This window comes from Vipera berus (genome assembly GCF_964194415.1).
Source record: "Vipera berus genome assembly, chromosome: 3".
Classification (NCBI taxonomy): Eukaryota; Metazoa; Chordata; class Lepidosauria; order Squamata; family Viperidae; genus Vipera; species Vipera berus.
Genome location: NC_138204.1, coordinates 148,339,763 through 148,411,851, shown reverse-complemented (window position 1 = coordinate 148,411,851; position 72,089 = coordinate 148,339,763). Strand labels below are relative to the sequence as shown.

The window sequence follows — 72,089 nt, the reverse complement described above, 5'->3', positions numbered from 1 at the left end:
GATTGCTGCTAGCAGACCTCCTGATGAAAAGTCATAACATGTATATAACATGTATAGGGTTTGGTCTAGTGCAGGGGTTCACAACCCCCAGTCCGTGGACCGGGCCATGGCATGCCAGCCACCAGTCCGTACAAAGAAGCAAAGCCCCATCCGTGAGATGCAGGTAGTACACAAAACCACAAACCCTTCGGTTCACGGAAAAACCTCTCTCCACGGAACCAGTCCCTGGTGCCCAAAAGGTTGGAGACCCAGTGGTTAAGACATCTGACTAGAAACCAGGAGATGTGAGTTCTAGTCCCACGTTAGGCATGAAAGCCAACCTAAGGGTGACTTTGGGCCAGTCACTCTATCTCAGCACAACCCATCCCACAAGGTGATTGTTATGGGGAAAATAGGAGAAGGAAGAAGAATTAGGCATGTTCTCCAATTTGAGTTATTTATAAAAATAAAGAGAGGATAGAGATAAAAAAATAAAAAATGGAATGAAAAGTCATCAGTGCAGAAGAGCTAAATCCACCCCCCCATACCTACCCATTGATGTGGCTTTTTGCATATTAATTGTGTGTATTCTTTTCTTATTTGGGCCTGAGCAACATACCTAAGTCAGGGAGATCTTTGTTGCTCTCTGAGCTTGGTTATTGTCTCACAGACATTTCATTACCCAAACTAAGTAACATCATCAGAAAACTACCAAGTTCAGAGAGCACCAAGGACCCCTCATCTCACCCTGAGCTACAGATATTCTCCTTTATCGAAACATAAATCAAAATTTGAAATGGAAACTTTTAGTTCAATTTGGCTTTACGGTCAACCCTTGCCAGACTTTCTAAGAACCTGTTACGTTATGGAGAGATAAATGCTCATTGTGAAGTGTCCAGGGCTGAAGGGGTCCATTTTATATGACATATACAATGCATAATTATATGCCACTATTATTATAGTTAAAAGCGCATCCATGCCCGTGAAAACCAGTTTGTGAAGTGGATAAGGCACCTGGCTAGAAACCGGCAGACCATGAGTTCTAGTTGTGCCTTTAGCACAAAGCCAGCTGGGTAACCAATGGGACAGTCACTTTCTCTCAGACATGGCAAAGCACTTCTGAAAAACCACTTGCCAAAAAAACTTGCAGGGACTATTCCAGGCGTTGACTAGGAGTCAGTGCCAACTCAAAGGCACAAAAGCAAAACATCCGTATCCTAGACCTTCTATGTTTTGTGAAAAATAGTTAAAATTCCTTGTTCATCTCCCACTGGTAATCTAAATCAAATACTATTAATTCCAAATAATAACATTCAGGAAACGTATTATCTAGCTACTTTAAAAATATAAACACCAAAGAATCAACACAAAGGAACAATGGGTTCTGGTAAGCGTTTGAGGGAAAGAATTCTTGTTAACAGTTGATGGCTATTATAGAATAAATATTTTATAGACAAATGTGATCTCCGGTCATAAAATGACATCCTGGCCCCAGCAAGAGACTCTATAACATTTGGCCACCTGCTTGACAAATAGGTAGAAGCTATTTCGGCACCAGTGCATAATAATTGTACCAATGCTGCCATACTTTTAAAGAAAGGGTGGTGGAAAAGCCCAGATACATATTTTATACATTCTACTCACCTGGTACCATTATCTGCTGATATTATTGGAAGACATTTTTAATGGGGGGAAAATGTCCCAACTAAGAGCATCTTGATTCCATTCATTGTACAAGGAACAATAGACATGGTCTAGCCATTTTTTAAGATAGCAACAGTCTAGCCATTTTTGCAAAGTACCATAGCATTGAGGGACCACTTGTCTTAAACCTTCATCAAATAAAGCTCTCCCTTGGGAATCTGCCTAGCCATACAATAATGTATATCCAGTCAGGAAGTAAAATCTCTCCTAAAATCCTTCTTTTTAAAATAATAATAATAATAATAATAATTTTGTCTAGCCATCTGACTTTATATTAAGTACAGACTCACAATGATTCAGTCAGTCTATTCCAAGGATTTTCAAACTTGGCCCTTTTATGACCTGTGGACTTCAACTCCCAAAATTCCTCAGCCAGCATCCCTGGCTGAGGAATTCTGGGAGTTGAAGTCCACAAGTCATAAAAGGGCCAGGTTTGAAGACCCCTGGTCTATTAGATTGCTGAACAGACTATATAATCACAAAATCCCTTCCACAGTTTGCTGGATCCAAGTACTATTTCACTCTTTTTCTCCTAGCCTAGTATCCCCTTAGGTATTAGCATATTTTGCTAAACTCTCAGATTATAGGTATGACAAAATCTGTGTTGGAATAAACCTATGTTGGAAAACATTACCTTAACACAGGTACTTAAGTTTGCCTAAGGCCACATCAAAAAAACAAAACAGAACAAAAACAGGATATTTGAGCATGTTTGTCCCTCAGATACATGCAGATACAGATACAAGTAACAAAAGAAATATAGGTGCTTCAGTCTATAAATGCATACTTTTTTGCCTGGGTATGAGGTGGCACTGACTTCAAGATGGCAGGCATGACCAGGCAATTAAAAACCCACCTTTTTTACACACATATGATGCATGTAGGGCATATTAAAAGGTATGCGATCATTGTGTCAGTCACACCTGCAATTTGAAGCCAGCACCTGTTGCTCTGTACACCCCAGCTTTTCCAATCAGAGGCTCCCATAAAGATGTCCTGTTCTGTATATTCCATAGATCAAAATGGATGCAGCTAATAAATATCCTCACAGCACATATTTTATCTTTCTTGAGTAATAGTAGGAAATGCAAAGGAATCTCCAAAAAAGATACAGAGGAAGAAAAAAATCTATTGAAAACAGCCAAACCACAATTCAAGCAGAATTTCTATGACACCTGAGTATAATTAATCAGTCAGCTCTTGGGCTATATAATAATGTATTAAATTTGTATGCTGCCGACACCCAGTGATTCTGGGTGGTTTACAAGGTTTACCAAAAACATCATTCTTTTTAAAGAAAACAACAGTAACAAAATACAAAGAATAAAAAAGACAGAAATAACGAAACTGAATGGGAACTAAGAAAAAAATCAATCATTCTTACCAAAGGCCTCAGGGAAAAATCAGGTCTTCAGGGACCAGTAGGATGGGGGACTGTTCAAACCTCTGGGGAATCTTGTTCCAAAAGGCAACATTAATTAAGAATTATTGGATTTAAAAAAAAAATCATGGAAGCACAATGTAATGGACAATGAGGTCACGAGGGTGTTATCTGTGTTCAGATTCAGTGATTTGTAGCCATCCTAATCTTGTTTAAAAAGAACAAACAAACAATCCCCAACCTGTACATAATTAAGAGAACGGCAGGAGGAGATTGGATGGTTGTCATGCCAAAATGCTAGGATAATTTTCTGGACATTCCCAACAGGAAGTACTTCTTCCATGAGTCAGTCCTGTTTGGCCTGTTTGGGGGAACACTTGCAAGATTCCTCAATGTATGAAGGCTAGAGGCCTTGAGCGGATCACAACAGTTCTTGCATGGCAAATGTCCCCTCCTCAACATCCTCTAATCGAACACACGCCATGCCATTTAAAGGCAGGAAAAGAATTTAAAATGCTTTCCTTCAAAACAACTCACTGAGCTCATTTTTCATATCCCCCATGGAGTTGTTGTTGTTGTCTGAGGCTATTAGGCCAACTTTGTACACTTCCATCTCTCCAGAAATTTCTGCATAGCTACTACATCATTGTTACAACGAGGCTTTCTTTGGGCAGTGAAGAGAAAATGTACTTGTTTGTTTGCTTTGGCACCAACTTCACGGCCATGTAATTTAAAAGAATGTTGTAGGAGGACTCTCTCTCTTGATACAGTAACTTCAACTGATAACCTGAACCAAAATGCTAGCTAGTGTTCTCCAGAGGCTTTAAAAAAAGTACAGATGTTTATATATTAGTGACAGAAAATGGGGTCTTGTTTCACAGTATTATGGCCTGGAATGGGGCCTGACCTCTCACTACCTCAGAAGTGTCTTTGCCCTGTCTTTGATTCAGACGTCTCCATAGACCATCATCTCAAACTGAGAGAAAGGGTGGCAAGGAGCATTTAAAATTAGGCATTCAGTATTTACTCTTCTGACATCTTGGTAGAAAGGAGAGGAGAAGATGGGGATGAATTGAATGCAGAGATCGCTACATTTGGTACACCTATTTGATGATTCCATCTATTTTTTTTTATTTCCTACGTATATTCCTATTAGCTCTTAGTCTTTCTAAGTCAGTATTTCACACACACCCAACAGGACCCTTTTCTTCCTAATTGAAATGGTATGCAACTATACTCAACTATTTCATTTTTTATGTTTCTCCTTCATGAACATTCTATAATATAATGTAAGAAGATTCAGATCTCCTGCCTGGCTTTGCAATTTAATACAATTGCAGAATGACGTTGATCCTGCTTTCTTGTATTCTTACTCATGCTCTTGATGAGTCCAGATTCCTGGACTTCAACACATGTTCATCCTTCACAAATAATGTCATTCTTTTCCTCTTGTCCCTATTCTTTTTTAAAAAACATTGTAATATTACATTCCTCTCTGCTCATTAGTTTGATTCCGTCAGGTTTCAATGATGCCTGCTGAATCATATTCACCTTCCTGAATTAAAATTTCTAATCTATCCTGTTTTATTCTGTACATTCTGTATAAGACACTTGAATCCTTGAATTAAATAACTTGACCTATTCCCTCCTGAATGTGTGTGTTTATTATTGTTCAGCATTCTGCCTATATTTCCCAGTTTCATACGCAATCCTTGGCATAACAATGTTTAATGAGCAATATTTTTCTCCCACAAAGGTTTCATTTCAAACTAGATCAGGCTCACAAATTGCCTTCCAAACATGTTCTTTCCATTTTCATGAAGTGCAAGAAAAATGTGTCCTATTATCAAGGAAGGAATTGGTAATCAGCACATACAATTGTTCACCCTTTGTTCATCCATTGTACTATCACCATATACAACTGTTCCATTCCAGAATTTTGCTTCCCCCACCCCCAGGTAACTTACTCCAGCAGGTAAAAGTGAAGAATACACTATTTGTGCCTGCAGCAACTCCACCTTTTCATTCCCACTGCTTGCAGTATATTCAAGATTGTCTGAATGTGACATTCTTTCTCATGTGGACCATTAGAAGGGATATTTGTCAGTTGGCCTAAAGAGAGTTGGGAGTCTACTTTCGCATCCTGAAAATATGCCCTAGGAAGGCAGCATGCTTTCCTTTTTAGATTATCTGGCCAACAGACTTTTGCTCTGATCTCTCGGTTAGAGAGTCTCTACTTTCTACCATCCACTGTTTCCTCCTCTTCTAGGTGAAATAGAATAGAATAGAATAGAATAGAATAGAATAGAACAGAACAGAACAGAACAGAACAGAACAGAACAGAACAGAACAGAACAGAACAGAACAGAACAGAACAGAACAGAACAGAACAGAATAGAGTAGAATAGAATAGAATAGAATAGAATAGAATAGAATAGAATAGAATAGAATAGAATAGAATAGAATAGAATAGAATAGAATAGAATAGAATTCCTATTGGCCAAGTGTGATTGGACACAGAAGGAATTTGTCTGTGGTGCATAAACTCTTGGTATACATACCAGCAATAAAATGACAAATCATAAATCAGAAGATACAACCAACAAAGTGATAGTCAGAAGATACCAATAGGAGTAGGTATCTTAAGAATTAGGAGCCTAGAATGCTTTTTCTCAGCTCCTGAAGCTTGCAGCAGCTATTCTTTGTCCAGGGGCTTAGAACATCATCAACAACAAAGCTCTAGAATCTACTTTGAAGCTTTTTTGTCTTACAGACTTTACCCTTTATTTCACATTCTTCCATCTGTCCCTCCATTCCCTCCAGTAATAAATAAATAAATAAATAAATAAATAAATGCCACCCCACTTGATTTCCTTGTCCAAATTCCTGCTTGTTTTCCCTGTACACTTGTTGAGTGAGCTTGATCTCTGGAGAGTTGGCTTCCTTATATGTTCCCAGAAGTTGCCTCAAGGCTCCAATCATGTGCAATGCGGAGCAATAGCAGCACTCATTCACCACTTTCTGTCTCTTCAATTGAATTCCCCTGCCAAATACTTATTTGTTCTCCCTCTTTGCTCACCTGTTCATTTTGGGTTTAGGACAAGTTGGTTTTATTGGTATCTTCTCCTTTTTCTATGGAATATTCTTATTTTCCTTTTAATTTCTTATTGAGATGAACCAATCAAGATGCAAATAAATACTTAATGTAGTTGAGAAGCCCTGGATTTCAAGTGCTGGGGACAGTTGAATACATAAATGCTCCTTGATTAGACATGCTGCCAACTGTTCAAGTATTCAGAGAGATATCTGTCAGTTCCACCAGATAGACCAGACCATGAAACCAACTCTACAGTAAGGCTAAAACTACTTTTATTGAGATTGGCTCTAATAAAGAATCTTGGCAGTTTGCTTGTTTTGTCCCATTTATTTCTTCTTATACTTTAGTGACTCAGGGAGGTGTTTGTCTAAGCCACTTCTGAATGTTATTTGAATGTTCCGGACTCAAAAAATGTTTTAACTGCTTTTTGTCTAGGTAACTGCACCTGCATTATCTCCATCTTCATTTTCCTTACTTTCCACACTAATTAATTCTTTAGGAATTCTTTAATTCCCATAGAATAGGGTTTGAAATGGCCAAAAACCTTGAAGGGAGAATTTGCAGCTCAGTTATAGAGCAGATACTTTACTTGCATTAGGTTCAGTCTCCATCCCTGACATCTGCAGGGCTGGCTGGAGAAGTATCACTGGAGAAGACAAAACTAGATGAGATGAACTTAAACATTATAAAGCAGCTTCCCAAAGCCTCATAGTTACTCTTTGGTCTCCTTCAGATTTACTCAGTGTCCTGCAAATACCCATCATACTAACTGGAGGAGCTTCCATTTTAGTAGTGGGATGTGAGCTCATAGTAAAACTGTGTAAAACATGCCACCGGTTAGCCTTGAAAACTCTACTATCATATGCAAGGCAATCATTCATTTTATAGATTGCACCAAAGTGGGAAGAAAATGAGAAAAGACAATGTACTAGAAATATTAAGAAAAAGATTTATAGTGCTCCCTCTTTCAAAATGAAGCTGAAATGGGGAAAATTTGACTTCTTAATCTTATTTTCAGGAAATCTGAGAAGACTTACCTTCTTAACTTTATCTCATTCTTAGCAAATCCAAAAGGGCTTTTAGTTTCATTTTTAAAGGAAAATTACTGTAGGAGTAGGAGAACAAGCTAGTCTCCTTTTCAATAAATACACTATTTGAGAACTGTTCCCTTCTGATACAGAGAATATTCCAATATAATTGCATTAGGCAGTGTTTTTTTTGTAAAAGAAAAAGGTGCCGGAACTCACATGTGTCATACAACCCGCCTTGCCTACCCTATAAGGTTCCATCCAAAAAAGGTGCCGGGACTCCGTTCTGAGCGTTCTATGAGGAAAAAAGCCCTGGCATTAGGAATAAAATACTTTACATGTTTCTTTCAGAACCTCTCAATAGGTATCCATTTGTGTCAAAAACTTTAGTAGCTAAACAGAAAATGTTTTTTGAACATAAAGTTCCTTAGAAAGTATCATAGAATATAAATCACAAAAAAGAGAGCACAGCAAATGTCATTAAAAGAAACTCTAAAGACTTCTTTTCTCTATATGATTATTTTTTTTTGGTATTTAGAAAGCGTATTAAATCCAAAGAGACACTTGCCATTCCTAGTGATTCATTTGTAGTAATAATTAAAGGGCATGAATTTTACTTCTGGAGCATACATTTTACATTCATAATTGGGCTTTAAAAACTGATTTGGCAAGCTGCCTTTTTGGCTTGCATTGGTATCTCCATCGGCTCAACTGGAAGTACTTCCAAGCACATAATAGCAGGATCAGAGGCTAGAAAGACAATTTAAATTTGTTCTTGTAGTGTCATTTGCTCTCAAAAGCATATTACAATCCAGCTCTTATCTTGTGAGTTCCATAGATGTGAATTTGCTTCCTGTTTTTGCAGAAATGTTAAGGATGGTGAAATGTTCCCAATTTCCTTTGGGGGGCAAGTTTTCTTTCTAAACAATTAGCATCAGAATATACAACATGCATCGAAAACATATTTCACAAGCTTCCAGTAACGCTGAAGTCATATTATGTTGGCCTGTAATGAGACCAATTATTTATTTGAAATGTAGCTTACACAATTCCCACAAGGGCACTCTGAACTTCAGTTATTTGTTTCTTGTACTAAGTTGTCCTAGTGATATTACTTTCCATTTCCTGAAGTTCAGAAGTTGTGTGCAACGAGTATTATGCTTATTAACACCTCCATAGATATTTGTGGTCTAGCTTGAAACAAATATACTAATGATTTAAGACAGCATCTCCAAGACATAACACTCAAATGTGCTTCATGGTGACCAGTGGTACCTATATTATTAAAAGCAGCACAAACTATGTTTATTCCACTGCAAATAGAAATCATGGTAATCTTCTTTCTACTTTCAATTTTTAATAGTCAACAAACAAAGAAAATCTCTACCACAGAGGTCCCCAACCTTGGCTACTTTAAGACTTGTGGACTCCAGCTCCCAGAATTCCTCAGCCAGGAATTATGGGAGTTGAAGTCCACAAGTCATAAAATGGCCAAGGTTGGGGACCCCTGCTCTACCACTATGATAGAAGTGCCTTGCCCATATTTCCTGCAAATATATTTTGAAGCTTATAACAGCTCTAGTCTTCAACTTGGGTTAGAAGGGCTATACAAATAGTCCTCGTTTGCCAACTGCCTCATTTAAAGACCATTCACAATTCTGACAGTAATGAAAAAGTAACTTTACAACTAACCTCGCATTTGTGACCTTTACAGGTCCGTTAAGCAAAGAAAAGCTGAAGTAAGATCATATGCATAGATGCGATTTCACTGAGCAGTCTCTTTGCTAAACAACCGAATTGGTTCTCCCAACTGTAGTCACTAAACAGGGATTACCTGTACCTAAACTAATGGTATAAATTAATTCACCCAAGAAAAGTGAAAAGAGGTGATTTGCTTATCATTTATTCTCACTGTGGGAAAAAATGTTTCAATTCTACTGCTATCAATTCTATTTAACATTTCTTTTCTTTAACTTTCCACAGATAAATATCACTCTGAATTCAGATAGGCAGGATCATAGACACATAGACTTACTCAGGAAGCCAAGAAAAAGAGTTTTGGACAGCTAAACATTTCTGAATAATCAGTGGATTATTGATAAATGAAGTGACGTGGTGGCCTAGAGGTGGAGTTCTTGCCTCACAATCAGGAAGCTGTGGGTTTGATCCTAGGTAGCAGCAGATATTTCTCTCCCTGGGCCCAAAAAGAAAATATCTGCTGTGACCTTCGCATAGGCGTCAGGAAGGGCATCCAACCAGTAAGTGCTCAGCTTCATACAGACACCCTGACTCCACCCCAATGCAAGGGTGCAATGCAAGAAAAAAAAATACACAGTAACTAGTTCTATATGGATTTGATCTTTGTGATTGAAAGGACTTGGAAGGAGATAACACAGAAACATGGAAGAAAACAATAAAATACACTATTACAAAATAAATCCCAACTCAAAACAGTCATGTAATATTTGATTTTCCATTTTACTAGTTGTATGTTTGAGCAATATTTATAGGTGGAAAGTTAAATAAAAATTGTTCATAAGCAAAGGTAAAAGAAAATAAAATATTAACAGAATGCCCCCATCAGTGAAATTCAATTTTTTACCCACTTTTGTTTCTCTGCTTACACACAAGAGGCAAATGATATTCCCTGTCAAATGCAGAGATGATAATCTTATCATTTTACTTTTCACTGATTACATCTTGCCACAACCTGTAGCACATGAGCTTCTTTTGACATATCTAGCATAGATCAGATTTAAACCACATAAAGAGTCAAAATGAGGATTTGTGCATTATTCAGCAAAGGATTCATTCGTCAGATTCCAGCAATAGCATTTAAGAAATTCTTTCTTGAACAAACATAGCCTATTTTTCCCACTCCACTAATTTTAAAAGAAAAAGTACATTGTAACATGAGAAATGTGTATGCATGGGTGTCCTTCTGTTCCTATTACAGAAAACCAAAGCAATATCACGACTACACAAAAGTTATTTCATTTCCACCGTCTTGCAGTTCATATTTCCTTGGTGTGCCTATGTTATCTTACCAAGTGGAATTGTACAAAAGAATTAACCTAGAACTAGAATGAATTGGTAGGTATGTTTCTTCTGCAAGTCCCTGAGGACAAATTTCTTTGCAAGAATCAACAAGAAAAACAAAGATTGTGATTCAGCCAAAAAAATTCAGAAATTCAATAGAAGAATGAAAGAGGTGCTTCTACTACTCCTACTGAAAATAAAGAGGCTTTGGAGACTATATATATCATACCTATATTCTCCTCTGCCTTTCTTTCTAGATTACTAATTGTGGACTCAAAGTAGAGATTTGTAGACTAAATATTTGTTTATATAATTACTTTAAAATGTTTTAACATTCTAGTTGTTATATTGCTGTTATGCATCATTGTAAGCCACCCAGAGTCACTTGACAGTGAGATGGGTGGCATATAAATTTAATAAATAAATAAAGCGTAAGGATGTATTGTCTATTTCCTTAACATTCAATATTGAAAGTAGAATCCCTGAAGTTGATTTTTAAAAGCGTTTTCAAAAGCTAGTATTTCAGATTTGAAGTAAATCCTAAGCTCTAAATAGAAGCCACTCCATCACAAATCAGTTTCAACAAGGAGAACTAATGAACAGTTTTGGAGACAAAACAACACCTTATTTTCTCAAAGATCAATATGTTGTTGACATGCTGTATCTGAGAAATTAAATATTTCTGGTGCATGTATTTTAAAAATACCAAAGTAATTGCTGTGAGAAGGCAACTTGCTAAACATGATAATCAGCTCAACAACCAAAAAGCAAATGCAAGTCATGGTTAATAAAAGAAGTAAACAAAGCCACAATCTAAGAGCCATTCCATACATTAGGTGGCAGCAAATCCAAGTGAAAGCTTGAAGCCAATGCTGACTATCTGCAGGATGTGCAAATACAATAAAGTAAATTTTCAGAAATTTGTGTTTCACACCTATAATACCCAAGTATTTTATCTTATTTACTTTATTTTAGAAAATTTATATTGCCCCCTACTCGCACATGGTGACTCAAGGCAGCTTACACAGATATAAAAAATACATGGATAACTGGATATGGATAACTATAATGTTTGTGTGTGTACATGCATAGTGCATAGTGTACACATATACACTACACACACAAAAAAAAACTATTCACATACTCCTAGGTAATGTACCACTGCAAAACTAATCCTTCTTGTAACTGTGTTCCAGATAATCAGCTACTCTACAGAATTTACACCATGCTCTCCAAAATAATCCAGCTGCTTTTCCAAGAAGAGGGAGGGGAAAGGCGGGGAACCATTTTGAAATTGTTTGGAAGATTCATGGGCTGACATGTATTACATGAGCTAAGATATATGATTATATATCCTGCATTGTTAATCATTAAGAAAACTATTTTCTGCTGTATGTTACAATTTTTAATATTGGCTGCCTGGATGAAGAGCAGGATATAAACACACACCCAATAATTTGAACCCTAAGTGAATTAAATTCAAAGTTAATGGCATAGATACAGAGATATCCCAGGAAAAAGTTAAAAAAAAAAGGACAAGACGTTTGATACAATCATGTCCCATATTTTTAGGTATAGCACAACAGATGTAAAAAAGGCAGCAGGGATCGAATCCCATGGTTGTGGTCACCCTCTTGCCTTTTTGACCCCTTCCTGTGGACATCTCCACATCAATATGCTAGCTGATAGACTTTCTGATGTTTAATGTTTTATTTACAACTACGAACGGAAACCCAAAGATGCTTTATTGACGAGGCACCCTGGACTTTCTCGTTTTTCTCTGAAGACATTTCGCTTCTCTGAGCTGAAGAAGCTTCTTGGATGAGAAGCAAAATGTCTTCAAAAAAAAACAACCAAGAAAGTCCAGTTGCCTCATCAAAAAAGCATCTTTGGGACAACTATGACCTGGATGACTGAGAATCTCCACAGATGTTTTATGAATGGAAATTTTAAAAAACCCATCAACACAAAATAGAAAAATCTTAATAAAAGGAAGAGAAAAAAAGAAAGAGGAAAAAAACCTGTTCAAATCAGGTATAATAATTTCATCTACAGTATATACAAATTACTATTACTCGATTTTTAAACCAATTAAATCTCAGCCACACAGAATCATATGGTCCCATCTTTCCTGTTTGCTGATAAGGAAACAATTCAAACCAGAGGTTAGTTTAGCAGAAGTAGCAGTCGTTCCTCAGCCTATGAAGAGCATTCCTTGCATATTTCCAAGAAAAACAGGGCCGAACAAAGTGGATCCCAAAGCCAGGAGTCATGTGGTACAAGTATTGTTCCTAGCTTGGGTCTTGCATGAGTCAGACTGATGCTCATGAAGATCTTAAGGGGACAGGAAATGATTCAGGATGTTAGGAATGAACAAGGTAGGGAATCCTTGCCATAGGAAGATAAGATTCCCAGCTGCTAGCTGGTCTTAGGAAGAAAGAGGAAGCCTAGAGCAGTGAGCCATAAGGTGAGATCAGGTCAGTGCAGTAGTACAAAGTGAACCGCGAGGATTTTGTCAAACTATATGGTCACTTATACATTCCAGAAGAACGGCTGTCTTAGTCTATTACAGGGGTCTCCAAACTTGGTAACCTCAAGACTTGTAGAATTCAATTCCAAGAATTCCTCAACCAGCCATGAGAGCTTCAGCCAAACCTAAGGATTTCGGCCAGGCATGTGGACTTCAGCTCCCAGAATTCCCCAACAACATGACTGGCTAAGGAAGTCTGGGAATTGAAGCCCATAAGTCTTAAAGTGGCCAAGTTTGGAGACCCCTGGTCTATTACAACAAATGGGAAAAGAAACTTCTATGGTCCATTAGAGTCATGAAGGCAAAGGAAAGCTGCAAACCAAAATAAAAATCATTTCTCCCAGCCTTTAATAACTTTACTTATTGTGTCTTAGTAGTAATGCATGAGTGTTCTTTTGATAAACTTTTTTTTCTAAATTGGATGTGGAACCTAGATGTGTTGGGACTTCAGCTCCCGTAATTCCACATTTAAAATGTCCATTTGGAAGCATCCTTTGTCTAAAATTAGGAGTAATAATAACATGGCTGTGCAAGACAAGAAATCAGCCATCCAAATTACACACTGGTGAAGAATTATGACCATTTTAAACCAGCACCAGTAGAGTCTAATTACTTTTGCAGGGGGGAAAAACAGAGCACATTGCCAAATAGTTTAATGATGCTGTCAATTCTAATAACTATTCCCCAAAGGGAAGTGAATGCTGAATTTTGCATATATATATATATATATATATATATATATATATATATATATATATATATATATATATATATATATATGTATATGTATATGTATATGTATATGTATATGTATATGTATATGTATATGTATATGTATATGTATATGTATATGTATATGTATATATATATATATATATATATGTATATATATATGTATATATATATATATATATATATATGTATATATATATGTATATATATATGTATATATATATATATATATATATATATATATATATATATATATATATATATATATATATATATATATATATATATATATATATATATATATATATATATATATATATATATATATATATATATATATATATATATATATATATATATATATATATATATATATATATATATATATATTCCAGTTGAAACACATACATATCAAAGTGAACTTAAAACTAATCTCACCATTGAGGTATTCAGAAAAAAAGCATATAATAGGTACCACTTTGGTGGGAAGGTAACAATGCTCCATGACATCATGCTGGCCATAAGACTGCTGACTTCAGACAGCGCTGACTCAGTGGCCTTGAAACAGAGATGAGACCACCTCCAATGTTCAGCAATGACTAGCGGAGTAAAATGTACAAGGAGTCCTTTACCTTTACCCCTTTAGAAGCTATTTCTGAGACTGAATCAGCAAGTTTCAACATTTAATGAGCAATATAAGAGAACTCTGAGAAATTGTTATCATCCAAAAAGAAGGCAATGGCAAAACCTCTGATGTTCCATGGATTCACTAAGGGCTGAGATTGATTTGAAGGAACTTTACTTTGCAGATTCCTTCAACAAGCCAAAGCCAGGAATAGCAAATGACTCCTCCAAACAACATCCAGCATTATCAATCAAGATCCTCATATTTTCATGTTTTGCAAACAAATCCAGCTATTGTAGGCCCAAGTGGCTCACTAATACAATAATTGTGAACCCAATCAATGTTGCTAACAACACTTAGCATATTCAGTCAACAACAATTAAACTAGCCATGGCTTCTTAGGGCAATAGTCTATCAGTCACTGCATACCATTATTCTTTTGTGGCCTGAAAAGAGGGTGTAATTCACACTGGGGCATAATCCACATTGGGATGTACTTCAACCCTGATGATTTAGGTTGTGGAGATTTTAATGCAAGAACAATGGATACTTGGAAGACAGACTTGGGGCTCCACTTTAACAATGAAGATGAAGTAGAAGACCAAGATGGAGGGGACATAAGAGAAAGGGATGCAAGACAGATGGCTATAGAAGGGAAGGTACTAGGAATAGAGGATAGAGCACCTCTCTATTTTTGTTGTATTTACAGAACCAAGTCATACAAACCTTAATGCAAGTCTTAAAGCAGCAACACCACTGCTGGGGAGCAAATGCCCTAGTTTAATCAATGTCAGAACTACTCTGCACTTGAACAAAATCCAAGGCATTTCTTCCAAATTCATTTCAAAGGGTGCACAGCCCCACTTGATATATCAAAGATGCCTTCTTCTTGCCAAGCGTTTTTTCTACCTTGGTGCACTGCATAGAGTGCCCTCACCTACTGCCTGGTGCAGCAATTGTTCAAGATTGTGATGGTGCTGAATAAATGACTTTGCAACCCATTCTCTCATTTATACTTGTTGTAGTGTCCCACAGTCATGTGATTACCATTCACAGGCTTTGCAAACAGTACATATTTTTGCTTCTCATAAGCAGAATTAATACTGTATTGCAGACATGTCAAACTCGTGACATCACGTGACGTCGTGAGACGTATTGGAGCTTTTTCCCCATTGCTGGGAATGGAGTGGGCACAGTTTCTTCATTATGCGTCTGGCCCATGGGCCGGCAGTTTGACACCCCTGCTGTACTGCATGGAAGGTGGAAGTGAAATCATAAGTCACAATCATGTGATTTTCTGTTTAGCCACTGTATCACTTAGCAACCAATTCGCCAGTCCTGATTGTGGCCACTATATGAGTATTATCTTCTTATCTTGAATAACATATTGAATAGAGTCACCTTGCAGCAGGATGGGTTGCAAATAAATGTAATAAATAAATAAATAACCATTCCCCAGTAAATCACTGCTCAGTAAAATCATATCATTGCATAATATTAATAAAAAGGTCAGTGGTGATCAGCTGGAACCTATTTGGATGCCAGTGTCAACATCCAGCTTGAGAATCTAAATAAAACTCCAGGTTCGTTTCATTTCCAAAAAGCTTACTGTTTATTGAATACACAACTTGGTTATGTTGAAGAAAAACTAGCTCCAAGGTTGCAACACCAATTTGTAGACTTAAACAATAGTTTTCCCAGCCAACCCTCCAACATCTTATGTAATCCACATCAGCAAGTCCACTTTGTTATGGAAACCATCTGCTTCAAATCCACACCTGTTTTTATGTCCCTGACAAGGCTTCAAGCTCTCACTGTCTGCAGCTGACTCGAAGAAGTTTCATTTCTCCACATATCCACTTGAAAGTAACACCTCCCCCCCCCCTTAATTTAAAGGCATTTTGAAACACAAAGGCACATAGCTGCCAAAGTTTCATCCTAGACAGCCGGGATTCAGCTAGCTACAGTTATGAAAGATGTAATCCAAAAAAACCTGGAAAGTAGTACACCTTTCAACTGTTGTATTCTGCAGGCGGGATTGAGCCAGACCTGTTCTTTGTTTAGAAAGCACGTCCTGGAGTAATTTGCTAGTTTGCTGGACTATTTTGCTAATGTTGGATCTGTACAACTCTAAAACAAATCACATCTATTACATTCAGCGATTGATTCCACTGATATGTGCTCTGAAATGAACCATAAACAATTTCTCAGAATTCTTAGTGGCTGAATCTTAGAATTCTTGAAGTTCTCCCAGCCTCTGCTTCTCAACCTTACAAAAATGATATGAAGTACAGGCCGTCCTCACCTTATAACCACAATCAAGCCCAACATTTCTGTTGCTAGGTGAAACATTTGCTAAGTGAATTTTGCCCCATCCTATAACCTTTCTTGCCACAGTTGTTAAGTGAATCACTGCAGTTGTTCAGTTAGTGATATGGTTGTTAAGTGAATCTGGTTTCCCCACGGACTTCGCAAAAGGTAATCGCATGACTCCGGGACGCTGCAGCCGTCCTAAATATGAACCAGTTGCCAAGCATCCGAATTTTTATCACATGACCACGGGGGTATGCTGGGGTAGTTGTAAGTGTGAAAAGAAGTCATAAGTCACTTTTTCAGTGCAGTTGTAACTTTGAATGGTCATTAAATGAACTGTTGTAAGTCAAGGATTATCTATATCCTATTTCTCAGTAATGGTTTAATATATTCTATTCATAGGTTTTGTGCAGTGATTTAATTCTTTACAGAAAAATATTGTACCTCATGTACAATAACACCTGCAACATGCCCACGTGTGCTCCCAGCAGTCATATCCGCCAATTGGCATCAAGAATAGATGGCATTTGCACTCTGAACAAAGAAGTCCCATTTTTGTACAACGTTCTTCCCATTTCTCCATCAGTACAGAAAATGAACATTCTAAAGCAGACATGTCAAACACAAGGCCCGGGGGCCAGATCCGGCCCGCAAAGTGGTTTCATGTGGCCTGCGAAGCCATCCTGGAAACAGTGAGGGAACGGCCCCCACTGCCTTGGTCCTGGCCCAGAGACCCTCAGATCTGTCCCTCTCCTGCCCAGGCCCCCATAGGCACCCTTGATGCGAACGATGTAGAGCTGGCCATGCCCACCCAGTAGGCCATACGCACTCTAGCCACGCCCACCCAGTAGGCCACGCCCACCCTGGCCATACCCACCCGGCCCCCTAAGGGCAACCGCAATGCTGATGTGGCCCTCAATGAAATTGAGTTTGACACCCCTGTTCTAAAGTGACCCAACAAATTTCAGCACTTCTTCTTAGCATCGTTTGTGAAACTTCTGACTGGATTGCGCTCTGTACAGGAAACTCCTCCAAAGACTTTGTTACAGACTACCCTGATAATATCAGTAAAAAGGCTGCGCATTCTCAACGCATCCCCTAGAGTGGAAACCAACAAAAGTAAGGAAATTCTTTTACTCTCATGGAAACCATTGAAACCCAAGCAGAATAACAATAACTACACGTGTTTCAGCAGTTCAGCAGGACATACATCAGACGTCACCTTAGCAAAACATACTTGCCACAGAGCATCAGCTGTTTGCCAAGCAAATTTGTCAAATATTTGAATCAGCATTCCTCAGAGGGAGTATTTGATCAATGTCATTGTTTTCCAAGTGCCAATAGACTCCGATGTAGGAATTTCCCACTGTCCTAGACTTTTTGGCAGGTTCTCCTTCCCAGCCCATTCTCAGTTACTGGCACTTAACAATGGAGCAGTCACTGGTAACATTTGTTATACCTCTTTATTGAGGTCATCATAGAATATGGAGAAAAGAATTTATAGTCTGAGTGGAGCCATGAAAAGGAAATGAACGCCTTTATGGGCTACTAAAACTAGGCTGGTTTCAGGTAAATCACAAGATGGCTTCCATCAGCTGCGATAAATTTCCTCCGAGCTGGTCACAATAAGTTTGTTAACAGAGGGGTTTGGAATTTCAACCTTTTCTTTCTCTTATTACTCTTTACAATTTTTATTGCTCTTATACTTTTACATAATATGTTCGTTATTATTGCTTTTACTGTTAATCATTTTGTTATTAGTGTAGTTTACAGATGACAGGCTAACAATCTGTAAGTTTCGCAAGTGGTGGCAAACCAACATTGCTGTATTATCTTAATCAGCATTCAACTAGGGAGGATGTTAGGTGTATGTGCATTATTTTTTTTTAAAGACACTTTTTTTTGTTAATGTCTTCTTTGTTGTGTTTTTTTCTTTTCTCTCATTTGTATTTTAATCTTCTTTGAAAAAACTAATTTTTTGTGGGGAAAAACAAGATGGCTTCCATCACATTGGGCTGATTATAGTAAAAGCAGAGTTACTGTATTTGCAGAACAGTTTGAAATGCTTATTATTAATAAGATATCCTGCCAATCAATAAAAGATGCAATTTTACATTACTCCATCTCATCCTGCTGTTGCTAAATTTTGGAATTGTTAGATGTACATTGTTGATTTCACTTCAGCGTTCTTCTGAAAAAAATATTCTTCTAGCTAAGTATTGTGATACCTGATCGTTTTATGATACCTTGGAGTGTGATTAATAGGCTGCTTATTTCCTTTAAAGTCCTTTTATATTTTTAGCATCACAAGCAGTCACACCCAAAGCCCTTCTAGGTCAATTTTTGAATCCAGTAGGCCAGAGGTGGTGAAACCTTTGGACATGGCATGTCAAAAATCAGAAAATGCCTAACTTGACTCTGCTGACATGTCACATCCTGCCCTCCATCCCCCCCATCCCGAACAAAAGAGAAACGAATATGTATATATGCATTTACGGTATGTTAAAACGTACAGCTCAATCGTGTGTAGTGCCATGTGTTATATAAACAATTATCAAATAATTACAAAAATGAAATATGAGTAAAGCAAACTTGACACATGTAAAATAAAGGTGAAAAAACAGATTCATTATTAAAACAGTTTCATTATTCAGTGTGGTTTCCTACAGCATATTTATCAAACAGGAGAAAAATGTCATCTATGTCCCTGGGGCCCAGCGTTCCCCAGAATCTGCCATGCGCCACTAACCTTGGTGTTGTTCTCTTTTGGCTGATATGACCAGATGGGCTACTCAAGTCAACTCTGGGTTGCGTGAGGCCTTCATTCTTGAAGCGGTTTCAGAGAATGCTCTTCTGCAGCCTCTGCAGTCTCCAAAAATTGCATGAAAGCATGCCCTTGGAGAGTCTCACTCATCCAGCTCATAGTTGTTCCAAAGGTTCTGACTGAACTGAAGACGTTTCTTGGATGAGAAGCAAAATGTCTTCAAGAAAAAACAAAGTCCACTTGGCTTTTGAAAAAGCACCTTTGGGACCTGAAAGTGTGCCCTCCAGAAGCCACATGAGAACACACTCTCGTGTGAAAATGGGATGTGACAGTGGTGGAATTCAAATACCTGAACAACCGTTTCTCTTATTCGAAGCAGGCTGGGCCACCGAGGCCTAGAACGGACTTCCAGAAGTGGCATCCATGCACTTCTGGTGGGCCGTTCTAGGCCTGGGAGTTCTCCTCCAGGCCTCTGAGGCCTAGACTGGACTTCTGGAAGCCGGCTGATTCTCCGAATGCAGCAAAATTTAGCTAACGGTTCTCCCGAACTGATGCAAACTGGTGCGAATCGGCTGAATCCCACCACTGGGATGTGATTTCAAGAATTGTTTGCAGGTGTTGGTGAATGCTGGCATGTCACTCAAAATGTTGTGGTGTGTCACCATAGGTTCACTCTCGCTGATGTAGGCTAATGTGCTTAGACTATTTTCCAATCATGGTAGCCCACTTTTTTTTCTTTTTTCTTTAGAAAGGAGAACAACCTGAAGCATGAATGCAGAAGCCACAGTTCTGTTTCTAAAATAAATTATGTTCCTAGAATTAAGGATTAATCCATAGTCGTTGCATTTTAGCTAATGTAGCAGCCCATAGTGTTATCACCAGTTGTCCTGTGGAAAGAAATTCAGAAATATGTAATTTTTAAATAGACATTGTACTTTAATTTAACATTATTAATGCTGCTTGTAAGCTGCTTTTATTAGGGTTTTTTTCATTTTATCCTAAAATATAAATACATCCTAAACAAGGGGTCATAAGCAAGGCTCATGACTGTATCTCACTAAGAGGGAGAAAACTGGGAAATCCTTGTTCACATGCTGTGCTAGACAGATCATGGATTAAGTTATCCTGTTTAACTTTTTTTGCTAGCATAAGAAATAAATTTATTTATCTATTTATTTATTTATTTATTTATTTATTTATTTATTTATTACCTATTTATTTATTATGACTGACATTTGTGAATAAGTTCATCAGCATGTACAAGCATTTTTGCCGATCCTGAGAAATCACAGTGCTAAAGAATTATCCAGCTTATCTAACCGTGTGGACACATAGCAGTGAGAATCAAGGGGAAGGAAGAGAAAAATGATCGATTGGGTGTGATTCAGTAGAATGGCCGACAGGAAAGGGGAAGAATGACTTCAGAAAGTGTTAGCTTTAGACCAAACCAAGAAATATATTTTATTCAGTTTGTCCTACTGTAACAGTATCTTGCAAATCTAAATATACTTCCTCTTCCCTCTGGTCTGAGTTTTTGTGTAACTCCTTGTTGCCTTAGTAATTGATTTTCCCTCTCTTCGCCAAAGACATTGCCTTTATATCATAGAAGGCTAAATTAATGCAAAGAAACCTCTTGACGCATTTGTGCATCAATAAATATAGTTGCATACCATCTAAGATCAATTATTCTGACAACAAATGCAGTATTTCCCATTGTGAAGATTTGTAACCTAATCCAAGTAATTGTGTAAATTGAGCTAAGGCTGGCTTAGATGACCTTTATTAGGAAATAAAATGTTGGCTAAAGGCCGGGCTTTTCAATGATTTCTCATGTAGAAGGAATATGTTCCAAATGTATCACAGCATTTGTGATGTTTACATCCATGAGAAATCAGTGCTAACCATTAATAGAGTGTATGGACATATCCAAATAACCATAATTTTTTCCCTTCCCATTCTATTTTGAATGGGATAAAAAAAATGGTGTTGGAAGCTTAGTCAAACTGAAACAAGAAAAATTACATATCTATTTTAGCCTTAGAATACAAAGTGATGTAATTAACAAGAATTCTGATATCAAAAGAGGAGCTTTTTTCTATTAACACCTTCCTTCCTTCCTTCCTTCCTTCCTTCCTTCCTTCCTTCCTTCCTTCCTTCCTTCTTTCTTTTTTTTTTCTTTCAAGGCAAATCCTGTCACAAATGATGTAAGTACTTCAAATTATGATTTGGATATCTTGGAAAAGATTTCATCCCATTTCAGCAAGATAGGTCTTCTGCTCCTCCTCTCACTTGTTACCCTGAGGTTTTTTCCACTGTCATATGTATTCCATAGAAATATTTTCAGGTGTACTGAAATCTAGTGTAATATTACTATTCTTTGGACAAAAGCATGTAACCAGGATGGGAGAACAGAATGCTACTATAAGACAGCCAAGTTGCGACATGGGGGCAGAAAACAATGCTAGATCAACTTACTTCTATCTGGCTTCCTAATTCTCTACATCCTTCAGGAAATACCAAGGATACCAAATACAAAGTCTTATGATAACTTGTTGGAATGAGAAAAATCTCCAAATTCAGAAAAGTCAGCTTTGTTCAAATTTTGTTCAACAGTCATTACAAAGATAGAGTGCCATGTAGTGGAAAGAGAGAAAGTGGGATGCAGAGAGGGGTGTATTCTTGGATCTCCTATAACACATAAGTGTGAGAAATGCTATCTGAAAGAGAAAGCAGAGGAGCTGTGGAGACAGACCATATCTTAATTTATTCAAGGAGCTGAGTCAGCCTAATCTGGAATTATCCAGATCTTCTCCAAAAGCTTGGCATAAAATTGCTGCTGTAACTGTAGGGAGAGACAGAAAGCAGAAAACTACAAGTCCTTTAGTGGACTTATAAAATACATTTGGAAACCTAAATAATATTGTCAACTTTAAATTCTTATGTGTATAATTTTATGCCAGTGGGTTAGGACGCTGAGCTTGTCGATCAGAAGATCAGCAGTTTGGCGGGTCGAATCCCGAGTGCCGCGTAGCAGAGTGAGCGCCTGTTACTCGTCCCAGCTTCTGCCAACCTAGCAGTTCGAAAGCACATAAAAAAGCAAGTTAAAAAATAGGGACCACTATGGTGGGAAGGTAACAGCATTCTGTGCTCCTTTGGCGTCTAGTCATGCCGGCCACATAACCACGGAGACGTCCGAGCACCGGCCCCTAGAGTCGGAAACGACTAGCACGCATGTGTGGGGAAACCTTTACCTTTACCTTTTTTAACAATAAATAAATACATACCACAATAATAATAGTGATAATGATAACATACTGTAACTTCAACCTTAATCGCTATAGTTATAATTAAACAGGGAGAAGGAAGAAAAGGACCATGGAAAAATCTTGCTAAAAACAAAATACTTCTGAAAGCATTGCCTGCATTGCACAAAATATTTCTTCCTTCTCTCTTTGTAAAAAGATCACCTGCAAATGCTGACGGATAACCTATAAGTGCAATCCACTGCTTCTTCTTTCACATCTACTGTATATGAATAGGTAAAGGTAAAGGTTCCCCCGCACATGTGTGCTAGTCGTTTCTGACTCTAGGGGCCGGTGCTCATCTCCGTCTCAAAGCCGAAGAGCCAGCGCTTGTCCGAGGACATCTCCATGGTCATGTGGCCAGCATGACTAGACGCCAAAGGCGCACAGAACACTGTTACCTTCCCACCGTAGTGGTCCCTATTTTTCTACTTGCATTGTTACGTGCTTTCGAACTGCTAGGTTGGCAGAAGCTGGGACGAGTAACAGGCGCTCACTCTGTTACGCGGCACTCGGGATTCAACCCGCCAAACTGCCGACCTTCTGATCGACAAGCTCAGCGTCCTAACCCACTGAGCCACCGCGTCCCTTATCTATATGAATATTGATCCCTTAAAATATAGGAATGCACAATCTTTCTGTTAGCGAAATAATTAGTCTGAATAAGACTAATGAAGAAACAATAATGAGAGGGGGGAGACAGAGAGAGAGAGAGAGAGAAGTTGAACAATGTGAAGCACTGAAAACATTGAAAAAGAATCATTGGGAAAAAATAATGGCAGACCTACTTCCATTCTTTTGGTTAGCAAACATCATGGATATGTCGATGTAGTCACTAAGAATGTCAACACAAGGATGTCTTCATGCTTTGCCCAATAATTTTCTCATTAACATTAATAAACCAATTAAAGATTCCAACCAATGAATGGTATATTGGAGGATACAGAGTTTTCAATATTTTACCTGGTTAATTTGGGGCCAGGTGATGATGGAACAGGTAATAACTCACTGAAATATTCATTTTCTAACATCTACTTCATCAGTTGTTGTTTTTTTACTGACCAATACCAGAAATGATTTTTTTTAATTATCTCTTTTTAAAAAAAATAAAAAATAAAATTGAATTATCAAAGAAAGTTGGAAATCATTCTTTCACAATTTGCTTCATTTTGTTTTCCTTCTCTTCTCTTTTCTGCACTTTTATTATCTTCCGAACATTTTTCTTTCTGTTTATCTTTTAACTTTGTGTCTTTTCTGAAAAACAATAAAGTTATTAAAATGTGGAATACAATTTAAACCAGTTTTTCCCAAGGTTGGCTGGAAATACTTAGAATTGTATGACCCAACCACTGGGGAAATCCTGGTTGCAGAAGGCAGCACTTTAAAAAAAAAAACAAAAAAGGGAGGGGGTTGTGATGCAGGATTTCTTTTCCCAGAAGCTATGAGGGTTTTTCTCACAAAGATGGCTTTTTGGGGTCTTTAGTAACATGAGCTTGATTTTCTGCCAAGTGATTCGTGCCTTCACACTTCTTTTAAAAGTTGCTGGTGAACCATAGATAGATAGAATCTCTCTTTCATGGGTAACATTTTATACTTGTCAATTTTAGAAACTTTGTTGTGCTCCAGCTCCAGACTGCTTGACTAGCAGATAGATTTGGGAATGGTGTATCCAAAGTTTAGAGGCATTCTGCTCCTGGATACAACAATTACCACTATTTAAAAAAACAGTTCTCAACATTGCATGCTTTGTTCTGACTTGCAAAGTATTTTAAAATCCCCGTCTCTCTGTCTGAATTCTTGAAACTGTTTCAAAAGAAGTATATGTATTGACTTCAGTCCATTGCAGTTTTCGTATTCAGTCTTCCAGGTCTGAATTATCATGTTGTCATCATATCAATTAGACCACAGTTCATGTCATAACTATAGCAGTGCTGCAATTCAATGAAAGGTAACATTACATTCCTTTTACATGGCTCATAGGTTTCAGGAGAGCATTTATTTTTTATACAATTAATGCAAAGAATCCAGGTAACTACCAAAGATCATAATTTTATCAGTGATTCAAGAAACACTTTGAGGGTTGTCCATGATTTATTATAAAATAGCTTTCCTCGTCGCATACCAAAAGCAAGTTGTTACGGTACAGTCCTGCCTTGCCATCTTCTACTTCATAGGTAAAGGTAAAGTTTCCCCCACATATGTGTGCTAGTCATTTCCAACTCTAGGGGCCGGTGCTCATCTCCGTTTCAAAGCTGAAGAGCCAGTGCTTGTCTGAGGACGTCTCCGTTGTCATGTGGCCGGCATGACTAGACGCCAAAGGCGCACGGAACACTGTTACCTTCCCACCGTAGTGGTCCCTGTTTTTCTACTTGCATTTTTACATGCTTTCGAACTGCTAGGTTGGCAGAAGCTGGGACGAGTAACAGGCGCTCACTCTGTTACGCGGCACTCGGGATTCAACCCGCCAAACTGCCAACCTTCTGATCGACAAGCTCAGCGTCCTAATCCACTGAGCCAATTGCCCCAGTGTTACCTTGATTTATTAAATCTTTCTGTTCCCTTTTTCTCATCAAACTATATTCCTAGCTAAGAGCACAGGTCACAGAGCCAAATGGCAAATGCCAAAATGGTGACTATTGTTCAATTGCCTCAAAAGGTTTGTGAAGTTTTTTCTTACTTCATTTAACCTTCCCCTTGCCAAGTGGGCTTTTTCAGGCTTGCTACAGATGACTTAAGTCTCTGCAGAATTTAAGGCATTCATTTTGTCCATTTGATTCTTCTGGGCAGAAAAGCTCAGCCTTCTTCACTCAAAGGCCTCCAAGTGCCACCCATGAGATGCTGGGATTGCTTTTTTCTTTGCTTTACATTAGATTGGCTTTTAATCATATCTAGGGACACGGTGGCTCAGTGGGTTAGGACACTGAGCTTGTCAATCAGAAGGTTGGCAGTTTGGCGGGTCGAATCCCGAGTGCTACGTAACAGAGTGAGCGCCTGTTACTCATCCCAACTTCTGCCAACCTAGCAGTTCGAAAGCACGTAAAAATTCAAGTAGAAAAATAGGGACCACTACGGTGGGAAGGTAACAGCGTTCCATGCGCCTTTGGCATCTAGTCATGCCGGCTACATGACCACAGAGACGTCCTCGGACAAGCGCTGGCTCTTCGGCTTTGAGACGGAGATGAGCACCCGCCCCTAGAGTTGGAAACGACTAGCACACATGTGTGGGGGAACCTTTACCTTTACCTTCACCTTTACCTTACTGTAGAAATTCAGTGTAAATCCATGTTCAACACATATTCCACCTAAAGTAATTATTTTTATTCAGATTACTTATTCAGTGAGCACTGACCTTCTGTGTTTAATCAACAAAACATTTATTAAGAACATAACATATTGCAGGAGAATATTTAATGGTAGCCACCTTCATATGTATCAAGAAAAAAGTGGAAAAAAACCAGCCTGAAAAGAAGTAGAAATTCAAGTGTCTGCAGATTTATGAACCTTATCATTATCCTTGCAAGACAAACAATTTTTGACGTCATATTTTTTGTTTCAGTATACATTTTGGAGGTGAACCTGGACTAGAAAGCAGGTTATTGGCAACAGCAGGTAAGTGTCCTGAGGGGAAGAAAAGAAACAACAGGAAGTTTTTCTGATTTTTTAAAATCTCTAGGTCAGCCCTCCAAATGGCAACCCTAAAATCTGAGTGGTTACTAAAACTGACATTGGTGGAGTAGGATTCTCTTTAAAGCAAGGGCAATTGGGAAACATGCACTTTCTATGCACTTTTAATGGAAAATTATGCTGACTGCATTGAGACTTCACATTTAATAGGCTATTATAACATTATGTAACAGGGTTATGCAGTGATCTAGATTTAAAGAGCAAAATATGGAATGGGCATGGACATCTATACTAGAAACAGTCAAACCACATGCATCTTTTCCTGGGCTAACATGGCAGCTAAGGGAGACACAGCTCAGGCTGCTTTAAGGCATTCCTGACAGGCTCCATAGACCTGCCCAGATGCACAAAGAAATGCTGTTTTGAATCCGATTACTCCATAGCTTTATCACTGAGTCCGGGGTTGTTGAGTTTCTGGTCTGTCTCACTTTAGATGCTCAAAGACTCACCATCTCAACAAGGTAAGATCACTGCTTCCTATTTGTCCACTGATGTGTTCATTTAAAATAGGGCAATATGATAGAGCAATTTTCTATATCCTTTCAATCAATCAAAATAGAGCTGGAAGGGACCTTGGAGGTCTTCTAGACCAACCCCCTGCTCAGGCAGGAAACCCTATAGCACTTCAGACAAATGGCTGTCTAGTCTCATCTTTAAAAACTCCAGTGATGAAGCACCCACAACTCCTGAAGGCAAGCTATTCCACTGGTTAATTGTTTTCACTGTTAGGAAATTTCTCCTTAATTCTCTCCTTGATTAGTTTCCATCCATTGTTTCTTGTCTTGCCTTCTGGTGCTTTGGAAAATAAGGTGATCCCTTCTTCTTTGTGCCAGCCTCTCAAATACTGGAATACTGCTAGCGTGTCCCCACTAGTCCTTCTGTTTTCTGGACTAGCCATATCCAGTTCCTGCAGCCATTCTTGATATGTTTTAGTCTCCAGGCCTTTAATCATCTTAGTTGCTCTTCTCTGCAGTTTCCCCAACGTCTCAACATCTTTTTTTATAATGTGGTGGCCAAAACTAGATGCAGTATAAAACTTTATATAAAACTAAGGTTTTATAAAGTAGTACTAATACTTCACAGGGACGTGGTGGCTCAGTGGGTTAGGAGGCTGAGCTTGTCGATCAGATGGTCGGCAGTTTGGTGGGTCGAATCCCAAGTGCCGCGTAACAGAGTGAGCGCCTGTTACTCGTCCCAGCTTCTGCCAACCTAGCAGTTTGAAAGCATGTAAAAATGCAAGTAGAAAAATAGGGACCACTATGGTGGGAAGGTAACAACATTCCATGCGCCTTTGGCGTCTAGTCATGCCAGCCACATGACCACGGAGACGTCCTCAGACAAACGCTGGCTCTTTGGCTTTGAAACAGAGATGAGCACGGCCCCTAGAGTTGGAAACGACTAGCACGCATGTGCGGGGGAACCTTTACCTTTACCTTTACTAATACTTCACATGATTTTGATTCTATTTATACAACCAAGGATTATATTAGGGTTTAGTGTTTTGGGGGGTTTTTTGGCTAATCCTGCTCTGGTCAGAGATATGGTGGACAATTCTAGGAGGATGTGTATCTAAATGGGAGATCACCAAGCCAGGTTTAGTTCTCAGAATATCACAAGCCATTCCTCCCTGTTGCCAATGTTGGCTACATCAGTGAAACTACAGCTCACTTTTACTTTCACCTCAAGTGATGTGTGTTAAACTGACCAGAAGAAACATAAAATATTTTATGGCAACTTCTGATTTCAAGTTCTGCTTCTTGTTTGATCAGATGTTTGGTCTACAAGATACTTAAAACAAATCCCCAAAGAAAATTTATAGAGCCTTTTTTGGGTAGATATAAAGTTGCTTTTTCATTGTATATAAATTGCAATGTAATATGAAAACCAATAAAAACTTGCCCAAGAGTAGAGGTTCTGGTCCTGAAAGTCCAGATAGCATACATTTATTATCAATTAACTGGTTAGGCAAGAGCCAAGGCCTTGATTAGGAAAAGCAAAAGTAAGTCAACCAGCAGCTCCAATCCACCTAGATTTGATCCAAATGTTTCTGCAACTCATCTCGAGGGATTCCCAATTACCAGCCTTCCTTTCAACCTTTCAGTTGTCTCTGCTGTTTATTTGTTTGGGTTTAAAAACCTTTTAGCTATTTATAGTGTATCTCTGGTTCACAAAATCTGCAAAGGTGGCAGCATTAGTTCTGCTAAAAGAACTCCACAGCTCATGTCTTCTTCTGTTCCTTATACAATGTAATTCTTTGGTTCATTAAAACCAAGAGACTGACAGATGAAAGGGTGATAGATTAACTAACGGAGACTATTCAGGGCTGGGCAGTTTTGAGTGTTCTTTGTGAACTATAATTATTTCTTCCTTCCCTCCCTCCCCCCCCCCCCTTTCAAAGTCAGGAAGAAAAATGTCAAACACGAGAAACAAGGAGCGGGTTTGCAAACAAGTTGTATAAACAGATGAATTACCAGTCCTAGATCAGGCTGCTGGTTCATCCCGTTTAACATGATGTTTGTCTCCAAGTGCAGCCAGCCTTATCCTCTTGGGAAGCTCCAAATGAGTTTGTGAAATGGATAGCCGTTCACAGTTTTGTTTTCCACCCTGCTTTGGGTAATGAAATTGGCCTGAGTCCTAAGTGAGTTTCCATTGCTAGTTTTCACATCTAAAGGGATACCGATGCTTTCTAAGAATCTGCCTGCATTCTCAACAGCCAGAGCTCCCCAAGAGAAATGTTAATGCATTCTTAGGGCTAATGCCATAGATGCGGTTAATGGGTGTAACGATAAGAATAACTTTGGCAAAATTGTTGCAGTGTCCCCAAAATGCTTTCTGTTCTTAACTTCCATTATTTGAGCCAAGCAGAATTCCATTAAACAGAATGACACTGTGCACCATCTGGGATGATCCACTGGTCTGATACCTGTTAACACCTTGTGCTATTAAGAACCTTTGAATTGTGGCACACTATAAATGTGATGAATAAATAAGGCCCTTGAAATTGAGTTTGTTGTTGTTGTTTCTTCATTTAAACAGCTGGCTACTGAAGTGGCAAAAAGGAGTTTTTAAAATATCAGCAAATCTGTCAAGTGTGAATGTAGACCTTATAAAAAAAACTTTACATTGAAATAAAGATGTCATCTAAATATTAATAAGATATCCTCCTCAGGTGCAGAAGTAAGAATGGGATTCTTTAAAAACTATGCCTCACAATGCAGGTAGTCCTCATTTAGCAACTGCCGTGGATAGCCACTTTTTGCAAATACAATGGTAATAGGCAGTAGGAAATGGTAGTAAAAAAAAACATTTTCCTATCAATGAGTGCAGGTATGCCCAAATTTGTGCACTAACAACAATGCACTGATGCTGATGTTACTGCACAAGGGAACTGTATTTGAATGAGACAGCAGCAACCAGCAATCTTAGCAGCCTACCCCTCCCTCTCTTTCCCTGTCTTAAATATCTAACATTTATTTGTATGGGTTGAAGGTGGAATCTGTGTATGTGTTTATTTGAAAAGTGAAAACTTCATTTGAAGCTCCAGTCCTTTTATATAGATACCATTTATTCCTATCTTCAGTAGGTTTCATCAGTTACGTATAACTCCATTGGCATTTCTGTATTTCCCCATCCCTGACTAAGCCCACAAGGCTTTCGTACAAGGGTGCCCGCTTAATAAATTGAGGCACACATATATGGTGCCCTGTATTGCAGGGAATGCAGCATAGTATATTGCTGCATTGTCTAATACTTTTTTCATCACATTCCTGCGAATCAGGTAAGATTAAAACCTAGGAAAGTGTGAAGGGGAGAGAACAAGGTAGAACTAGGGCATTTGTGCCATTGACCTCCTTGTCTATTTTTTTTTATATATCCAATTGTACATCTATAGAATTAACTGCAGCAGGACTCTTTTTAATCACAATTCTTTTGTGACTGTATGACAGTCATCTACAATCCCTCCTAAATTCTTTCATTCACACAAAATCTGTATACATTTTGACTAAGAACATCCTGGTCAAGGCCATTCACTGAAATCCTTTAAGTGAAATTGCATAGATGCTGTTTGCCCTCTCAATCTATTATTATAACAGTTGACTTGAAACTCAAAACAGCTATTATGCCTTTGATTATTAATTCTTACAATCTCAAAACAGTATTCTAGCTAGAATGATAATGGAATAGAATAGAATTCTTTATTGGCCAAGTGTGGTTGGACACACAAGGACTTTATCTCCAGTGTGTAAGGTCTCAGTGCACATACAAGTAATAGTGATAATCATGATTATAAACAACATGAAATACATTAATCATAAATCATAAAATACAACACTTCATCATCAATCATAAGATGCAAAACTTAGTGATAGTCACAGGATACTAGCTAAGCAAACAACATAAATCATACTAGGATACTAAAAAACAATATAAATTGTAAGATACAAGCAACAAAGTTATAGTCATAAGAAGATGATAGGTAGGAAAGATGAGGAGTATCATAGTAATACAGCTTTACTAAGTAGTTTGACAGTGTTGTAGAAATTAGTTGTTAAGCATGTTGATATTTTCGCAGCCCTCTTTCTTGCTCATGCAATAAAAAACCACAGTCCAGAAATCTAAAGGGAGCTGACTTAAGTGATTGCTTATCAACCAGTTAATGTGAACTAGTCAATTAAGTGCAAATAAGATGAAACATAAACAGAGAGGAACAAACAAGTGTAAGGAGTTGCTTTACAGTAAAAATGATGCCAGATAGCCACTGATTCCATGTCTCCAATAATACTATTAATAATAAGGAAGAATGGTCTGAATTAACTGGTTTCTCTCATGAAACATCTTTTGCCTTGTTTCAAAGAGTATCTACTGTATGTTAATTATTGCAGGAGCGATATAATTTGATTACTAACCACATATTTCTTCTCTGGCTATTATCTCAACACCACATTTGCAAATTAAAGGCATTCAGATTTTTCTACTTTATCCAAGCAAAAGGTCAGACAAAATTCATAGGAGGTATGTGTGAGAAAGATAGATAACAGTGTTCTTTTTAGGGAAAATAAAAAAGGAAACAAAACAGTCGCTGCAAAGGAACAGGGGTACATTGTGTTACTGTCTTAGTACTGCCAGTTCCAAAGAGATTTATGACTAAAGATCTTAAGTAGCCGTGCATTTCTACAGGTAATCATTTCTAACTCAAAAGCGTGAGCATATTATTTAAAATAACCGTTGGCTACTAAGAAGCTGGAGCTGATTCCAAGAAATAAGACACACCTATTTTTATGTTGCTGATTGGTTAAGGATAGCTCTAAACCCAACTCCAAGCATTAAACCAAGAAGACATTTGTTCCTGAACTATATTAACAGCTCTGTGCATGCCAATAGCTTCTTCCTTCCCTCTCCATCCCCTGAACTTTCCATAGTCACGCTGGCTGAGGAATTCTGGGAGTTGAAGCTCACAAGCCATAAAAGGGCCAAGTCTGAAGACCCCTGCATTACAGTGTCATTTAGGATTGACATAATGAGTGTGCAATGATTTTAATTTATTAGTAGTGCCAGCAACCTCCAGTATCTCAAAGGGGAACAGTCTGTAATTTTGCCATGAAGTGAGTCTGAGCCATGAATTTGATTTTAAATACCCTGTAAACCGCCCTGAGTCCTTCGGGAAAGGGCGGTATATAAATTTAATAAAATATAAATTTAATAAATTCTGGAAGAAAATGATAAAGGAGGGTTTTAATAAACTACAATAAACTTATGACCACAAGACACATCTGATTTTTTTTAACCATGGTCATTAAGCAAATCACTTCAATTTTTAAGTGAATCACATGATTGCTAAGTGAAGCTAGCATCCCCCATTTACTTTGCTTGTCGGAAGCCAGCTGGGAAGGTTGCAAATGGTAATCACATGACACTGGGACACTAGAAATGTGGTATACACATGCCAGTTACAAAGTGTCCAAATTTTGATCACATGATGTAACTTTGAATGGTCATTAAAACAATTGTTTGTAAGTTGAGGACTTCCTGCAATGAGCTGTTTTTCATCACCGCTTCAAATATACAGTACATATTTCAATGCCCAGATATAGCCCGCAAACAGTAAAGTAACATTTTCTTGTTACTGTTGGTGACTTCACAAAAAAACATCCACCCGGGGTCTTGTGTTTTTGTTTCAAAACAGTATGGAAGTGGTTTGCCAATGATTTCCAGGATGTTTTTGTTTTGACTTCTCAGTATAGTCTACTACCCTGGTATTTCCTGGTGTTCACCCACTGAAGTGTTAAGCAGGCCTGGCCATGCTTAGCTTTTTTTAAATCAGCCAAAGTCAGCCAGGTACTGCCAATCCTCAATAAAAGCACAAAGGCTCTTTACATTTCTTTTAAGGCCAATCAAGACAAAATGAATTTTCAAGAAGGTTCTTTAAAATACTCTAAATGGGGAAAAAATTGTGCAAAACAGAAAATTCCACCAGTGTCATTGTTTATATTTGCTTGTGAAATATTTATATTTACTATGTTGGAGCTTCCCATGTTGGTCATGCATGTGATCCTACCACTTTTTCCAACTTTGGTCAATTTTTGGATCAAGAACCTGATGAGCTAATTAAAGATCTTTTCCTATCCTATGCATATTGCACAGTTGTTGTTGTTGTTGTTGTTGTTGTTGTTGTTGTTGTTGTTGTTGTTGTTGTTGTTGTTGTTGTTTGGTCTAGGGATGCTCCATTGCTGTTAGCAAAGCTGAGCTATTACTCCTGTGCTATTTCTTCAATAGGAGCCACAACATCTGCCTCTTAACAAGCAAGCAAGGTTGCACAGGTGACCTTCTGTCCATCAATTTCCAAAGGACCCCTTCATTCAGAATCCATTGGAAGAAACCTTTTCCCATTTTTGTTCAATGTGTCAAGAATATAGCATGGGTCTCCAAACTTGGCAACTCTAAGACTTGTGCACCACAACTCCCAGAATTCCTCAGCCAGCATGGCTGAGAATTCCTCAAACAGCATGGCTGGCTGAGGAACTCTGGGAGCTGAAGTCCACAAGTCTTATTGCTGCCAAGTTTGGAGACCCCTGTTCTATAGGAAAACAAAATGCAAAATAGTGGGAATTACTCCCTTCTCTGTTATTTAAATATTGATCCTGACAGTACCTTTGACATGCCAGAAGCTGAAAGTGTAAGGAACCATAATTGCATGACTACCTACCAGAAAAAGTTGACCTCTCCTAGATACAATTTGTCATGAGCTGTGGGAGGGGCACCCTTCTCGCCTTTGCCTGATGGCCCTAGTGATTTCCCATTCTGATCAGTAAAGTCACTCGGTTCTTTTCACTCAGCTTAATTTTTCTAATTACAATGCAAGCAAGCACTGCACACCCAGAGGGAAAAAAATGTGTTCATTTTTTTTGTGTGTGTGAGCCCATACCCAAATCACTATTGTCTGATACTTCACCCTATTTGGAACGGGTGCCCTTTGAGCCATGACTAACTCAGTCCCAAGACCTGACTCTGTCTGAATAAAACACTACAGCTCTTCTCTACTTCTGTCATCCAGGTTTCTCAATGTCTACTCATAAGAGACCAACCATCGAAACTCAGGGTGGTTTCACTGATGAACACAACGAAAGTTGGATTCAATTGATTATAAAAAGCTGATGTCATAGGCTGGCAAAAGCTCTTCTGAATAGCTTCTGTTTGAAGGGTTTTAATTTGGCAGATTACTGTACAATAATTTTCTTGCTGTTGCTGCTACCTCTACTCACTTTAAATCTCACTGTGGAGGTTTAAAACATCATCTCATAATTTGGAAATGCCCTTTCACTACTAATTACTCTGTTGTAGGTTTGACAGCCTAATCTGCTCCTAGCTGTTTCTCCACTACATTGAGTGACAAATGAAGAAACAAATTATATTTGTTTGTTTGTTTTCTTATAGCTACCACCCATTTTTTGGACACAGGACTTAATCCGGAAGTAAAACAAAGGAAGTTCTAATTGTTCTATTCATTTCCAGGTCCTTTAATTCAATTCTCATGTACACACTAAATCATACTTTTAGAATAAAAGCTAAATAAATTAGTGCAGCCTTACTCAACCTCTAGATGTATTGGATTTCAGTTCCCAGAATTATTTATAACTTTTGAAGGTATTAATACCAAAACATTTGGAGAGAACCAGGCTGGAGAAAGCTGAATTAAGGTTTAACTTTTATATTAATTATATGTGTTTATATTAATTTCTATATTAATTATATGTTTCAAGTCAAGCTAACAGTAGGAGTAGCCTTTGTCCAGTTTAGGATAGAGGTGCACAACCTAAGATGCAGAAGGAGGAGGAGGAGGAGGAGGAGGAGGAGGAGGAGGAGGAGGAGGAGGAGGAGGAAGAAGAAGAAGAAGAAGAAGAAGAAGAAGAAGAAGAAGAAGAAGAAGAAGAAGAAGAAGATTTGTATGCCACCCAACCCCCATTGACTCTCAGTGACTGACAACAATCAACAAAGAAATTACAAGAAAATCAATAAAAATAAAAGATGGCAAGCACAATGAATTGAGGGGGCCTCACTCTCCCCTGCTAAAGGCTTGGGTGGAGATCTAAGTCTTTTAAACAACAGTAGAGTGGGAGCTACTGTATCTGGATCTTGAGTGGAGGAACATGGTTTTTTCCAGAGGGAGATGCTGCTACAGAGAAGGCACACTTCTGGGGTCCTGATAGATGACAGATGTGGCTTTTGCAAGTTCGTATTTAAGAGTATGCAAAGGTATCACCAATATTTAGGAATATACTGCTCCTTGAGTCTTCAGCTAAATAAGTACTTTGGAGTCATGTGGGCATACAAGGCGCACCTATTAGTGACTTCTTATAAAAGCTGCACCTTTTTTGTTTCTCATAATAGCTACAGGGAAGTACACCTGTGAGTTAAAGCGTGGCTGGCAGAGGCAACAAGATGCTTCAGAGCAGTCCAGTTTGCGCGGTTGAATATTGAGTTAACACCAATTAACACTGGTGCTAATTTCACAAAGACATACACTTCTTCCCTCAAAATATGAGTCTGTCTGTGAAAAATATTATCCACTAACCTATTAATCCCTATTAGCACTATACATAGAGAAAGGCCTAATCCAATTTTCAATAGCATTGTTAGAAATAGTTATATTTTGTCAATGTTTGAAAGGCATACAAGATACAATTGCATCTTTACAAAATACAAGTGGGTGTTTCATTATAACGCTGGTACCTGTTTTTCCCTTGAGGATTTAACTTGCAGTACATGACATCTTGGCTTCCTTTCTAGTCCTGTGTAGCTGCCTAGGCTATGATGTCATGGCTAACTCAACATGAACAATATACCTCAGCAGGAAATAGAATGGATTTACTCTGGCTTAAGGCTAGTAATTTTTATTAATTAGACAACTACGTCATTCTCTCTTTCACTTAAAATGTTTTGTTTTGCGTTGCTTTGTTTTCTTTCCAAGGATCTCAAGACCAAATTTTTTCAGGTCATGTAAGCTATCCAGAGTCGCCTCAAACTGTAAGATAGCAATAGCACTTAGATTTATGTACTGCTTCACAGTGCTTTACACTCCTCTCTAAGCGATTTACAGAGTCAGCATATTGCTGGCAAGAATCCTCGTTTTACTGACCTCGGAAGGTTCAGTCAACCATGAGCTGGTCAGGATTGAACTTCTGGTAGTCGTCAGAGTTAGCCTGCAATACTGCATTCTAACCACTGCACCACCACGGCTGGGTGGCATATAAGTTTAATACGATAGATAGATAGATAGATAGATAGATAGATAGATAGATAGATAGATAGATAGATAGATAGTGTTATGTATCCAGGTAAAGAGAACACATACACACTTACATAGCAGTCACCACCAGGGGGCGTTGAACTGTAACTGTTTTGGCGGGAACCCAGTTTCGGCAGGAAACAGAGGTTCAAACCGATTGGCCGGCTGCTCACCTGGCCAGGTATAAAAGGAGGGCAGGTAACCCCTATTCCCCAGTACAGTCACTTCCACCGAATAAATATCTGCCATGCTGTACTCAGCGTCTCGGTGTCCTTCCTGCTCTCCAGAACCCACAACACAACAATGGCAATGAAGGTGGGATTCTCACCTGGGACAGGTCGAAAATTTCCTCCGGGTGAACCAGATCGCCGAAGATGGCCTGAAAGCGGCAACCCTGCTCTGCATAAGCGGGCCCACCATTTATGATTTGGCCGTAAGCCTGTGCTCGCCGATGCCAATGGGACCGTCTCATTTCGAGACCTCACCAAGAAGCTGAACGGGCATTTCAAGCCATGTGTCGAGCCCCTCGGGCTCGACATACTCACCGGGAGAGGGATCCAGCCGCAGCCCGCAGCCCGCAGGTACAGCCGCAGCCGCGCCCGACAGCTGATCGGCGGTCGATGGAGACCCCGGGCGCCCACGCTGGGCCCGGATCTTTTCGAACAGCTGCTCGGCGGCCGTCAAAGACCCCGGGCGTCCCGCAGCCGCAGCCGCACCTGACAGCTGATCGGCGGCTGACGAAGACCCCGGGTGTCAACGCCGAGGCCGCGCCTGCTCGAACAGCTGATCGGCGGCCAAGGGCGCGTAGTAGAGGACCCGCCCCTGCCCGAACGGCTGTTTGGCGGCCGGAAACGGGTCTTACCGAACATGGGGAAGCTGCGCCAGCCTTAGCAGCTGTGCGGCGGCTTGAAACAGGTCCCGGCAAGCAAGGGGAAGCAACTGTGGGGCGGCAACAGCAAGGGGCGAACCCCGGCCATCGCGCAAGTCTTACGCGGTCGGAGACGGGACCTACGGCTGTTTCGGGTGATGGCATACCGGCGGGGATGCAGGGCATTCTACAGCTACAATCGGGTGGTGGGGCTTGCCAAAGGCCTGCGGGTGTGACACGGAACACCGGGTTGGTGGAAGGGAGCACAATAGGGATTCCAGGGTATGAGAGAGGGGGATATTGGGCTTACACCTTCCTTCACGCTGTATGGACCTCGGCGTCAGGGGAAGAAGCGGGGCGTGGGGCGACAGGATAGAGGGGAGGGGTTTATGTGGTTCAGGCGGATGCTGGTCTGCGTGGGGAAGGGTGGGGCTAACGGATGGGGCTGTTAATCAATTAGTAGCAACATTTAAAAGAAGCGTTGGGACGAGTGGTTCCCAACGCTGACTTTATTAATGCTTGGAGATCCTGCTATTAAAGGTACTCTTTGCAGTCATCCGTGCTTCGTCGTGGTTTTTCCTGTGTGCTTGTTTTTTCCCGGCGAAGATGAGGATTTGACAGTAAGTCAGCGTTCAATCAGCACAGCGCTCCTTTCGTTGGGCTCTGGTTTTCGCCTGCCACCATGGCTGAGGGGACCCAAGGCGGTGTGCCCGTGGCAGGAGGGGAGGAACCAGCTGGGGTTGCTGTGCCCCTTGAGGTGGGGGAATTGGCAGAGGCCCCACCAGTGGTTCGGCCTAAGGTCCGGGACCTTGGACCAGCACCAAAGGGAGCTGAGGCTTCGGAACCGGCTGTCCAGGAGAAGCCTGGGGAATGGTGGCTCAGCCCTGTCTTGAGTCAGCCAGTGGCTGGACAAAATCAACCATCTAGAGGGAAGGGGTCCCTCTGGGAGTGGAGAGAGCGTCGTGCCACCGATGAAGGCGGAGAGGAGTGGAGCTACACCACGGCTCCTGGCAGTTACACTATGGACGTCCTGAGGGACCATTTTGGAGAACCTCGGCCGTGGACCCCTACTGATACCGACCTGGAGACCGGTAGATGGACACAAACCAGGACTGACCCGGAGCGCAGGAGCCAAACCCGGTTCCGTTTGGCGAGTCCCCGCTTCCGGGTCCCGCAGGCCCCTGGTACCCCGCAGGTCCCAGGCCTTCCACCGCCGGGACCGGCGGCTGCTCCCGACTTGGGCCCCGCAGGACCTGGTGGAACAAGGCCGGGGGGTGCTGTACCAGCAGGGGTGCTGGGGTGGCAACAACCAGGGGTTGCACAGAGGCTGGGAGGCCCGGCGGGACCTTGGGGAGGGCCTGCGGTTTGGGGCCCACCACCGCTGCCTGTGACCTTTGACGGCAACCCTGATCGTTTGGCCCTGTTCCTCGGACAAGCCATCCACCATCTGGACCAGTACGGTCCTTTGTATACATCCCAGTGGGGGATGGTGATGGCTGTCACTACGGCATTGCAAGGGGAGGCAGCGGCTTGGGTGGCGAACCTCTACGGTGACCGTGCCCGTGAACTGGGGGACGTTGGCCTTCTCCTCGAAGCTCTGCATACACGATTCGAGGATGTGACGCGCACGCACCGAGCGGAGGCTGAGATCGTTGGCCTGCGGCAGAATGGCCGTCCAGCTACAGCCTATGTGCAGGACTTTCGTGAAGTGGCCGGCAGGCTCAGTTCCTGGCCGGAGAGGATGCTGGTTCACCATTTCCGGGCCGGACTGGACGATTATCTCCTACGGGCTTGTATCGTCCGGGGGATCCCTCCTAGGCTCCAAGAATGGCTGCGGGTCGCGGTCGAGCTGGATGTGGCCTTACGGGTTTGTCAATGCCGTGTGCGGGCCGTAGGAGACTCCCGACCGGTCCCGCCGAGGTCGCAGGGCCAGGTGCAGAAGCCGCCACCATCGTCGCTGGGTCCTGCCGTCCAGCCACCACGGTCCATTCTGCGTTGCTTCAGGTGCGATCAGCCAGGGCACCGCGTGGCCGCCTGCCCTATACCCGCATCCCGGGTGGTTGCAGCAGCAACCCCAGCAAGGAGCACAACCCCCGGGCGCTTTGCAGAGCGTTCCCGGGCTTCTCGGCAGGCTGTGGAGTCAACACCAGGGGGAAGCGGCCAGACGGAGGAGGACAGTGCCATCGATGTGAACGTGGAGTATTACGAACATGGTGATAGGCCAGAGGAGGACCCCATGGTAAGTGCTCCGGTTAGCCCATTTTCAGTCCCGGTTACGTTAACAAACCCCGCCACGGGGGAGGTGATGGAGTTTAAGGCTTTAATTGATTCGGGAAGCACGAGGTGTCTCATTAGCCGGAAGGTGGTGGCCAAACTGGGTGTTGGGGTGGTACGGCTGAGGAATCCAATACGTTTCCAGCAGGTGGATGGGTCTCTTCTGGGGGGGGTGCCTATCACTCATGTCACAGAACTCGTGCTGCTGGATATGGGGGAGCACTGGGAACGGTTGCAGTTCATCGTGGTGCCCTCCATGACGGAGGAGGTGATTCTGGGACTAACGTGGCTGGACAGGTGGGGGCCGACCATTTGGTGGGAGGGGGGTTGTCGACACCTGCGTTTAGGGATTGGGCCACAGCCCCCTGCTCATGAGCAGCCAGGCACGTCTGACCCGCCGGGGAAGCCGGAGGAAAGTTGCAGGGCTGGGGCAGAAGTACACGTGCCGCCAGAGTACACCGAATTCCTCGAGGTTTTCAGTGAGCAGGAATGCGATCTCCTGCCTCCCCATCGACCGACGGACTGCGCGATTGAGCTGGAGCCGGGGGTCAAACTTCCTAAGCCCCGGATGTATGCCATGACCCCGCGGGAGATGACAGAACTCCGGAATTACATCGACAAGAATCTTGCACGGGGGTTCATACAACCAGCTCGCTCGCGGATGGCAGCACCAGTTCTTTTTAGGGAGAAGAAAGACGGGGGGCTGCGTCTTTGTGTGGACTACCGGGGGGTCAACGCAGTGTGTGTTGAACATTTGTATCCACTGCCCTTGATGAAAGACATGTCCCACCTGGCTAAGGGGAGGGTGTTTACCCGCTTGGACTTACGCGAAGCCTATTATCGGGTGCGTATCAAGAGAGGAGACGAGTGGAAAACGGCGTTTAACTGCCCATTGGGCAGCTACCAATTTCGTGTAATGCCATTCGGACTCCAGGGGGCCCCCGCCGTGTTCATGCAACTAATAAATCAAGTTTTGCATGAACATTTATATAGGGGGGTGCTCGTGTATCTTGACGACATCCTTATATATACGGAGACAATGGACCAGCACGTTGCCCTTGTACGCCAGGTTCTGCGGAAACTTCTAGAGGCACGGTTGTATGTGAAATTGTCAAAATGTGAATTCCACGCGTCTCGACTGGACTACTTGGGCTATCGGGTCTCTGCGGCCGGGATTGCAATGGATCCAAAGAAAGTGGAGGCTATATTGCAGTGGCAAGCCCCGGGGACCAGACGGCAGCTACAGAGCTTCCTGGGGTTTGCCAATTTTTACCGCCAATTCATACCATCTTTTGCTGCAGTAGCTCTTCCATTAACAGACTTGCTAAAAACCAAGAAATTAGCGGTGAAACCACGGCCAGGGTTGTGTGTAACGTGGACCATAGAATGTCAACGGGCCTTCGAGACCTTGAAAAGGTTGTTCACCCGAGAGCCCATACTTTTGCATCCCGACCCAGCAGCGCCATATGTTGTGCAAGCAGATGCTAGTGATGTGGCAGTCGGAGCTGTTCTATTGCAACACAACAGTAAAGGCGCATTGCAACCTTGTGCTTATGCGTCCAAAAAACTATCGACCACCGAACGCGCCTGGGCTATCTGGGAAAAGGAGGCCTACGCCGTTCGGTGGGCATTGGAGACGTGGCGGCATCTCTTAGAGGGGGCAGAGAAGCCCTTCGAAGTATGGACGGACCATAGGAACTTAGAAGCCCTACAATCCCCACGTAAGTTGGCCCCTAAGCATGTGCGGTGGGCCCTGTATTTCAGGCGGTTCAGGTTTACCCTGAAATACGTCCCAGGGGGGAAGAATTTCCTGGTGGATGCCCTCTCGCGGCTTCCGCAGTATGACAACCAGCGGGAGGAGGTGGTGCAAGCTCTTATCCCTCCTCTCGGCCCAGAGATGGTACGGGCTGTACAGAACAGGGTTGTGGATGACCTTGTACAGCGGCTGAAAAAGGCTCTGGTGGGAGATGACTGGCTACAGCAGCACCCGCGGCTCCTGACCCGACGGGACGACCTGGCCTGGTATGGGAGTAAGATGTACGTGCCGCAAACCCTGCGAGAGACTGTGCTTTATAGGTGTCATGATTCCAAGCAGGCCGGACACCTCGGGTTCCTGAAAACCCTGCACCTTGCTAGACGTCAGTTCTGGTGGCCCGGGATGAGGCGGCAGGTCAAAGATTATGTCCAGCGTTGCCGCACGTGTGGTATGGCCAAACCCCAGCCTGGGAAACCAGCGGGGCTTTTACAGACAGTGGCGGACCCCAGCCGGCCATGGCAGGACATCGGGATGGATTTCATCGTGGACCTACCAGAGAGCCGGGGGTACACTGTTATCTGGACCGTGGTTGACCTGTTTTCTAAACAGGCCCATTTTGTCCCGTTGAGGGGCTTGCCCTCGGCCCGGCGTCTGGCCTGGCTCTTTATTACCCACGTGTACCGCTTACACGGGGCGCCTAGACGTGTTATCTCGGACCGAGGAGTACAGTTTACCGCCAGGTTTTGGCGTGAATTCCTCCAGTTCATCGGGTCATCCCAGGGATTAAGCTCGGGGTACCATCCCTGCACGAACGGTGCTGCTGAACGGGCCAACGCGGCAGTGGAGCAATACCTACGCAGTTATGTCTCGTACCAGCAGGCAGAGTGGGCTGATCTACTGGCGTTTGCAGAAATCGCCCACAACGCTGTGCACAGTAGCACTGGTCTCCCACCGTACACAGTGGTGTCTGGCTACGACTTCCCTCCTGTTCCCGAGTGCGACCAGGGATCGGCTTCCCCTTGTCAACCCCAGGAGTGGATGCTACAAATCAGAAAGGCATGGGCAGCAACCAAGGAGGCCCTGAACAAGCAAGCCAGTGTCGTAAAGGCCCAAGCAGACAAGAAGCACCAACCGTTCTACACCCCAGGGGTTGGGGACTGGGTGTACTTGTCTACAAAATACTTGAGGTTACAAATACCTAGCAAGAAGCTGGGGCCTAAGTATATAGGTCCCTTCCAGGTCACCCACATCATCAACCCGGTCACGGTGCGCCTCCGGCTGCCTAAATTTCTGGGCAAGGTGCATCCCGTGTTCCACGGCAGCTTGCTAAAACCAGCCCCTGTTCCTGTCCGGGGGGAGCCAGTAGGGCCGGGGCCCGTGGGTGATGGACAATATGAGATACAAGAGGTTCTAGACTCCAGGATGCGGAGAGGGCGATTGCAATACCTGGTGCTTTGGAAAGGATACCCGATTACTGAGGCATCCTGGGTGGCGGAATCGAATGTTCAGGCCCCTAGATTAGTTAAGGCGTTCCACCAGAAGCATCCTGGTAAACCCTCGGGAGGGGGTCGAGGGGAAACTACTGCTCTCCTTAGTGCTTGTATGACTTCTATGTCTTGCCTTCCAGGAGGAGCCGTGGTAGGAGGGGCCGACTGTCGAGCCCCTCGGGCTCGACATACTCACCGGGAGAGGGATCCAGCAGCAGCCCACAGCCCGCAGCTACAGCCGCAGCCGCGCCCGACAGCTGATCAGCGGTCGATGGAGACCCCGGGCGCCCACGCTGGGCCCGGATCTTTTCGAACAGCTGCTCGGCGGCCGTCAAAGACCCCGGGCGTCCCGCAGCCGCAGCCGCGCCTGACAGCTGATCGGCGGCTGACGAAGACCCCGGGTGTCAACGCCGAGGCCGCGCCTGCTCGAACAGCTGATCGGTGGCCAAGGGCGCGTAGTAGAGGACCCGCCCCTGCCCGAACGGCTGTTTGGCGGCCGGAAACGGATCTTACCGAACATGGGGAAGCCGCGCCAGCCTTAGCAGCTGTGCGGCGGCTTGAAACAGGTCCCGGCAAGCAAGGGGAAGCAACTGTGGGGCGGCAACAGCGAGGGGCGAACCCCGGCCATCGCGCAAGTCTTACGCGGTCAGAGACGGGACCTACGGCTGTTTCGGGTGATGGCATACCGGCGGGGATGCAGGGCGTTCTACAGCTACAATCGGGTGGTGGGGCTTGCCAAAGGCCTGCGGGTGTGACACGGAACACCGGGTTGGTGGAAGGGAGCACAATAGGGATTCCAGGGTATGAGAGAGGGGGATATTGGGCTTACACCTTCCTTCACGCTGTATGGACCTCGGCGTCAGGGGAAGAAGCGGGGCGTGGGGCGACAGGATAGAGGGGAGGGGTTTATGTGGTTCAGGCGGATGCTGGTCTGCGTGGGGAAGGGTGGGGCTAATGGGTGGGGCTGTTAATCAATTAGTAGCAACATTTAAAAGAAGTGTTGGGACGAGTGGTTCCCAACGCTGACTTTATTAATGCTTGGAGATCCTGCTATTAAAGGTACTCTTTGCAGTCATCCGTGCTTCGTCGTGGTTTTTCCTGTGTGCTTGTTTTTTCCCGGCGAAGACGAGGATTTGACACCATGAATGTCCGAGCTGGCCTGGCGGTTCCAGTTCGTCCAGAGGGTCCAACTGCCGGGCGAATCGGCATCAGAGTTCATCACGGCCTTGCAGCAGGCCACCCGCCTCTGCAAGTTTAACCCACAACACAACAGATAGATAGACTTATTTAAGGTAACATGCTGCTTCTATTGTATACAGCTTTTATCGCAATTGTGTCTGCACAGTTCTTTAAGTTTAATCATGGTCTTTGCAAGCGCCGAGTGTTGAATCCAGTAAGTCTCTCCTAACCATTTGCTTTCTTTAAAGATAACAAGCAAGACTAAGCCAATCAAATCATTATCATGGTTGAGGAAAGGGATCCTAGTATCTGGTCCAACATTACCTGTTGGCAAGGCTTCGGCAGGGTCTGACACTGATAACTTCCTGCCCTTTGAGATCCTTTAGTTGAAGATGCCTGAGAGCGCAACTTTCTACATTGAACCATGATTCTTTTCCTTCTCTGAAAGTCCCTATTACAGCATCATGAAATTGATACCTGCAAAGGATTTGATAGGTAGTAGAGTCTGATAGAAATTGCCCTGAATAGAATGGCTTACATCTAGGCCTACATCATCATAACAAATTATCAGTGGGCAATTTGGGTGTAAAACTCATAAAAAGGAATTGTTTGGTTGCAAGGGTTTGACTATATTTTAATGTACTGTTCACTCAGCAGTCAGGAATGTAAGACTGCCACGCTGTACTTGCTGCCTAAGATCAGGTTAGACCTTACACTTATCTGGGAGCATTTTCAGTGGTAACATTTAGAGTTCAAGAAAGAGAATTGGGGACAATCAAAAGGACAATTAAAAGAAACAGGAATGAATCAGCAGTAGCAAACATTCAGTATATTTGCATTAAAGCTCTTTAATATATCCTTTAAACATTTTATACACACACACACACACACACGTGTGTGTGTGTGTGTGTGTGTATAAATACAGATATACATATATACATACATGTATATATGTATGTGTGTGTATACACACACATATACACACACATATATACATATACACATACACACAATATATATATATATATATATATATATATATATATATATATATATATATATATATATATATATATATATATATATATATATATATATATATATATATATATATATATAATCTTATCAAGGAATATATATATATATATATATGGTATATTATGTATATATGTGCGTGTGTATATATATATATATATATATATATATATATATATATATATATATATATATATATATATATATATATATATATATATATATATATATATATATACACACACACGCACACACACACACACATATACATAATATACCAGAAGGTAGTGGATGGTGCCAAGACAAACTTAAATCAATTTTCCTCTTATTATCTTAAACATAGTTATTCTTTAGTACGTGAGTGGAAAGAAATTTCATTTGGGCCTCGTTAAAAATGACAAGATGATAATTTGAAGGTTTTTTGGCACTTGCACATGAACCTTTCAGAGCCTCAAGTTGTGTGTCTCTGGCCTATAAAATATAGTCAAGGATGTGTGGAAATATTACTTTACACTGTTCAGCTCTTGTCACCTTTGCCATTTCAGTTCCACACCTCAGACTTTTCTTTCAATAGTCCATTCCCACCTTGCTATCATGGCTTCTGTGTAGCTCCATGTTTCAGTGTTTCAGTTTAACTCTTCCTAGCTGAGGTGTCTGCAGGGTATGGTCCAAAGCTCAAGATGGTGGTACAATCAAAGTTCCTCCTCCTTTTTTATGTGCATCATGTGTGCTTTGAAGTTTTGATCACATCATTGAGGTCACCACCTTGACTTTCTTTGACAACACCACAGATACTCCTGTTTCCTAATCCAAGTAGTTTCAAGATGCAACTGTGTAGATGGGCATGGACATAGTTTCGCTCTTGCTGAGATGGGAATGAAAAAGGTTCCGTCTCCCACTGAGTTCAGAGTCATATTTTGACTACTCCATTGCTGTCCAATTGTTCTGTCACTTCTGACTTTTTGTGACCCAGCTAATATCATTGTGTCACTAATCGCTGTTTCTCGAATTGTGTATTTTGTAATCGGTAAAATGGGTCTTTTCACCTAGGACTGTTTATTAGCTTAATACCCCTATTGAAAATTTAATGCTATAATAGATATCCTTTCCTCATTAATCCATTAATTTAAGAGTTTCCTGTATCAGCACATTGTAATAGCAGTATATTGATACCATTATATAACATCATGTTGTACGTATACTACTTTTAGTGCTATGTTAATATGTAACTTTGTTATGCATTGTTGTGAAGGTAATAGCAGTTACATATGGGCAATGAAGTACATGACTTCTCCCCACAGTGGCAATAAATAATCTGTCTTTAATTTCTTAAGAGAGCCACTGTAGTATAGTGAGCTAGGAGCGGACAGACTCACACTCAACCACAAAAATTCACTGACTTTGAGCCAGTCGCTCTCTCTCAGCCCAACCTGCCACACAGGGAACAAAAAGGAGGAAGAAACACCATGTACATTGCTTTGAGCTCTTTACAAAAGGTGGGATAAAAATCTAAGAAAGTTAAAAAAAAAGCATATTCTGATAGCTTTCCCCTTCTGCAGCAGGTAGAAAGAAATACCGGAATGAAGACTTCATGGACAACACAATCCATGTGAGCTGGATGAAGGGATATGGCATTAGATGAAAAAGGACCAAAATGCACGAGAAGAGTACCAAGAGACCAAACAGGCCTTGTTGGAAATTATACAAGAGCTTTGCTGGTTAGAAGGTCACAAAAGGTGATCACATCTCTCTCTCTCTCTCTCTCTCTCACACACACACACACACACACACACACACACACACACACACCGGGACACTGCAACCGTCCTAAATATAAACCAGTGGCCAAACATCTGGATTTTGATCTGCAACGGTCATAAGTGTGAAAAATGGTCGTAAGTCACTTTTTTTCAGTGCTCTTGTAACTTTGAATGGTCACAAAACAAATGGTTGTAAGTTGAAGACTACCTGTACAGAAGCCTTTAATCATGTGATTGTCATCATATCTTATTTGATGTCAGTTATTCCAAAAGTAGCACATAAGAGTCCCTAATGCTAGGCATTTCTTGGAAGTTTAGCCAATGCGTTGCATTTAATGAAGGCTTGTCAACAGTAGGAGACAACAATGAGTGGGGAAGGGGTTTGAACGGTGGGGGTAGGAATGTGAAACACCGTCTTGGGTTCATCCCGTTCACTGCAAATGTGAGTTTGACCGGGTTTTCCTTCTCTACTTTCAAGTTGTGTACTCCTGCTTTTGTTAGGCTCAAGCAATGCAGTTTGGTTTGTCTCTTGTGCTTTATTTTCTCCTAGGCCAGTCCTTGCACTATGATTGGCATTTTTTACTGATGGGGATCCTCCCCTCACGAAGAAAGGACACATTGGTAGCCTTACTGAAAATAAACAGCCCAGGAGAAACCTAGAAAGCTTGGGGGGGGGGATAGTAATTTGAAAAACTACAGTAAAATAAAAGTGGTTTCAATATTCATCTTAATGACATACATAGGAGGGTGATACAGTGGTTAAAGTGTAGTATTGCAGGCAAACTCTGCCCACTGCCAGGAGTTCGATCCTGACTGGCTCGAGGTTGACTTGGCCTTCCATCCTTCCGAGGTTGGTAAAATGAGGACCCAGATTGTTGGGGGAAATATGCTGACATTGGTAAACTGCTCAGAGAGTGCTGTAAAGCACTATGAAGCAGTATATACCTGCTATTGCTATTGTTGAATCTTATAGATTTTAATGGCACTTCGAAATGTTTACCTTTCAAGATTGCAGACACAGATGGCTGTTCACAATGTGACAGCTCATCCATCAGAAACTGTACTTTCCCAGAATCAGAAAAGCAATTATCTTTTTTTATTTAAAAAAAGGTGTATTTTCATACTGCAAACATTCTTCCATAACTATTCTGTCGTTCCTCGTTATAAGAAAAACATTCTGCCCCTGGTGAGTTTGTCAGGTTGCTCTAATCTTATCTTGCAGCAATCATAAGAAATTACAACAAACGTTTTTCTGACATATTTTCTAGAATTCAAGAAAATGGGCTTGATATAAAGAATGTACTCCTTAGGGGAAAAAATTCAATTTACGCCCTTCAATCTCAGAGACAAACCAATGATGATCAAAGGATAAGACCACCCAAAATAGTAAAAATGAATATGCAAGCATGAGTTATCCAGAATTCTTTATCAGTATGAAGTCCATAAAGCAGTTAATTAAACAGCAGCAGTTGCTGCTGCAAAGAGTTTACAGAGGCTTTGTCCAGATGCATTAGGCGGACACTTTACCAGTTGCACAGTTGCAATATATAGTCAACACAACTCATTCTTTCTGTGTCATTTCAAAGGAACTACGGCAGACATGTCAAACACAAGGCCCGGGGGCCAGATCCGACCCGCGAAGTGCTTTCATGCGGCCCGCGAAGCCATCCTGGAAACAGTGAGGGAACGGCCCCCACTGCCTTGGCCCTGGCCCAGAGACCTTCCTCCTGCCAGAGACCCTCAGATCTGTCCCACTCCTGCCCAGGCCCCCATAGGCACCCTTGATGCGAACGATGTAGAGCTGGCCACGCCCACCCAGTAGGCCATACGCACTCTAGCCATGCCCACCCAGTAGGCCACGCCCACCCAGGCCACACCCACCCGCCCCCCTGAGGGCAACCGCAATGCTGATGCGGCCCTCAATGAAATTGAGTTTGACACCCCTGAACTACGGTATTCTGTCCAGATCAATGTGTGTATCATGACAGGTTATAAGGATTTATTTGTCCTTACAGATAGTCCTCAACAACTGAGCCCAAAATTTCCGTTGCTAAGCAGGACAGTTTTTATGTGAGTTTTGCCTTGTTTTACATTCTTTCTTGCCACAGTTGGTATAAGTGAATCACTTGCAGTTCTTATATTGATAATATGCTTGTTAAATGAACCTGGCTTCCCCATTAACTTTGCTTGTCAGAAGGTTAAAAAAGGTGATCACATGACCCAGGGACACTGCAACTGTCAAAAATATATGCCAGCGGTTGAATGTCCATATTTTGATCACATGAACGTGGGGAGGTCGTAAGTGTAAAAAACAGTCATAAGTCACTTTTTTCACTGCTGTTGTAACTTCAAACAGTCACTAAGCGAATGGCTGTAAGTCAAGGACAATCTGTGTATGTGTTTGTCCTGCTGTCAGCCACTCTTCTCTCCCCTATCTGCCTCCCCTCATAGGGGTAGTTATGTCTGTGCACACAGCTCCACATTTTTAAAAAATAATTGTGTCATTCCGGCAGAACCTATTGCTAATTATATAACCACAGTCAGTGGCAGTGCCCAATACCAGTACCCAATCTGATGATGCAGTGGATTTGATTTCCCTCCATTTTGTCCTTTAGATCAGGGCTCCCCAACCCCCGGTCCGTGGACCGGTACCAGGCTGTGGCATGCCAGCAACCGGTCCGCACAAACAAGCAAAGCCCTATCCGCAAGAGGCAAGCAGCACACAAAACCACGTACTCTCCAGTGCACGGAAAAACCTCTCTCCACGTAACTGGTCCCTGGTGCCCAAAAGGTTGTGATCCTCTGCTTTAGATGTCCTCAACAACTGTTCCAAAGGGTTGAAAGATTGTCCAGAAGAGATCCTAAAGACTCACAGCTACAATGGGAAGGAAGAATCGGTGCCTTATAACTTCTTCCTCTACTTCTCTGCTGGCAAAAAAAAAGGGGGGGGGGAGAGAGAGAAAAACATTTCTTAAACTTTGAACATGAAAAGTGAACCGAGAACTAGAAGTGAGAGTAATAAACTAGCTTCCAGAGAAAGTGTTTTGAAATTTTTGGAATTCCAATATTTTTTTAAAAAAAAAACACAATCAAAATCTGTGCATAACTGGGTGAAATACGTACGCGTGTGTTTAGAGTAACTTTAAGAGAGAAAACTGGGGAGGAATCAGCAAGTCTCACTTTTGATATCAAAATAATATAGACACAACTTAAGGAATTAAATGCTATGAGTACTCAAGTTATTTCTAATAAACGTATTTTTCTCCTTGATAGGATGGAAAGATAGATGGATAGAAAGAAGATACAGGTGGCCCTCAACTTACAACAGTTCATTTAGTGTCTGTTCAAAGTTACAAAGGCACTGAAAAAAGTGACTTACGTCCATTGCAGCATCCTCAGAGTCACATGATTTACATGTTTGATAACTGATTCATATTTATGATGGTAGCAAAGTCCGGGGGTCATGTGACCCCCTTTTGCAACCTTCTGACAAGCAAAGTCAATGGGGAAACCAGATTCCCTTAACAATGGTGTTACTATTGTTAACAGCTGCAGTGGTTCACTGAACAGCTGTGGCAAGAAAAGTCGTAAAATGGGACAAAACTCATTTAATGAATTCCTCACTTAGCAACATAAATTTGGGGGTCAATTGTGATCATACGTTGAGGACTACCTGTATCATGCAGGTCATAAAAGATGACAAATGTCATATTCTTTGAAACCGCTGAAATAAACCTTGCACAATGCACATTACTTTTCAGAGAGAATAGTGGATGTTGCCTGCAGAAAGACAGCAGCTAAATCTTGGGGGTTTTATCAGTGTCCAAGTGCTTTTAAATGTATATGGGATCACAGCCTCAATGTATTTTAAATCTATTTCATTTTTTTAAAAAAAACTGGGAATCATGGTATCTTTGTTATAGTACACTAGATATTAATAGCTGTAAGATTTGATCTAGAGCACTGATTTGATCTAGACGTCAGGCTAGCAAAGTCCACAAACAAACATAATAACACTATCAGATAAAGTTAAAAGTGTGAAATTTCAATGTCATAAATGTGTGCACAGCCGGAGCTATGTTCCGACTCAGGAGCAAGGCCTGGAACTGGTACTGCTGGTACTCCGTGCAGAACAACTTAAAGATAGTAATTGGTGGAAACCACTTTCTCTTTTAACTATTACCAGTCCATCTTGGAGCAAGGACATTTTTTGAAATTGTAGGCAAAGCATAACTGCATGCCAAAAAAACCCAAAGAAAAACAGCATCTAAAGAACATTTTATGGCAGTAGTTCTTAAACTGGGAGTAATAACCCTCAAGGGGATAATTTGGGCCTATCTTATGCGTAGTGGGAAAATTTATAATTGCTTGTTTGTGAGTCCAGGTTGGGACTGCTGCTGTTTGGACATTTGTGTAAAACAATAGCGTCTGCATAATCATTTAATTCCAGACTGGGAAAAGGGCGAATTGGGTGAAACAGTTGTAGAACCAATGCCTTATATGATAGTAAATTTAGGAGATGTCCATTTTGCTAAAGCAAACTTTTCACAACTTAAAGTGGATATAAGGTTTTGTGGGGGGGTTGCTTTTCCTCATTTGTGTTGTGTTCTGTTCCTGCTTTTGGTTTTATTATGCTAATAAATTTGATGATTTGACAGCAGTGCAAAGCAATTCTGGACTGGAAATCCAAATCAGATAAAACTATGCTTAAATTCTTGAAACTGCCCCTGCCCCCACAACCTCATTTCAAATTTCGTGACTTGGCAAGTCTATTAAAAGCGTTTCAGATCATGTTCGGAACTTTTAAGAGATGTTGCTGACTTTCCTCTTGAGTTACTAACATCCACAAATTCTTTATTGGAGCTGGTCCTAACTACAATTCACACATGCATGGAAATTCATTTCACTGATGCACGTTTTCATTTGCTTTTGAAAAAGACTGGGTTGGAAGTTACATGAAAATGGGCCTTTTACCACTCCTTGAGTTGACAGAAAATAAAACTGACCTGAAACTAGTCCCTATTGTCAATCCCTATCCTGCCTCTATTTCCAGTCACTGCAGTCAACTTATCTCCCTGCAAAATAATGGGTCACAAAGCCTAGCAGCTTTTATACACATACTTGGTAGCCTGTTCTCCTGGCTTGTGGAGATCAATCCTGGAATAATCATAGATTTTGTACATGTTTTACCCTGCATTCCAGGGAGAGCCATCAGTACAACAGTCCAGAAGTAGAGGTCACCTTGTGGATCTTGCATGACGCTTCTGACACTAGGCATATATTTTTGTTAAGGCAACAAAATTGGTTAAATTGGACTGATGCATTTAATCAAGGGGACAAAGAAAAATAGGGTGATATGAATGATCTAATTTTCAAAGGGATCTTTGAACTGTCTATAAGCAAGGGTAGGCAACCTTGGTTCTTCTATGACTCTGGGAGTTGAAGTCCACAAGTCATAAAAAAGCCAAGGTTGTCTACCCCGGTCTATAGTTTCATTTTTCTACAGCATTCTCCATTTTCAGTGAAATTGAAGCTCCCTCAATTCACAGTTAAATTATTGGTGGAGGGGGGAATAGAAGATAGGAAGAAGAGACCATGAGTTCACGTCTTGCCTTAGCCATAAAAGCCAGCTGGGTGACCTTGGGCCAGTCACTCTCTCTCAGCCCAACTCACCTCACAGGGCTGTTGTTGTGGGGAAAATAAGAGGAGGAAGGTGTGTTGGATGTGCTCGCCACTTTGAACTATTTGTAAAAATAATAAAGGTGGAACACACACACACAAACGCACATCTAAGGGGCTACCACAAAGAACAGAGAGTCAACCTATTCTCCAAAGCAACTGAAGACAGGACAAGAAGACCTCCAAGGTCCCTTCCAACTCTGTTATTCTATTATTCTGTTTTATATATAAAAAACATATATATATATATATATATATATATATATATATATATATATATATATATATGCCATCGAAATAGAGAAACACCCCCACAACATGAATAAACGTGATGATACCTCCCGCCTACCAGACATCTGGAAACTAGCCCTAGTCAACAAATGAGTCCCAGCCACGAAAACCAACACCAGACCCACAACAACACAGGACGCCACCACCAATCACCCTCACCAGACTCAAACCCAAACCCAACCACCATCCAGAAGCCAAACCATGGCGGCATCTCCAGCTGCTGCACCCCCCCGACACCCACACAAAGCAAACTGACACACACCATGAACACAAGGCCAGACCACAAACTCGAAGCCAAACCAAAGCCCGGGATGTTACACCACAGCCATCTGCTCAGGACATTACATCACAGAACTCAGGAGGTTACAGTGCTAAAGCTCGGGATGTCACAACACAGCCAACCACCCAGGATGTTGCAGCACAGAACTCAGGATATCACCACACTAGAGCTCAGGATGTCATCACACAGCCCATTATCCAGGTCGTTACAACACAAAAGACTAATGGGCACACAGCCAACACCTCAGCCACACAGGATGTTACAAAACAGCCGACTAATCCACAAACAATAACCCCATCAACCAATCAACATGTAACAACACAGCCAACCAACCCGCTTACAGCAACAAAGCCAGCACCCTACCCCCCCCCCCACAAATATTTATAGAGATACGGCAGCTCCGATCATGCTTTGCTTGCACAAGCACGAAGCCGAAGACACCAGCCTGAAGATGACGAGTGGGACCTCATCGAAAGTCGCCAAGACACTATCAATCTTACACGGGAAAAAACCCGAATACGCCAAGACCTACATATATATATATATATATATGTATGTATGTATATGCATGCACATACAGTATATTTTATAGAAAAAAAATCAAGTTTAGATATAAATCCAAATCCAATTCAGATATATTGTATATTTGAAGCACTCTTCACGCAATGAAAGAAAATAAAACTTTGTGTAGTATCTTTCTAGTGACAGATGAGCACTCCATGTCTTATCTGGCTCACTATGTTTATATATCTACCTACAGAAGCATGGAAAAATGATCTTAGTAGCAGTACGTGGAAGAGCAGAATCACAAAGCTGTGCAATATCTGGAGCCAGCAATGAAAAAAAAATCTTCTCCGCAGTTCTGCACAAAGTCAAGTTATACATTTGAAAGAAATTTGAAAGAACTTCACTTTAGCACGGTCAGAGGCTGCCAAAAGAGAGTGTTTTTACAAGCACCTTTCACCAACTGCTTGCATTTTAACCTAGAATTACAACACAGGGACATCTCGGTGTTGCCAAACAAACTTCTGCCCCATGTTTAACTCTTGTCATTTCACTTTCAAGAAACTATTCCTGGTATGCTGGGGAATGTGGTTAATGTTACCTTTGATTAAGTTGTTCAGCCAGTTGTATTAAGCCCATTCTTCTACTTTTCAGCAGCCAAGGAGAGTGTGCGCTTAATGTTTATAACAAAAAGGAAACACTGACATGTATAACTTCTCATTCTTCTGCGAGAAAAACTACACGTTCTGAAACCTAACGTTGTACAAATTCAGTGCCAGAAAATCTTGAACCACACTCAGCAAAAGAGTTTCGGAGGAGTTGCAGCTGATTGTTGGAACAGATATTTTATACATGGAGTCCATGTTCAATCCTTGGCATTTTCAGATAGGAGTGAAAAAAATCCGGCTTGAACCCTAATACTGTAGCACTGAGTCAGGAAATTACAATGCACTTTATGAGACTGAATGATAAATCATTGCATGCCCAAGCCCATTTTTCCTTTTTTGCCTGGACAAACTGACTTATCGAAGTGAAGCAGGAAAGTAAGTTCAGAGCCCATTGGAGAGGGATCAGACTTTATTTATTTATTTATTTATTATATTTTTATACCGCCCTTCTCTCGAAGGACTCAGGGCAATAAATACAGAAACAGGATACAAAAGTTAAAAGCGATTAAATAAATGCCCAAGGTTAAAACAATAATTAAAACGTATTAAAACCCCAACCCTAACCCATCAGACCAGGTCAGATTGCTCGAATAGATACGTTTTTAGATCGCGCCGGAAGGAGCGAAGGTCGGGGGCCATCCGGAGCTCAACCGGCAAGCGGTTCCATAGGTCTGGCGCGCCCACAGAGAACGCTCTCCCCCTGGGGGCCACCAATTGACATTCTTTGATCGGAGGCACCCTGAGGAGGCCCTCTCTGTGGGAGCGCACTGGACGGAGGGAAGTTGACGCCGGCCGCAGGTGTTGCCGTAGGTAATCCGGACCCATGCCATGTAGGGCTTTGTAAGTCATTACTAACACCTTGAATCTCACCCGGAGGGCAACCGGCAGCCAATGCAGCTCGCGGAGCAAAGGTGTAACATGGGAGTATAGGGAAACCCCCAGCACAACTCGTGCGGCTGCATTCTGCACCAGTTGGAGCCTCCGAGTGGACTTCAAGGGCAGCCCCATGTAGAGAGCATTACAGTAGTCTAGACGAGAAGTCACGAGCGCATGAGTGACTGTACGCAAGGCAATTTGTATGCATAGGCCAAGGGTAGGCAACCTCGGCTCTTTTATGACTCATGGACTTCAACTCCCAGAATTCCTGAGTCAGATGCTGACTCAGGAATTCTGGGAGTTGAAGTCCATGAGTCATAAAAGAGCCGAGGTTGCCTACCCCTGGCATAGGCAGACCCATGAAGCTTTCAGGAAAGCTGGCTTATTCAGGCAGAATTGGGGGAAAATGAGCATTTGTAATTCATCTCACATTGTACTGAAAATACTGGGATTTAATCATCTAAAAAAAAACAATTAACTTCTATTGATTCATTTTTGATAGAATTTGATAAGAACGGTGGCTTATGGATGAAAATTTCTCCCAAGATTTGGGGCACAAATCAACCTATTTATAAGCAGAATGCAGCTGATGAGTTTAAGATGAAGTTTCTTAACTAGGAAAACCTTTAAAATTGTTTTGATTATCTGTGTACCATATCATCAATATGAAACGGGGGGGGGAGTAAGAAAGATAATAATCTCTAAGTGAACATACTTTTGTCATCAATGCTCAATATCAAGCCATTTCTCCTTGTCTTCAATTCTTTGATAATGGCAAATTAACTACAGTTTTTCCACTCACCTTACTTTTTATCATCCCCATTTTTTCCCTCTGTTCAGCCATGTCCAATTTGCTAATCTTTTTATTTATACTGGGGGAGGGAAATAAAAGATACAAAAAGAAATTGTAAAGAAAAGGGAAAAGGGAAAAAAATGAAGCGAATAAGGCTAGAATTTTATAATTAGGGCTAAGAGTACTGAACATCACTAACAGATAGACTTCTACAATGCAGAATGCGGCCACGCGAGTTGTGATGGGGGTTTCCCGATACTCCCATGTAACACCTCTACTCCGCGAGCTGCATTGGCTTCCGGTTGCCCTCCGGGTGAGATTCAAGGTGCTGGTGATGACCTATAAAACCCTGAATGGCTTGGGTCCGGGATATCTGAGGGAACACCTGCTGCCGGCATCAAGCTCCCTTCGTCCAGTGCGCTCCCACAGGGAGGGTCTTCTCAGGGTGCCACCGATAAAAGATTGTCGGCGGATAACACCCAGGGGGAGGGCCTTCTCTGTGGGTGCGCCTGCCCTCTGGAACCAGCTGCCTGTGGAGCTTAGGACTGCCCCCGACCTCCGCACATTTCGCCGAGACCTGAAAACCTGGCTCTTCGAGCTTTCCGGCCCAGGCTGAGAATTTTTAACTGGGTTTTTTAATTCTAGGGATGATTTAATCTTTTTTTAATTTGTTTTTAACTTTTGTATTGGTTGTTTTAAATGCCCTGTAAACCGCCCTGAGTCCTTCGGGAAAGGGCGGTATATAAATTTAATAAAATAAATAAATAAAATAAATCCCAAATTTTGTTACTTGCCAGGCTGGAAGGCCCCAATCAACAGGGAAACTAAAACTATGCATCAAATACAGTGTTGGTGTAGATGATTTAACAGATGACTGTGTAGCTCATAATTTCCCTTGCACTTTGTTCCACTTGCCCAAAGTGGAAGCCAGTTCTGACAGCACTTGCTTTTAGTCTGCTATCTTAAAAAAAAAAAAACCTTCACGATCTCCTTCTATGATATCTGTGACTTCCCAGGATCAGGACCCATTGCTGGAGAGAATGTAAAATATCTTTTCCCTCCAACTTGATGCTCTCCCGCAATGCTGAGATTACAACCCCATAACTCCCATCCAGCCTAGGAGTAATTATATTGGTTCTTTTTAATTTTCTGGGGCGAACCTTAGTCCGATGTTGTACATGAGGCACCCTAAACATCTGTCAGCAGTATATAAATACCGCTGCTATTTAAAAAGCAGCAGCTTCTGCAATGAATTAGTTAAACAAATCTTTTATCCTTGCCTGCTGCTGCTGCTGCTGCTGTTGCTGTTACTGCTGCTTCTCCAAATAGACTGTTTGAGAGATGGTGAAGCTGCCACTCAGAGTTAGCAGAAAGACGTGCCTGGCAGGTCACCTGCCCCAGAGGACATCACGAAGGTGAGGCTCTGCAGGTAAACAGGAGTGTCACTGTTTGTCTTGCACACCCCACAATGTGTTATTTTATTGCCTTTCCCAGGGCAGCTCCAGGCAAGCAAGTTCAAGACAAGCTTGGTAAGGAGGAGAAGACTTTTGATCTTTGCAGGCAGGGGACTCAGCCTATCAGAATGTGACCTCTGGACCCATTAGCTGCCCTTAGCTATTTTGTTAACCTTGGATATTTGGGGCACTGTTGAAATATGGAAATATGACAGTTCTCCATTTCCTGTTCTTTAATGCCTGATAGCCACTCTTCATTATTTCTGACCAAAACAGCTGGAATACGGCATCATTTCATTTTGTTCCTTTCACTTAGCTAACAAAAACAACATTCAATGTTACATTCAACCTTTGATAACTTTTTGGGTAACTTACATAGACCCAACCATACAGGGGTTTTTCTTAGCATGGTACAAAACAAGATTTTACTTTCTAAAAGTAAATTAATATAGTCTGATAAATGGATTTATTCTGGAACCTACCATTTGATAAAAACAATGCACTGCAACATTCACAAGCCCAAAATTGATCAAAAGCAACACGCTCTCCGACTACAATAAATACATAGTTGTATTGAGAGAACAGCAAACAATATCTAATTCAACAGTAGCTAATTTAACCCCTTAATTTTGAGGGGAAGGGGATGGATCCAAATGCATTGTGTCTGTTTTGATGCATTTAGAGCAGGTTGGGTTGAATTATGGCTCTGTTCCAGCCCATTTCTAGATCATAATCTTTTAAAATCTCCAATTTAAAAACAAAAAAAATGTTTGTTATGGTTTGTTGAACAACCATCAAAAGCGTGGTTTACCCATAATGTAACCCATATAACACTGTCATGTTAAAAGCAGTAACAGACAAACCACATTATGGCTTAGTACGATGTGATAATTAAATTCATTTGAGAAAGTTTAGAAATAATTATCTACTAATAAAATTCACATATCAACCCCTGGCATTATTTGTTTGATATAAAGACTTATTTCCCTAAATTATTTGAACCTCTTGTGAAGAAGTTGGTTTTATGAAAAATTGGCACTACCTATATTATGGGGAATGGTAAATTCTTTGGAATATGTTAAGTTGCTTTTTATTCCTTGTCAGAGAGGAATCCAAGTTGGTTTTAAACACTTTCTCATAAATGAAAACACACGGAAGCTTCCAAATTAAAACCCCTAAGAGAAAGGAAAAAAAGTTACTTTTTATCCTTATCTCCAATAAGCAAGCCAACAGTCTGGTTTTTATATGCTTGTTTAGACTTTAGCTAACCAAAAGGTCTTTTAAAGACACCTTTTCAAAGCTTCAAATTACAAGAAATGTCATTGGGAATAGAGTTCTATTAAGTAGAAAATGTTATGAACAATTTTGTGAAAGCTTTTCTCTTTGTCATCTGATTTCTTATTATCTGTAAGTTCACAAATGCTTTCAATTTTAAGCTTCTGCTAACTTTATATTGATGTTCATATAGGAACTGATTACTGTGTGATGCAGCTAATGAAAAAATGTCACTCCTACTTTGATGGAAATTGATTCCTTGCAGATATTCTGGAAGACCATTTGTCTAAATTGGCTTATCTCCTAGCAGCCCACAACTAAATGCAACCACAAAGGATACTGGGTTTATAACAGATTAAAAGAAAAAAAAAACCTTTTGTTTCTTTTAGTTTTAAAAATGTGGCAGCTACTATTGTTATGTCACTGGCCCACCGTCTCTGGGCCAGTGACATAACAATAGTATGTTATGATATTTTATTTACCCTGATTAAAAAGTGAAACCCTCCCAAGTTGCTTATTCCAATGGTAAAGAAACATTATTCATTTTAAAGTACAGGCATTTTATGTGCACGTAAAATAAAAATATTTCACTGAAGGTCTATTTTCTTCTATGCAAGAAAGGCATTTAATCCTTCCATTTCCTCTGGAGACCATGTTCTTTAACACTGCTTTTTTCTTTCTTTTTTTGAAGAGTGCCTGTCCCCTGGTTTTTGATAATTTGTTGTTGAAGAGGTAATGGCTGTTACATTTTTATTATAACTGGTTTAAATATATAAGGGCCTCCAATGCTGTGAAACTCTGAACCACATATAGTAAGAAGGGATAATAAAATACAGTTAAAAGCCAAACATGAAAAAGAAGGGAGAAAGGAGAAAGGGAGAAGGGAGAAGGGAAAATGGAGAGGAGGAGGAGGAGGAGGAGGAGGAGGAGGAGGAGGAGGAGGAGGAGGAGGAGGAGAAGAAGAAGAAGAAGAAGAAGAAGAAGAAGAAGAAGAAGAAGAAGAAGAAGAAGAAGAAGAAGAAGAAGAAGAAGAAGAAGAAGAAGAAGAAGAAGAAGAAGAAGAAGAAGAAGAAGAAGAAATAAAAAACAAATGAACTCACTTTGACTCAAGGCCATGGGGAAAATCCAAGTTATCAGGTCTCTTATAAACACAGTCAGGGTAGGGGCCAACACATCTCAGAAGAGATGGTTGTCCTAAAGGGCAAATGCTCAAAAGAGAAGACATCCTTCCTAGGTCCCATCAGGTGACATTCCTTAATGGGTGGACCTGGAACATGTCAGTCCTGCCCCATACATGTCAGACAGAAACCACAGAAGAGAGATGGCCTTTAGATAATCAAGTCTTATGCTATTGTAGGTTATCGGAAGGAGAAAAAAACTATGTAAAAACAAAGAAATTAAAAGAACTCTAGGTATTTTATAAGCACCCATCTAATAATAAGATTTAAGATGACCTAGATGCTCTGTCTACATGGTAGAAAAAGTATCTTCACAAGAAATACCAACTTTTACTTACAGGAGAGCAGGACATTCAGTAGTAAGATTCAGTACCTATCTATCCAGATTCGCTATATTGGTTATACCATGGGTAACTTTTGATGCCCCAAAAGAAGCACATTGTGTAACTCTGTCAAAAGATGCTTCCCCAAAGAAATAACTATTTCATTTGTAGAGCCTGATGAGATGAAAGATCATTCCTATCATCTAGCAAAATATTAAAAGGCTATTTCAGGCATGTGATGTATGAGGGTGAAAAATGTCACTCTTTTTGAAGTGTCTTGAAAAGCAGGTGTAAGTCTCACAAAAGGCAGCAATGGATGGGTGGTGGTTTAGTATACAGAGGACCACTGCGGAAACCTTTTGACATGAAGATGGACCAACGCCAAGAAAAGTACCAATAACTGACTGTGAAGGATGCTGTAGTCTGGTGCCCAATCCTGTCTGTAGGAAAGATAGGACATGGGGCCTTGAGACTACTACTGTATAGGTGACTCTGCTTTTTCTAGCTGAGGACACTTTCCAAATATTACACAAGGCATGGTAATACTCCCATGTAACACCTCTACTCCGTGAGCTGCATTGGCTTCTGGTTGCCCTCCGGGTGAGATTCAAAGTGCTGGTGATGACCTATAAAGCCCTAAATGGCTTGGGTCCGGGATATTTGAGGGAACACCTGCTGCCAGCATCAAGTTCCCTTCGTCCAGTGTGCTCGCAGAGGGAGGGTCTTCTCAGGGTGCCGCCGGTAAAAGATTGCCAGCGGATAACACCCAGGGGGAGGGCCTTTTCTGTGGGTGCGCCTGCCCTCTGGAACCAGCTGCCCGTGGAGCTCAGGACTGCCCCTGACCTACGCTCATTCCGCCGGGACCTGAAGACTTGGCTCTTTGAGCTCTCTGACCCAGGCTGAGAATTTTAACTGGGGTTTTATTTTCAGGGATAATTTAATCTTTTAATTCTCTTTTAACTTTGTATTTTATATTGGTGTGATTTTAAAATGCCCTGTAAACCGCCCTGAGTCCTTCGGGAAAGGGCGGTATATAAATCTAATAAAATCTAAAATCTAAAATCTAAAATCTAATAAATCTTAACTCTCTAGAACATTAGTCATATATTCAATAATTAGCTAACAGCAGATTTCAGATGCTTGGATGAGCTGCTTTTATATAGAAAAGGATCATATATATGCAGAAAAATATGCATACTGAAAAAAACAAAACAGACAAAAAAAATCAAAAGAACAGAAATGTCAGTTATGGGCTTTAAATCCTAGGGCTTTTCCTGAGTCAGTGAACTTTTGGACATTCTTTTCTTGACCTGGAAAGTTGGTGATACAGATGATCCTCGACTTACAACAATTCACTTAGTGACCATTCAAAAGTACAACAGTACTGAAAAAAAGTCATTTATGACCGTTTTCCACAGTTATGACCATTGCAGCACCCCCAAGGCCACATGATCAAAATTCAGACACTTGGCAACTGACTCATACCTATGATGGTTGCATGGTCCCAGGGTCACGTGATCACCTTTTGCAACCTTCTTCTAAGCAAAGTCAACGGGGAAACCAGATTCACTTCACAACTGTGTTATTCACTTAACAGCTGCAGTGATTCAGTTAACAACTGTGGCAAGAAAGGTCGCAAAATAGGGCAAATTGTACTTGTTTCATATTTGCCTAATGCTGCTGTCCAGCCTGAAAATCTCTGGTTTCTGCTTTGACAGCTTCAGCCCTTGCAATCAAGTCAACTTGCAGATGCAACTCATGAGGCCTCTGCATGAAGTTATTATGACAGCTGATTCTCACATTGACAAGAAGTCTTGGGGCTGTTTCCAAAACAAGCAACAGGTGCTGACTGCTCTGCTTTCATTCGCACACCAACAACCCACAACAAGCGCCCTCCAATTTCTGCTGAAAAGGACAAAAAAAAGCAACAAGAATCCTGCTGCCTTAATGTGTCTGTATGTAGGATTTTCACTTGAAAGTATAAAACTCACCTGAATTCTTAACCCTCTTTAATATTACTAGTACTAATGTGACTACCGTATTTTTCCGTCTATAAGATAAAAAGGTAAAGGTTCCCCCGCACATGTGTGCTAGTCGTTTCCGACTCTAGGGGCCGGTGCTCATCTCCGTTTCAAAGCCGAAGAGCCAGCGCTTGTCTGAGGACATCTCCGTGGTCATGTGTCTATAAGATGCACCCGTGTATAAGATGCTCTCCACGCCGATCAGCGGCTCATTGGAGTGCCGAACAGCTGAGCGCAAGTTTGGCCAGCAGAGGATCTTGCCCCCTCCCCCTCCTGTTAGTGGCAAGCCCACAGGGACCTGGCACCTGCACCAGGCAGCATGGCAACCCACACAGGCATGCCCTGGGCTGCGGAGGTTACCATTATTTTTCCGTGTATAAAACACACCTGATTTTTGAAGAGGGTGTTTGCAGGGGAAAAAATAGTGTCTTATACACGGAAAAATATGGTAATTACCTGGGACAGTTGGGAGCTACCAGAGACTGTTTTGGAAATGTTATGGGAATCAAAAATAAAAGAATAAAAATGAACAGGCCCCTCTCCTCCCCTACCGCAAGCATTCTACAATAAGGATACGTTCAGCTCCACCCTGTCTTCCTTGGGAAGTATCACACAAAGACTTTACTTTGCACTGACTGCTTTTATTAGCGGTTCCATCTAGGATGCCTTGAAAACCATTGTCAGTTGGTTGAACAAACTTGAGTCCTTCTTCATTTCCCTATGTGTAGGTCCTTGAAGCTGAGTCAGTCAAACATCTGAGGGTTCCCCAGCCTCTTTCAGCCAAGAGGCAACTTATATGTCCTTTAGTTCAGTGGCACCCAACCTTTTTGGCACCAGGGACCCGTTCTGTAGAGAGAGGTTTTTCTGTGGACCAGAGGGGACGTGCTTTCGTGTGCTGCCTCCATTTTGCGGATGTGGCTTTGCTTGTTTGTGCAGACCAGTTGTTGGCACGCTGTGGACTGGTGCCGGTCCGCGGATCAGGGATTGAGGATCCCTGCTTTAGTTCAGAATAGGAGTTTTATTGCCTTCTTCATGAGCAAACACAAACCTGTTTTCTTCTTCATAGCTTACAGGTAGTCCTTAACTTACAATCATTCCTTTAGCAACCATTCAAAGCTACAATGATCACGTTATCAAAATTTGAGTACGGTACTTGGCAACTGGCATGTATTTACAATGGTAGTAGCTTCCAAGGTTTGCGACCTTCCAACAAGCAAAGTCAATTGGGGAAGCTGGATTCGCTTAATAACCATATGAGACACTTAACATATAACTTCCCTTAACTGGGCCAAAAAAAGGTCACAGCATTGGGCATGACTTTCTTAACTACCTTGCTTAGCAATGAAAATTCTTGTCCCAATTACGTTTGTAAGTCAACTGTAATCACCGGTACTTGTACAAGGGGTTGTAATTTCAAGAGACTGTTTAGGTTGCCAGTATTGTAGATATAGATCACTTAGAAATAAATTATGCATGAACACCTATTTGCGTTGATATTTCAAGCAATCATTAACCCGAGTGATATGTATTTGTTTTATGAGGGTGTATATTAAAGCTAATTAATTCCAAGTCTGTTATACCATTGTTTAATGTCTGATATATGGTACCCGTTCTTGTCTGATGTACTTACAAGGAACATTAGATAATGCAATTTAGATGATCCAAGTATGGAATAAAACATTTTGTTTCCTAAGACTCAGTTCAAATTAGGTACTTGCGAGAAAGATAGGATATGTGGTCCATATACAGTATGAGTATGAAATCTTGTAGCAATGGAAAATGCTAAGTTAAGGAAAGTGAAGAAGCAACATAAGAGTACAAAAATAATAATATACTATAAAATAAACTGAGTAGTTAAAAATATTTATTTCTAGTATATTTACCTTACCAGGCATAAAAGTTTTTCCAATTTCATACAGAAATTTGTAAAACATATAGACATGTAGACCAATATGGCCTGTTTCAATATACGTTCAACATAGTAAATATAATTGACAATCACCTGAATATAAATATACAATGGTAAAGAACACATCATACAAAATATGATCCAGAAACATTATACATAAAATTTATCATATAGATAAATCCATTGCTATTCATGTTTGCTCAGGATAAGCCTTTGATCTTAGTTTAAACTAGCTGTTGCCTTCAAATTTTATTTATAAAGAGAGTCCAACCTCTTAGTACAACTTTGGTCATCCAATTCATGTTTCATTCAATGGCACTAAATTTTTGGTGTTTTTATATATATTGAACTTCATGTATTAACAATCCTTTATCACTCCGGTTCTGATAACACTCTTTTTAAATACATGATCCACTGAAAAGCAGTGAAATCTATATTCTCAAATGACACTGTATCTTTGGGATGGAGGTGATCTATTTCATTCCCTTACCACCAGATTGTAGACAAATTTAATCTGCAATCGTGAAAGTCTAAAACTAAATTAACTAAACTATAGGCAATTGTGGTTAAAGGTAAGAGGTTGAAGCCAACACTCAAAACTCACAAAATAGTTGTAATGTTAGTTTGGCAAGAGTGCAATTCCGAGCATATGAGGTAGACCTGTAATTTAGAATATGTGCCTCCATCAAAATAGCACACTTATTTGGCTTTTAATCAGGGTCAGAACTAAGGCGTCTTCTCTTTCCAATCTTGATCTTTCCATTTTTTATCTTGCTTGGGTTATACTGTGGCTGAAACCTGACAAATCAAAGGAGTTGATGCTTTAAATGTTACTCTCTTTTTGGAGCTGGGACCCAAACTTGTCCATTCTTCATTTGACAGTCTTTAAAGGAGTTGGTTGAAAAAATGTTCTTTGACCCACTGGAACCAACTGAAATCCAGTAAGATGCCAGTATTTATCTGCTTTGTCAACAGTCTGAATGGAATATTTATGTGGGCTCTCCTTTACTTTACAGAGTTAATATTTAGATCAACTTTCCTTGATCTTTTCCTGAAGTGGAATGTTAAGAAGCCAAACCAAAGTCTCAGCGAAGCTTTGTCAGAAAGTCTCAATGACTTGAGGACTAGAACTGGTGATCTTTCCACTACGATGTCATTTTCAGACTTTGCCAGATGTCTTGTTTTTCGTATGTTCGGTTATGCTTCAACTGCTTCGGTTTGTGCAGCTTGCTTACCAGTTTGGCAATATTGGAAGAAGCTTTGATACTGTTTCGAAGAGTATCCAACCTGCAAAAATAAAAGAGAACTCATCAATTTCAATGATCAAATATGTTGGCGCATCTATAGAGATGTCAAACGTCTTAGTTGTCTTAGTCACATGAACATTTAATTATCATTTTCTGGAAATACAATTTTTTTAATCTCTGTAACCCAGATTCACATATGAATATCTAAAGGTGTATTTTTTTCCGTACTACTTTTGGAGATGTTATGCAAGGCATATAAATTTAAATACTCTTGCAGCATGCAAATTTACCTCACTTTGGGAAGATGTTCAGAGGTAACTAATATTTGACAGATGGATAGACTCAATGACAGCAACGTGCATTGTTGGAAGACTTAAAGAACCAGTCTGGGGACAGATCATCTATTTATGGTACTACTAAAAGTTGACACCAATTTGATGGCACATATCAGTCAATATAATATATCAAGAAAAAGGGATACTAAAAGCATCTCCTTGCTAAACACCTTCATATTTGAGTTCTGTTAAAGCTGTAGCAGAAAGGAAGGATGAATGATATCTCTCCCACCATATTCAACATGGCACATGGAACAAGAAGATCCCACATGCAAAATTAAAAAGAAAGCTCTGGGAACAATGGCATTATCATGTATAAGAATAGGCAACCAAACCTCATTTTAATTGAATATCTGAAAGGGGAGGGGTTGGTTATTAACAAACATTCATTCAATTAAGACTATCTCCTTGGGCAATTTGCATAACAATATCAATTGTGCCATTTACATCTTTATGCAGATGACCTTAATCAGTGCAGAAAATTGGTCAGTTCCCTGCAGAGGCTGTCAGCTCAAGGTCTGGTAAATTGATAGCTTAACTAAGAAACCTGCACATTGGGGAAAAGCCCTCTGCCAATTCAGTCTAGGGAAAATTTCGCAACTCATAAATGTCCATTTCCAAAAACTGGAATCAGCTATATATACCAGTTAAGAAAATGCAGAGTCCACTCAGCTTCCACTGGGGGTGGGGAGACCAATAACTTTTCCCTTGTGTGAGATGTTATGTATTCTGTTGTGGTATGAAGTACATTTATTGGAATCAATCATTTTCCAAAAGTGGAAAGGACAATTTTACCTCTTCATTTTCTTGCTTTCAGCCAGTTGATGAAATGTACACTTCAGTCCAAGCCCTTTGCAATCTCTCCCTTTAAGCAGATGTTTCCATTTCTTTTCTCTAGTGGACTGAGACCTGTTCATATCAATAAAAAAAAGATGCAGCTGTGAGAAGCATTCATGCTTCTTGCCCATATTGTAGCACATTTATTAAATCTTAATCTTATTCTTCCTCTATTTTATCCTTACAACATCTATTCATTCATTCAATTGTTCAGATTTAGATAACCTATATGGTATAGGGGTTGTGAAGCAAGACTAGGACTCTAAAAAGTTTGACTCTACCAAGGCCACAGAGGTTTAGTGAGGGACTCTTGGCCTTTCATCCTGCCCAACCTCTCCCATAAGGTTACAGAGGGATAGGTTTGGAGAAAGAAGTGTATATGTGCCAATTAGAGGGTCTGAGGAAAGGAAGGATATAAATCTAATAAATGAATACCCTGGTGTTCTCCAGGATCTCATACCACTATCTTTTCCCCTGTTTCTCCCAAATAATTCTATGGAGTAGAATAAATTGAAAGGGTAACTAGCTCAAACCCACAAAATGAGCTTCCTTGGCTAAGGTGGTTCATGTTTATCATCTTAATTGCATTGATTTAGTTCAGGGATCTCCAAACGTGGCCATGTTAAGACTTGTGGACTTCAACTCCCAGAATTCCTCAGTCAGTCAGATCCCTGATTTAGTCGAAGAAAATATCCGTGATCAGACAGAAGCATCCCATGTCCTCCAAATGTTAAGAGCTGCACTCTGATAGACCTCTACCATTAGTCACACTGATTGGGAATGATGACACTTGAAGTTCAAAAGAGGGCATCAATTGCCTGTCCTTGCTCAAAATCATCCATTGGGTATCTTGTCTAAATAGAGACTAGGACCCCAATGCTAACTGAACATGCTCATCTTTAATGCCACCCTGTTTCTCTAGATGCTTCAAAGTCTGTAACTTTTGGTCACTTAACTGAGTCATAGTGGCACAGTGGTTAGAATGCAGTATTGCAGGCTAATTCACCTCACTGTCAGGAGTTCAATCCTGACCAGCTCAAGGTTGACTCAGCCTTCCACCTTTTTGAGGTGGGTAAAATGAGGACCCAGATTGTTGAGGGCAATGTGCTGACATTTGTAAACCACTTAGAGAGGACTGTAAAGTCCTGTGAAGTGGTATATAAGTCTAAATGCTAAATGTTCAGGCTACGCTAGCTCACATATTTAGAAATGAAGTAGATATACTGGAATCCAGTTTATAATCCATTCACTAAAGGCTAGAAGAAAGCAAAACAAAATTTACCTGTGCTCTGTTCCTGCCTGACAAAAGTTCATACACTTCTTGTCCTTCAGGCTAGCACAGTGGCATCTGCTGTGAGATGGCTGAAGCGTCTCAAGCGTTAAATCTTTTAGGGACCGCCTGGTTCGAGAAAGGCTTCCAAGCCCATATGGCACAATCCGCCTATCATGAAAAAATAATAGAAAAAATATTTAATGAGTAACACGTGGCCTACAGTTCCCATCATCCCTCACCACTGGGACCATGCTGGCAGAATCAGGCTGGAACTAGTTTGGTGTAAAACCTCTGGTTTTACACAGCAGTACAGTTATCTACGAGGCCTAGGTCAGTTCAAACTTCTAAAAATTTGGCACCATTAATATCCTCTTAGCAAAGAAGCACCCTGAAACTGCCTCACACACTGTGGGTAGGTCTCCCCTGAGCCAAATAATTAAAGAAGGATTGGTATGTGCTAGCAGCAGATGGCGGCTTTCAAATACTTTTCAGCATGCTTGTCAAGGATTACACAACATGATTTGTTTGATAGCAGCCTGTCTTTGGCTTGCCTCTGCTAATTTGATTAACTGCAGTTCTGCTTTACATGCGGCTAATGCAGCAGAATCCCATAGGAGAACACAGTGGCCAGATTTTGTCTTTACAGACTTTGCTCATAGTGTACCAAGCCAATTTCAGTTTAACACCACAAATGAACCAATTAAAATCAGATTTCATGCATGAAAGCAAACAGCTGAGCCTATTTGAACAGTGCTGTACTATCAGAGATATATATTTGTGTTTGTGTGTATGTGTGTATATAATACAATATGATCCAGAAAAGCCTATATTAAACCTTAGGATTATGCTGTAAGCTGACAAAGTCAAGACTTTGTCAGTTTGATAAAAACAGCCCATGAAAATACATTGCAAAATTAAGAAATACATCCAAACAAATTTTGCTGCTGTTAATAATCCTTACTGCCCAGGCTGCAGTGTGGCACCCTTAAATTCATAGCTACAAAGGTCAAAATTGCAAAGCTACAAACTGCTTAGAAGCAAGCGGAATGCAACTGTATTAGATGTAAAGGCCAATCCAAAAGAATTGTGTCAATAAAGGTTGTCCTCGACTTACAACAGTTCATTCAGTGACCGCTCAAAGTTACAACAGCACTGAAAAAAGTGACTTATGACCATTTTCCATTCTTACGACCATTGCACCATTCCCACGGTCGGGTGATCAAAATTCAGACACTTGGCAATTGACTCATATTTATGACGGTTGCAGTATCTTGGGGTCATGTGATCACCTTTTGCAACCTTCTGACAAGCAAAATCAGTGGGGAAGCCAGATTCACTTAACAACCACATTACAAATTTAACAACTGCAGTGATTCACTTAACAACAGTGTCAAGAAAGGACGTAAAATGGGGCAAAACTCACTTAACTTACCTAGCAACAGAAGCTTTGGGCTCACTTGTGGTCGTAAATCAAAAACTAGCTGTACTTGTGTTTCCAGGAAGAGTTCTGTGCTGTGCACTTGTTACGCTAACACACTCAGCTTTGCACCTGCTTATTCTAACTTGGTACTCTCCCCTTCATTGAACTACAACACCCATTACCACAATCAGTACGATGGAATTCATAATCCAACATATCTGCAAAATACCAGGTTTTCTTGCTGGCTTCTTTGAAGCGCTAGGAGCAAGCAACGCTGCCCGAACCAAAAGCACTCCCAAGATTATCCTGGGTCTAAAGTGCAATTAGACTTCCCATTTGTGCTCCTTTGAAATCTGGCTGATACTTCAGATAGCCCCGGCCAGATAAAGGAGGGATGTGCTGCACTCGCCTTAACAGAGGAATCCTAGACTAATTAAACCCAGCCTCAGGAACGATAAAAACTGCATTAATGGCTTAGTGCCAAGGAGGAGGCCCTACTTACTCGGGAGTGTTAATCCAGATGATGTCCAGGTGGCAGAAATAGACGCACTCTTTATCCATCAGGGAATAACAGGAGCAACGCTTCACTCTGCGCGGCGGCGAGGGGGCGCTCGCGGGCTGCTTGGTGCCACCGACCGCTGCATCTGAGGAAGGCAAGAAAAAAAAACCCGTCATTGAGGGAGGGAGAGCAAGCAGACCATCTCAGACAAGCGGACGAGACTCGGGGAAGCCTGTGGAGCGGCTTCAAGAATTGCACATGGCTCCTCGCTGGGCGAGCTGCGTCATTAAGAAACGCAAGGGCCAGACCGGCCCGGGAAATACAAACCGGCTAGTCCGTGGCGGCCGGTTTGGCACCGAAGCGCCCAGCCCGTTCCGACCGTCACTTGAAGCCAACCAAGCTCTCTCTTGGCTTTGACGGTCAATTTGACTGCGAAGGCGAGCGAGCGAGCCCCCCACCCCGGTGTTTATCAGGCTATTCCAGTCAGCGCTTCCGAACCCCAAGGCAGCGCGGTTCATGGGAAGTGTAGTCCCCAAGAGTTGCAGGGAACCTGGATTGACTACCTCCCCTTTCCAGTCAGTTTCCGAAGACCGTGCGCTTCAGTGGGATCGTCCAAACAGAAGTTCCTCTTCAAAACAAACTTGAGACTGCAATTCCCCAAATGCCAAACCAGCACTTGTGAATGACGCGGGGCTGGGAAAAAGCTATCGGAACTCGCGCTCGGCTGCCAAAAGAGAGGTTGCTTCAATTGGGAGATAGGTTTTTTTTAATTTTAATTCCATTTAAATCCCGCCCTTCTCCGAAGACTCAGGGCGGCTTACAAGCTTAGCAGTAGCCTTCATTCTATGTATATGCCTGCTTATTAGGGCTTTCACACACACCCCCAAGCGGCATTATTACAAAGTCAGCTTAATTGCCCCCAACAATCTGGGTCCTCATTTTACCTACCTCGGAAGGATGGAAGGCTGAGTCAACCTTGAGCCTGGTGGGATGCGAACCTGCACTAATTGCAGGCAGCTGGTGTAACCTCTAGTTGGCACAATACGGTAAACTATAAATCGTGGTTTACATAGCACAGTGGCTGAGCCAAAGCCGAGCAAGGAGGTACGAGCCCTTGCCAGCCTACAATTGTTTGGGTTCGGCGTATCGTAGGAATACAATCGTAGTGGTTTGTTCAGCTTTAGCACGTTGGGGGAATCGCAGCTGAGGATGCCCAGTTTTAAGCCCATTTACCTCGCCTCCTTTAAATCAATGGATTCATTCTCTCCTAATTATATGGAGCCCTTGGTGCTCTCTGAGCTTGGTTGCTTGCTTTCAGACGTTTCATTACCCAGTTAGGTAACGGCATCAGCGGTAGCGAGCGTGGGGTTTGCTAGTGAACGTCTCTGAATTCTTTTTGGGTCACAGTCACCCGCTCAAGTGTCCCAAGATTTTGCTGCCTGAATCTCTTTAACTTTTCAACTCTTGAATCATCCCTCTGGCTAATCGCCTACAGCTAGTGAACCCAGCAGCCAGAACTGTTCCTACCACCACCCCACCTAGGAAGTATTTCTTAAAAAGAACTTTATTGCTAAAACCTGCTCCCCAACCTTGGTTCGTGCTAAAAATTGTAAGCCGCCCTGAGCCTTCGGAGAAGGGCGGGATATAAATGGGATTTAAAAAAAAACCTCCACCAGGTAAACCAAATTTGCAACGGCCACCGCTAAACAGCGAGGTAAAGCAGTCGATTCCGCCCGCCTCTCGGAGCAGACTTCGCCTGCGGGATAGAATCTGGGACCAGCTAGTAGTTATTTCGGATTAATTGCCTTGAGGACCGTAGCCCCGGAGGGCCCCTTAGCCAGGCTAAGCAAGCTCCTGACCTGGCTGAGGAAAGGCTTTCGGCCACAGAGCATCAAAGTTTCGCAGTCTTCCTTGGACGGAGGCAGTCTATCGGCAAAAAAGCCCAACCTGGGCTAAGAAAGACATTTGCGAGAAGAGTTTGCAAGAATGCCAGAGGGCTCCTCAACTTACCCGCGTGCTGAGCCCCCTGGCTGATCACGAAAAGCAAGGGAAGGATCATCCGCTTGTAATCCATCCCGACGGTTCCTCCGGCTCACTCAACCCCAGGGGCGGGCAGTGCAATTTAAACGCCTTCTAAAAAAAAAAAAACCGCTGCAATCCCGAGGCAGCTTTGGCGCAGCGGAGCGACCCGTCCGATCGCTCGATTCCCCCGAAGCCACCGAGCTAAGCCCCCCTGGCCGCAGTCCGCTGGGCAAGCCGAGAGGAAGGCTGCGCGCAAAGAGGAGGGGTTGGTGGAGCAGGTGGGCAGGCGCTGCTGCTGCTGCTGCTGCTTCCACAGCGAGGCTCCGCGAGCGTTTCTGACTTTGGTGGACTCTCGGCGGCTCCTTTTATACGCACCCCCGGAGAGCGGAGTAAACAAATCCGACTTTATTATGTTATTGTGTTATTAGTCACCCGGAGTCAACGTGCAGGAGAAGATAAGGGCAGGCTGGAAAGGAAATCGCTGCAAGCTTCAGAGAGGCAGACGCCGTCTGGCCAGGGTTACACAGGAAAATAAATACGCGGCGCAGACTTTTTTAGGAAAGGAAGGCACCCGAGAACGAAGGGCACCTTCGGCACTTGGCCCACAGGGGGCGCACTGCTCGCCAAGAACCACGGCAGGTTTCCCCCCTCCCCCCCTCCCCCCTCCCGCCCGCCCCGAATTTATTTTATTTTTATTTTATTTTAATTCCATTTATATCCCGCCCTTCTCCGAAGACTCAGGGCGGCTTACAAGCTTAGCAGTAGCCTTCATTCTATGTATATGCCTGCTTATTAGGGCTTTCACACACACCCCCAGGCGGCATTATTACAAAGTCAGCTTATTGCCCCCAACAATCTGTATACAATATTTGTATAGTGAATTC

The 72,089-nt window shown here is 41.6% G+C and overlaps 1 protein-coding gene across 1 annotated transcript; it reads right to left on the bottom strand.

Moving 5' to 3' along the window:
- Positions 1–63,364: 63,364 nt before the first annotated feature.
- EDN1 (endothelin 1) lies at positions 63,365–71,705 on the bottom strand. The gene is made up of 5 exons (XM_081325385.1): positions 71,194–71,705; positions 69,187–69,328; positions 67,274–67,432; positions 65,950–66,063; positions 63,365–64,859 (listed from the first exon to the last, which is right to left on the bottom strand). Exons 1-5 carry the CDS (start codon positions 71,255–71,257, stop codon positions 64,718–64,720), a joined length of 621 nt encoding a protein of 206 aa, XP_081181511.1. The 5' UTR covers positions 71,258–71,705; the 3' UTR covers positions 63,365–64,717.
- Positions 71,706–72,089: the final 384 nt, after the last annotated feature.

Bases quoted from the DNA above. Each gene is read 5' to 3' on its own strand.
- EDN1 (XM_081325385.1), bottom strand. From the start codon at position 71,257: ATGGATTACAAGCGGATGATCCTTCCCTTGCTTTTCGTGATCAGCCAG. The intron at 67,433-69,186 runs GTAAGTAGGGCC...TTTTCATGATAG, and splicing joins ATCTGGATTAACACTCCCGA to GCGGATTGTGCCATATGGGC. The intron at 64,860-65,949 runs GTAAAATTGTCC...TTATTTTTGCAG, and splicing joins GAAAGCAAGAAAATGAAGAG to GTTGGATACTCTTCGAAACA.